This window comes from Bubalus kerabau, chromosome 14 (genome assembly GCF_029407905.1).
Source record: "Bubalus kerabau isolate K-KA32 ecotype Philippines breed swamp buffalo chromosome 14, PCC_UOA_SB_1v2, whole genome shotgun sequence".
Lineage (NCBI taxonomy): Eukaryota > Metazoa > Chordata > Mammalia > Artiodactyla > Bovidae > Bubalus > Bubalus kerabau.
The window spans coordinates 37500210-37572298 of record NC_073637.1 but is presented as its reverse complement, the minus strand read 5'-3'; the positions used below and the strand labels follow the sequence as shown (position 1 = coordinate 37572298).

Genomic DNA, 72089 nt, shown 5'->3' with positions numbered 1-72089 from the left:
GCCTGCCAGGCTCCTCTACCCGCGGGATTCTCCAGGCAAGAGTACTGAAGCGAGCTGCTATTCCCTTCTCCAGGGAACCTTCCCGACCCAGGAATCGAACCCAGGTCTCCTGCATTGGAAGCAGATTCTTTACCGTCTGAGCTATCAGGGAAGCCCACTTAGGCCAGTTTTGGGGACCCAGCTTCTTGGGAGTTGGGTGTCTGCTAGAAGCCAGCCCTGAGTCGAGGTCTTTTACAAAGCTGCCAGCAAATGAGGTCATTTTAAAGGAAAGGAGGCAGTGTCCTAGCTCATAATGTGAACCTGAAAGTCTGCAGAAGTTACCTTGGGATCCAAGCTCAGCCACACCCCCCCACAGACTGGTGACTATGCAACTCCCCTCAGCCTCACTTTCCGCATCTACAAAATGGGGTAGTAACAGTGGTTGCCTCAGAAGATGGTCATCAGGAATAAAAGTGACAGCAGTATTTAAGCATCCTTCCTAAGGCAGTGAGCCGTGTCCTAAAGGCTTATTGATGACTGAAGGAAACAGAAGGGAAGACTTTGGCAAAAGGGAACATTTTAAGGGGGGGGCCACTTTAAACAGGTGGTACCACTTTAAACAGGTGGGACATTTCAGGAATCCAGTCTTTAAGACTGGGTCCTGTTTTGAGATGCCTGGATTAAAACAGTGAGAGAAAAGTGCCCCCCACCAGAGTAGAAACAGAGACAGAAAAGAAAAGAAAAAGACCACTTGCAGTGAATATAAGCAGGAAAAAGCAATTGGATAAACAAGGAAATATATTAGGGCACATTTTCATAAATAAAATATTTAAAATGTGTGTTATCATGATTATATCCTTTCAGGATACTTCAGGGGCAAACCCACAGATTTTCTGCTCCTCCTCTGCCTCCCACCCCCAAGAAGGGGGTGCTTTCACTGATTCACATATCCAGAGTGTTGTTCTCTGCAAGCTCATTTTTTATTGCACTTGATAACCTAATAATTTATAGAGAAGAGAAAAAACTTTCTCAAGAATATTTTGCCCCATGGTTTCAGTAAGAAGTTCAATGTCAAGAATTATGTAGTTAAAAAAAGAGGAGAGGCCAATTCTAGTAAGTCCAAATGAATCAGTATAAATTGCTCAAACTTCTGGGCAAGGGTTGCTGCTGGGAGAGGCCTGGAGTACCTTGAACTGTCCTTTCTTGATCTCCAGTGAATATGGTGATTACTATGTGCTCTAAGGGGTAGAAAGACATCCCAAAGCCTTCCTTCTTTTTTCCCTTCCTTTTAGGGATTTGGGCTGGATAAACAGGAATTGGGACTGGGGAAATCAGCAAATTAAAAAAAGAGAAGTAAGTTTGTCCTTAGGGTTATTTCGATTTGATTATACTACTGTGAGAGAAAAGTTGAAGGAAGAAAGGTTAAGAAATGTAAAAAGTACTGAATAACAAATCAAATGAGTAAATTGAAAAATACTTTTCCGGGGGCTTTTTGAGGGACCAAAGCATTATTATTAGTGAGACTGACTCAATCAAAAAGAACAAAAATCCCCTTTCACAGGCTCTTCCTAAGATGAATATTCTACATGAAATACTTTCGGCACTGTAATTTTGAAACATTTAGGCGTTTCTCTTGGTTGTGGATGAAGAATTGATTTGGGGCATTTTCTTTTGCACCGAGCTTCAAGTTACAACTTTATTTCAGTCTGATATCTCCTTCAACAGATAGTGACAATGATCATTACAATTTACAGTGGAGATTTTTTTTTACAGGCACAGCTTTTTTGCCTCCGGCAATAAAATCTTCATAAGTCAAAAATAAATAAGAAAGACATCTCCCCTCTATAAAAAGAACTAAATGGAACACACCCTATTTTAATAGGTAGTAGGTAAATAGCTTGGCTAATACTTTTGAAAAAAATAACCAAGAAAGTTGTTTTTCTAATGTCTGGAAAGACAAAAACCAGGAAAGTTCATAATTGACTTCTCATTGCCAAGCATCTAACTTATGGGCACCACCTTTGTACCTGGGCACCTGGCTATTCTCTTTTCATTGGGCACTTCTGTTTATCTACCTGAGGATGATCAGAATGCTTGCATCTCTGTATTAACTACCCACCATTCAGGCTTCTCAGGTGGCTCAGTGGTAAAGAATCCACCTGCCAGTGCAGGAGACCCGGGTTCTGTCTCTGGGTTGGGCAGATGCCCTGGAGAAGAAAATGGCAACCCACTCCAGTATTCTTGCCTGGGAAATCTCATGGACAGAGGAGCCAGATGGGCTGCAGTCCATGGGGTCGCAAAAGAGTCGGACACAACTTAGTGACTAAACAACAACAACCCGCCATTCATCTCCTTTTCAACACCATTTTGTCATTTTTATCTTTTTTTCTCTCTCCCACAGTGGTGAAAAATGGTCCATAAAATTTCTTGAAATCCAGGTCTAAGAAGTAGCCAGAACTTGAAATCTATATATAATGGTGTAGATAAACCTAATTAGCACTGAGTACCAGTGCCTTGAATCTTCTCAGCCCTTGTGGTTCTTCTATCACCAAGATGGGTTACAGATCAACTTTGGGGTCCTTCATTGCTTATGGAGCAGCTTTCAGTTTGGTGAAAATATGGTATTTATATTGATTATTACTCTTATCAGTAAACATGCAGAGAAGAGGGGAACAAGGAGCAAGAAACTTGTATTTTTTACTTTGTTTATTAAGAAAGTTTATATATCGAGTTGGCCAAAAAGTTCATTTGGGTTTTTCCATAAGCTCTTACATAGAAAAATCCAAACAAACTTTTTGGATAACCCAATGTTATATATTGATTTTTGGAATTATTAAAAACTCAATTTTTTAAAAAGACTGAAAGATGTGTCAGATGTAGCTGATTCCAGTCTAATCCCACCATTTCACAGCTCAGCACCCTCATGCACTTTCTTCCCTGTGAGATGAGAATCAGTTCAGTTCAGTTCAATCTCTCAGTCATGTCCAGCTCCTTGCGACCCCATGGACTGCAGCATGCTAGGCCTCCCTGTCCATCACCAACTCCCGGAGCTTGCTCAAACTCATGTCCATAGAGTTGGTAATGCCATCCAACCATCTCATCCTCTGTTGTCCCCTTCTCCTTCTGCCTTCAATCTTTCCCAACTTCAGGATCTTTTCCAGTGACTCAGTTCTTTGCATCAGGTGGCTAAAGTATTTGAGTTTCAGCTTCAGCATCAGTTCTTCCAATGAATATTCAGGACTGATTTCCTTTATGATTGTGAGATGAGAATAATACATCCTATATCCCCAAAAGTATTAAAAGTGGATTAAATGCAACAATTCTATTAAACACTTAGGCAATACTCCATAAGTGCCAATTAAAAAAAAAAAAATTGAAGCTTTGATTTCTTTCCTTTCCTCTAACAGTAGTTCAGATGTCTTTCACTCTCCTGAAAATGTGTTCTGTCATTCCCCCTGCCACTTTTATCACCTTGTACTTTTATGCCACGCCAGTTTTCCTATATTGACCTTTCTTTTTGTTGTCACTAAGGAGAAATTTTCATTTGCTTTCTCTTAAAAAATAAAGATCAAACCACTGACCATCAAAACTTATCCATGGGTTGAAAAAAAATTCATTTAGGAGTGCAAGATAGTCCGATGGATTTTGATATAATAGAGTATAAAATTTTCATTGATATAATTCTGTATTGCAGCCAACCTTTCAGAAGCTAGATTCTAGGAGCCTTGGTGTTGTATCAAAAGAATATCCACAATGACCTAAAATGGCCATTAAAATACTTCTTCCCTTTACAACTACATATCTGTGTAAGGCTGGGTTTTCTTCATGTACGTTAATCAAAATAACATATCATAACAAATTGATGTAGAAAGTAGAAATGAGAGTTCAGCTATCTTCTATTGTCAGATATTGAAGAGACTTGCATAAATATAAAACTTTTTGCCACTTTGCCCATTCAACTGTTTTGGAAAATACAGTTATTATAATAGAAAGTGTGTTATTTACATTCACATGTAATTACTTCCTTATTATTTTTAAATGAATTAACAAATATTTTCTCTCAGTTTTTAATTCTAATCCAGTAAATATCAACAGATAGAAGCCACATAAACAAAAGCTTTTCAGGGTTTAAAAAAATTTTTTTTAATGTCAAAAAAGAGAACAAAGAAAAGTTTGAGAACCACTGGCCTAGATCATTCCTAAGGCTTATCAATTGATAAGATTGATGTTTTCTTGATTTTGTGATGATCTCAGTAGGACAGGAGCCTGTAGATAAAATCTACATTGGATATAGAAGCAAACACTTGATCAGAAAGATTCTCTAGAGAGGTTAAGTGAAAGTGTTAGTTGCTCAGTCATGTCCGATTCTTTGTGACCCCATGGACTATAGCCTGGCAGGCTCCTCTGTCCATGGAACTCTCCAGGCAAGAATACTGAAGTGCGTAGCCATTCCCTTCTCCAGGAGATCTTCCTAACCCAAGGATCAAACACAGGTCTTCTGCATTGCAGGCAGATTCTTTACCATCTGAGCCATCAGGGAATGGCTTAGGATGAGAGGTTAGGATGATAGCTTAGATGTGAAGGACTTTCTCCATGCAACACTTTCTCCATACATTCTTCCTGTATCTCTCAGGGAAAGCAGCTGGACCAACATGTGCATGGTTCCATGGAGGCGGAAGGATCTTTGTATCACTTCCTACTCTTTCTTCCTCATTCCCATCTCTTTTGTCTCCTCCAGGCTCTTAATTTGGTAGCCTCAGGACTGGCCCCCTTTTTCAGATGAAAGGGAAAGTAATGGCCAAAGTTCAAGACCTCAAAATCCCTTTTTCTTTTGTCCATATATTAATATTGTCTTATGGCTATATTAGAATCACAGCCATTATATCATACTGCTGCTGCTGCCGCTGCTAAGGCACTTCAGTTGTGTCCGACTCTGTGCGACCCCATAGACGGCAGCCCACCAGGCTCTGCCGTGCCTGGGATTCTCCAGGCAAGAACACTGGAGTGGGTTGCCATTTCCTTCTTCAATGCATGAAAGTGAAAAGTGAAAGTGAAGTCGCTCAGTCCTATCCGACTCCTAGCGATCCCATGGACTGCAGCCCACCAGGCCCCTCCGTCCATGGGATTTTCCAGGCAAGAGTACTGGAGTAGGTTGCCATTGCCTTCTCCATATATTATACTAATAAAGCCTACTTGGCAAACCTACAGATAAAAATAAATTCTTTATTGAGGACCACTAAAAGCAATGCCCATATTCCCTTAAATAAATTTCTCTATATCATACTAAAAAATAAATTTATTTAAGGAAATACGGGCATTGCTTTTAGTGGTCCTCAATAAAGAATTTATTTTTATCTGTAGGTTTGCCAAGTAGGGAAAGATAACATTTATTCATGATAATATCGATTAACTTATACTGGGCACATCACTAAAGCAACTAAATGCCTGGACATGCATAATTAGAGTAGAAAAGAAACAAAAACAAACAACAACAAAAACCCAGAGAATCCTCAAATGCTTTGGTTGTTGATGTTTAGTTGCTAAGTCATGTCCAACTCTTTGTGACCCATGGGCTGTAGCCCACCAGGCTTCTCTGTCAGTGGGATTTTTCCAAGCAAGAATACTGAAATAGGTTGCCATTTCACCCAGGGATCTAACCCACTTCTCTTGCATTGGTAGGCAGATTCTTTACCACTGAGCCATCAAATGCTTTGGAAGCAAGCATCTTCAAATGCAAAGAAAGGACCCCATAAAATAAAAAACTCAGTGACATGAGGTCTAAGGCACTTGGCTGATCCTTAAAGAAACTGTTTTAAGAGCCAGGCAGTTGGACAGCATATTATCTGTGCAAAGTAATAGCAGAAACACCTCAGGCTAAATCCAGTTAAGGAGAATCAAAATTGCAATGGACAGTGCTTGAGGGGCTTCAAACCAAGGCCTCAGGAGCCTGATGGGTCAAGATGGGTAAACCAGATATACACAGAGAAAAGGAAGAAGCTGTCAGGAGAGGAAGGAGCACAGTCCTCATGCTGTCTCAGACCTCTGCCTTGCTGGACATGGGCTGTGTATTATGTTCTAAACAGAACACCTGAGGTGTTTCTGACCAGGCCCTGTATGGCTGGCTGTTTACACAGACAGAAATCTCTGGAAATCCCTAACTTTCATGGGCTTTAATTACAGGTTTTCCCTTAAATGTTGGTGGTGGAATAGGTTCAGCTATCTACCTTCTCTGCCTAGGCCCTCTTCCGACCAACACCATTTCTTTGGAGGCTTGGGTTGGGATGGGTTAGGTTCCACTAGATGATGGGGTATCTAATCATCAAAGATGGTCCCCCATGAACCAGGCCCCTTGTATAGGGCTGGTCCAGTGATCTGCTGTAACCAATAGAAGGTGGTGGAAGTGACTCTCTGACAGTTCCGGGCCTGAGCCTTAGGACCAGCCACTTCTGCTTGTACTTATTTGGGATCCTGGAGCTTTCACATGAAAATTCCAACCACCTTCCTGAAGGGACCACACGGAGAGGCCACAGGACAAAGAGAGAAACCTTGAGTCTACACCTAAGAATGGAGGAGCCTTGCTGAAAGCAAGATCAGTGAGACCGATGATCCCAGCAGAGGCAACCCTGGTGCATATTGTGGCAAATGAAGAAGCCACAGAGAATGGACAGCAGAAGTAAGCCAGTCCCACTGGGCCCTGCCCTAATTCCCCATGCACAGAATTGTGAGAGATAATAATAATAAGGGCTTCCCTGATGGCTCAGCAGGTAAAGAATCCGCCTGCAATGCAGAAGACACAGGAGACGTGGGTTCGATCCCTGGGTCAGGAAGATCCCCTGGAGAAGGAAATGGCAACCCACTCCAGTATTCTTGCCAGAAAAATCCCAAGGACAGAGGAGCCTGGCAGGCTACAGTCCATAGAGGTCACACAGAGTCAAACACTACTGAAGCGACTCAGCACGCATGCATTAATAATAGAGTTGTTTTAAGCTACTAAACTGGGGGTGGTTTATGACTCAGCAATAGATAACTGAAACTTATTGTCAGTTTCCACATCATCCATTTATTCAAGAAACACTTATGGGTCATCCGCAACGAGCCAGGACAACATTGGGTAGAGTGAAATGAATGACAGCTGCCTGCCTCAAAGACCATAAAGGAAAAGAGAAACAGTCAGATGGACTGATCTGTGAAGTACAGGGTGCTGCACGCTTTGGAGGGACATGGCCTTTCAGGAGGCAGGGTATAACACACAGCCTTGGATCATCGTGGAAGGCTTCCCAGAGAGCTGACAGGTGAGGCTGGAAGACAGGGTAGGGGAAAGACGTCCCAGAAAGAACTATAAGTTATGAAGAGCTTCCAGTACTGGTCAAGAGGCACTAGTTCACAGCTAGTATGGCAGTGGAGAGCATGGACTCTTACCAGTGACTTAAAATCACTGAATCTCAATTTCTTCACTTGTAGAATGAAGATATAATAGAACCTACCTGAGAGGGTTGTTTATGAAGGTTCAAAGCCACAGTGACTATCAAACACTTAGTGCCTGGAATTGTAAGTCATCAACAAATGTTCATCTATTAGTATCAGCGTTCCTATCACCATTATCATCACACTGAGATAACCATCTGGGAAAAGTCATTTTCTCAGCATGTAGGAGAAAATGCTAAGTCCCTGACCATTCAGAGCCCCTTATTTTTCCATAAATCTGAAAAATCTCAGCCTTTAACTCTGACTGTGTTTCAATTCTCCTCTAAAGGGATTGGCCTTTTCAGAATTTTGAAATCTTCAGGGTATTGATTTGCGCAACAAGCAACACATCTAGCTCATTTGGAGAATAGGTCTCTAAAATATATCTATATGGTCACGACAGCTGGATAGAACAACGGGGAGATTGACTCTACGGCCATTATAACATATTGAGGTTATAAACAGCACCAACCATCTGCGTGGATTCAGATGTACCCACTCATACTAGATCTGTCCCAGGACCTTGGCTCTGGAGGGAAATTTAAGACCCTATGACCAGAACTGTCCAGGATTAGAATTCACAGACTCTGAGTTTCCCGTTGGCATTCAGCCCACCCGATCTGAAGGACACCAGCAGATAAGAATTTGGCACCAGGACAGCTATTTTCCGCAGCTGCTTGTGATGTGCGCTGGCCAAGCACTGGGAGTCTGCCGAGGGTGACAAGTGGGGGCTATCAGAGAAACTGACTAGTTGGGTGGCCTGGAGCAATCGCTCATGTTCCAACTTTGGGTTCTCATCAAAAATGAGGGGCCTGAGCGAGATGAAGCCTCTGGTCTTTTTCAGTTCTAAAATGGTCTACTTCTTATGGGTCTCCCATTCGACATCAGTGATCCAGTTCATTAGTACATAGCAAAAGGGAGGCTGAACCCCTGAGCAGAAGGACAAAGTTCACTTAAAGGTTTTAGGTGAAATCAAACTCCTCAGGTGTCTTTTGACTTGTACAGAAGAATTGTGCTATTTCAATACAATTTAACTGTCAGTTATAAACTTTGATACAAACTCTTCGTTTTCCTTATACTCAATCTGACAAAGGTGCTAAAGCCTTCTTTGATGTGATGTAGAAATCAAATAAGTGTGGAAATTGTGGTATTTAAAGCTATTCTTGGGACTTCCCTGGTGATCCAGTGGTTAAGACTTTGCCCTCCAGTGCAGGGGGTAAGGGTCCCATCCAAGGGGAGCTAAGATCCACATGCCACATGCCTTGAGGCCAGGAAAAAAAACAAAAAAAACAAAAAAAACACAAAGACAACAGAAGCAATATCGTAACAAATTCAATAAAGACTTTAAAAATGGCTCACATTTTAAAAACATTTTTTAAAAATAAAGCCATTCCCTTCTAAAAACAGATTTTAATTAGTTTTTCTTTTTTTAATGAGACCAGGAGACTGGTCAGACCTTTGAACAAGCGTTAAATGATTGTAGTTAATTTGCCTCAGACTAAAAATTATAGTGGAAAAATCTGATCCAAATCAAAGAAACTTCAGCAAAAAAAAAAAAAAGAAGAAGAAGAAAAGGATGGCTTTCTTTAAACTCCTAGAAGCCTAGGAAATGTTGAAACTCTGTCTGTTGTTCTGAGAATCTGGTGAGCTTTTTCTCTCTTTAGGTAGGATATTTTCCCATTGCTTTCCTTTAGTAAGTTTCACCTTGGTTATTTCTCAAAATCTCTGTTGGTGCTTTAGCATCACACCTGTGAGTTGTTTCACACCTAGAGATGAGATGTGGTCACCTGAGCCTGGACGCTTGGAACACTCCATGGACTGCAGTGTGCAGGATGGGCTGAAGGACCTGTGGATTGAGCAGACCAGGCAAAAGAAGCTGAGCTCTCAGGCTAAGGGTAATGGTGAGAATGCCAGGGGAGGATTCAAGAGGCATTTTGTTGCTAGAACTGAGTTGACTGGGTTGTGAACTGGATGTGGGTGACGAAAGACAGGAAGAAATTAAGGATGACTACAAGGTTTCTAACTTGGGCCAGACAGTATACATCATGAGTCATCATTTATCACTGAAGTTTAAAAAGGCAAGTTTGAAAGAGTACAGAATTTAGAAACTCTTCCATTCATTTAGGAACTCTACTGTCCATTGGCCTAACAAGATTCTTACCACATTTGGTCTTGGTCTTGGGGTTCAGATTCGAAACTGGTACACTAGCAACTAAAAGCTGAGAGAGAGAGAGAGAGAGAGAGAGAGAGAGAGAAAAGGACTCCTTGGTTCAAAGACACACATCTTGGAAACAATGTCCCTGCCACCCTTCTGCATGAGCTTGACTTTCTCCTGTCCCTGAACTGTAAATGTATTCAGATCAGGGATCTTGGTTTTTCATTTTGAGTTTTTATGAAATCATAAGCCCCATCTTTCTAGTAGAAAGGAGGCGCTCAATAAATATTTAATGAATTAGTCCTAATAGAGAGTAGTTACTGTTACTCTTGGTTTGGGCTTTCCTGGTGGCTGAGTGGTAAAGAACCCGCCCACCAATGCAGGAGACGCAGACTATGTAATTCTGTGAGCTAAAAACCCCAATTCAGGAGTCGTAAGAGACACGGGTTCAATCCCTGGGTCAGGAAGATCTTCTGGAGAAGGAAATGGCAACCCACTCCAGTGTTCTTGTCTGGAGAATCCCATGACAGAGAAGCCTGGTGGGCTGTAGCTCATGGGGTCAAAAAAGAGTCAGACACAATTTAGTGACTAAGCAACAACTCCTGGGGTAAGTTATTTTTTTGTTGTGAAATGATGGTGATTGGGGAAAGTCCATTCTTTAGAGCCCCTGTGAGATACTTAATCATCACAGGCATCCAGGACACGGCTTGACAATGATACTAATTCTTGCCAAACAGGAGATGCCTCAGCTCTGCCCAGAATCTGATAGTTCCTGGGAGCCCTCAGACAGAAAGGAAACTCACTGCTTGAGTATAATAAAGGACAAAAGCTTTAAAATGGGAAGAGACACACTAACACTGTATACACGCTAACTCCTATGCTATGCACTTTGTAGACAGTATCTCGTTTAAGTCTCTCCTCAGAACATTACAAAGTCTCTGCTTTTCTTCATTTATAGGTAGGAAAACTGAAGGCCACAGAGCTTCAGGAGCTTGCTGAGAGCCACATGGGTGTTAGTGATAGACTCAGAGGTTAAACCTGGTTCTCTTTAGTTCAGAATCTGAACCCTTAATCAATCCCATCCTGTTATCTCCCTCAATATGTCTCCCAGGTATAAAGGAAGCTGGTGGGAAAATGGTTCCCACCAACCAGGCCACCTTAGCCTTGGATGTGAACTTGGAACAGTGGATGAGTCTACAGAGTTTTACCTGGTTCTGAGTGCTTAGAACAGTGTGAACCTTGGGAAAAGAGCCAGGGTCTGTCTGCTTAGCTGGTAGTATCAACTGAAGCAGACAGGGGAAGGCATTTGTCATCTGTAAAGACATCTGTTTCTTTTTGGTTATGCTTTCCTCTTTATCTCCTAATGAAGATGATTTGAAAAATGCCTGCTCTCTATGGGCTGAACTAAAAGAGGTAAATCTATCGTCATGCAGGCATGCTAAGTCGCTTCAGTCGTGTCCAACTCTGTGTGACCCTATGGACTGTAGCCCGCCAGGCTCCTCTGTCCATGGGAATCTCCAGGCAAGAATACTGGAATGAGTTGCCATGCCCTTCTCTAGCGGATCTTCCTGACCCAGGGATTGAACCCGCATCTCTTATGTCTCCCGCACTGGGGTTTTTAGCTCATAGAATTACAGTCTTGGAGAATACAGCACTGGAGCCACTCCCACTCTACCTAGAATAGCCAATCAGATCAGAGGTGTTTAATGGAGAATTGCTGAAGTGAGTTTCGGAAGAGACAACTTTCCACCAGCAATGAGTGATTCACTCTTACCCATTTTCACAATGACAGGACAAGGAATGATACGTCTGAAATGAGACGTGAAAATCAGGGTAAACCTAAGGAAATCTGATAGAGAGGTTTTCTAACCATTACTATTAGGGACTGCTGCTGCTGCTGCTAAGTCGCTTCAGTCGTGTCTGACTCTGTGCAACCCCATAGATGGCAGCCCACCAGGCTCCGCCGTGCCTGGGATTCTCCAGGCAAGAACACTGGAGTGAAAAAAAAAAAAAAAAAAGAACACTGGAGTGGGTTGCCATTTCCTTCTCCAATGCATGAAAGTGAAAAGTGAAAGTGAAGTCACTCAGTCATGTCTGACTCTTAGCGACCCCATGGACTGCAGCCTACCAGGCTCCTCCATCCATGGGATTTTCCAGGCAAGAGTACTGGAGTGGGTTGCCATTGCCTTCTCCACTATTAGGGATTAGTAATCATGAAATTAAGTAGGATCTGTGTTATCTATTTCATAGAATCATGAAGCCAGAACACTTTAGAGCTAGAAGGTGTCTCATAGATATCTACTTTAGCTTCATCACAGTATGCTAAAAATAATTAAAAATAAAGACTAATCTAAATGTCTACTGTGATTACCTAACCACAGACTCTTATGCAACAATTAAAAACTATGGTCTCCAAATTGTGTAACTACATGGGAAAGGCTTATGCTATGAGCAGATAAGAAATGATAATTTTAATAATGATAATTGAAACCAAGACAATCTATTCATTTTACAGAGAAGGAAAATGAATTTGTATTTTGGAAATTGAATGTGGCTTCTCAACTATCTGGGATTAGAGAAAGACTCTGCTTGAAGATTCAGCTTTCATTCCCTTATCATTTAAGATAATTTCTTAGCTATTTTTTACTGGCTGGTTTGCCTTCCTCTGTCCATGGGCTTGCAAAAGAGTCGGACCCTACTTAGCGACTAAACAACAACAGCAAATGGTATTGGGACAACAGGGCATCCGCAGGCCAAAGAATGAACTTGGACTTCTACGTCACACCAAAAATTAACTCAAAATGCGTAAGTGAGTTATGCGTTAAATATAACATCCTGAACCATGAAACTATTAGAGGTAAACGTAGGGGTGAATCTTTAAGACCTTGGACTTGGCAGTGGGTATAATACCAAAACCCTGGAAAAAGAAATGGCAATCCACTCCAGTATTCTTGCCTGGAGAATTCCACGGACAAAGAAGCCTGGCAGGCTACAGTCCATGGGATCACAAAGAGTCAGACACGACTGAGCACCTAAGACACACACAAATTATATTCTGATAAGGATCTAGTAACCAGAGTATATAAAAGATTCTTAAAAAAATACATGATTATATTTTAATACACAACCAAAATATAAAACATCATAGTAACTTGATGGCAATAAAATATGGTATTTCATTTGCACAGCATGACATCCTTAGTCATAAATGAGTTCTGAGAAATCAGTAACAAGACACTGATATACCACGGGAAATGGGAAAAAAAAGAAAAACAGAACAAAATGAAATAACACAAGTGAATGGTAAGGATTAAGCATGTATGAAGTTGACTGAGCTGAACAATAACAGAAGGAAACAATTTCTTTTTAATTTCATATTGCCAAAGATTAAAAATAACAAAAAGGCAAACAATTCCAAATTGTTTTTAATGGTCAAAGAATTTGAATAGATATTTTTCCAGAGATATACTGGTGGCCAACAAACACATTAAAAGATGCTTACCATCATTAGTCATTAGTGAAATTTAAATCAAAACCACAATGAAGGACTACTTCACACCCACTAGGATGGTTATTCTAGTAACAGAAAAGGACTATCACAAGCATTGGTGAGGATGTGAAAAAATTGTAGTCCTCCAACAATGTTGGTGGTAGAAATACTAGCTGGTGTGAAAAACAGTTTGAGAGTCCTTCAAAAAGGTAAGCATAGAATTACCATATAACCCACGAATTCCACTCCTAGGATTGAAAATAGTTACTCAAACAAATATATGCACATGAATGTTTAAAAGAGCACAGTTCACAGCAGTGGCTGAAAATAGCCCAAATATCCTAAATAAATAAATTGTGGTATCCTCATACAATACAGTATTATTCAGTCATAAAAATGAATAAATACCACAAGGTGGGTGAACTTTGAAAACATTATGCAAAGTGAAAGAAATCAGGCACTACAGATCACATATTGTATGATTTAATTTGTATGAAATTTGTATTAAACAGATAAATCAATCCATCAGGATAAACTGCAGATTGGTTGGTTGCCAGCGGCTGGAGTCAGGGGGCATGGGGACAGCCTGCTTAAAAGAGTTTTAGTCTGTAATGATGGAAATGTTTTGGAACTAGATGTACCTTGTAGCTGCACAAATGGTCAGTGTACTAAATGTCACTACATTATTCACTTTAAAATTATGTCTTGTGAATTTCATCTCAAAAAGGATTTTTCTTTTTAAAAAAGTAGTAATTTTTATCAAGTATAAGAAAATGAGTCCTTTTAAACTCATCTTCAAGGGCAGTAAATACATCTGTCAACAGACACTTCCACACTATATTGTTTTCTTACATAATCACTGTTTCTGCTATTCTGGGAACTCTCTGAAGCTCAAACTCTTATCACAGGATTCAATCAGAAAAAATAATTGAATTTAGAAAGTAAAATATATGATCAGTGCAAGTTCGATGCTTGAAACGGCACCCGAAGCCAGTGCTCTGGGACAATCCAGATGATAGGGTGGGGAGGGAAGTGGCAGCGGGGTTCAGGATAGGGTGACACATGTATACCCGTGACTGATTCATGTCGACATATGGCAAAAACCATCACAGTAACGTAAAGTAATTATCCCCCAATTAAAATAAATTAAATATATATTTTTTTAAAGTCAAGTTTTTGAGCACCATACGAGCCCAGCCATGAAAGGATGTGTTCAGCGCGCCATCTAGTGACCAATTTGTAAGTTGCCGCAAACATTTAACCTGCATGTATTAACCCTGAGGTTCAGTTCAGTTCAGTTCAGTCATTTCAGTCGCTCAGTCGTGTCCAACTCTTTGCGACCCCATGAACCGCAGCACACCAGGCCTCCCTGTCCACCACCAAGTCCCGGAGTCCACCAAAACCCATGTCCATTGAGTAGGTGATGACATCCAAGCATCTTATCCTGCCCTCAATCTTTCCCAGCATCAGGGTCTTTCCAAATGAGTCAGCTCTTCACATCAGGTGGCCAAAGTATTGGAGTTTCAGCTTCAACATCAGTCCTTCCAACGAACACCCAGGACTGATCTCCTTTAGGATGGACTGGATGGATCTCCTTGCGGTCCAAGGGACTCTCAAGAGTCTTCTCCAACACCACAGTTCAAAAGCATCCATTCTTCAGCGCCCAGCTGTCTTTATAGTCCAGCTCTCACATCCAATACATACTTTCTGCCTTTTCACGCTCAACCATTTTAGGTCTCCGGTAGTGAATACAAAGACTGAGGTTACACGCCTTCTGGAAGACTTAACATTTTAAAACAACAAAAGCACTCTGTCTTATCCTGGATTCCTTAGAGGACAGAGCCAGAAGCAAAAGCATTGGCACTACCACCTTATGCGGGGAATCTGGGATCACAGGAGCGAGGACGTGGAAGGAAATGGGAGCGAGGCAGGGAAGGAGGAAATGGAACCCCATGTAGTGCAAAGCTAAGCTGGTTACAGTTTGGGGACAAGCAGGACATCCTCAGAGAGGACGCAGGGAGCCACCGGGTCCCCTAAGGGTGGTGGTGCTGGGGCTGCTGAGGGAGGGTTGGGGGAAGGGAATTCCCACCTGCTCCATCTCCCTTTCCTGGAGGTCAGCCCCACCTGGGGTCTCCTCCCTTACTCCTGCCTGGGCACCAGGTGGGATCAGGCCCTGAACTTCTCCTTTCACACAGCCCTGCCTTGATGACCTGCTCCCGCCCTCAGTTCACTTGGGAAGTGGTCCCTTTCTGAGAGAGTCACTTCCTAGGCAGATTGATAAGAAGTCCAGGGTCCTTAAGGAGGAGAAAGGTGTCTAGGGCTCTTGAAGTAGAGATAGGGGTCTGGAATTCTCAAGGAGGAAAGGACAAACATCTCTCTCTCTCTTTCTCTCTCTCTCTCTCTCTCTCTACATTCCCTAGTCTTAGTCACATAAATTTTTTTTTTTCTTTTTCTTTAAGCCTGGAACTGATAACTACACAACAAACAACTCAGTTTAAACTCTGTACTAAGGATTATATAACAACAATCCTGCTTGAGGACAGTTTCTACTTCCTGAAAACCTTCCGGCTAATCCTGTTATCTTAAAATGTAAATTATAGGAGTGGGTCTAGTAAGATCTTTACAGCCTTGAGACATTCTTTTGATTTACTATAATAACTAATTTTAAAAGCTACATTAAAAAACTAAGATCATGGCATCTGGTCCCATCACTTCATGTCAAATAGATGGAGAAACAGTGGAAAGAGTGACAGACTTTATTTTGGGGGGCTCCAAAATCACTGCAGATGGTGATTGCAGCCATGAAATTAAAAGACGCTTGCTCCTTGGAAGAAAAGTTATGACCAACCTAGATAGCATATTGAAAAGCAGAGACATTACTTTGTCAACAAAGGTCTGTCTAGTCAAGGCTATGGTTTTTCCAGTAACCATGTATGGATGTGAGAGTTGGACTATAAAGAAAGCTGAGCACCGAAGAATTGATGTTTTTGAACTGTGGTGTTGGAGAAGACTCTTGAGAGTCCCTTGGACTGCAAGGAGATCCAACCAGTCCATCCTAAAGGAGATCAGTCCTGGGTATTCGTTGGAAGGACTGATGCTGAAGCTGAAACTCCAATACTTTGGCCACTTGATGAAAAGAACTGACTCATTTGGAAAGACCCTGATGCTGGGAAAGACTGGGGGCAGGAGAAGGGGATGACAGAGGATGAGATGCTTGGATGTCATCACCTACTCAATGGACCTAAGTTTGAGTAAACTCCAGGAGTTGGTGATGGACAGGGAAGCCTGACGTGCTGCAGTCCATGGGGTTGCAAGGAGTTGGACACGACTGAGCAACTGAACTGAACTGAACTTAAAAAGTACATAACTCCCTTGCTAACACTAGCTAACGCTAGTGACGGGGGCACTGTCTGGCCCCTTCTGACGTCTATGTAAGAAGCTTTCTCTGTCCCCTTTCACTGTAATAAAACTTCTGCCACACAAGAGCCCTGAGTGGTCAAGTCTGGTCTCTGGTCCTGAAGCTTAATCTTCGGGGATCATGAATCTGACATCGTTCACCGTAAGCCATCGTTCATTTCCTAAAGGCAGCTATGGAACGCAACAAAATTTACTTTTCTGGAAGTGTATCTTCTTCCTTTGCAACCATCAAGAAAGTAGCTGGTAGCAGGGGTCTTTCTGGAGACCTAGCCATGCTGGTCAGAGAAGGCGATAGCACCCCACTCCAGTACTCTTGCCTGGAAAATCCCATGGACAGAGGAGCCTGGTAGGCTGCAGTCCATGGGGTCGCGAAGAGTCGGACATGACTGAGCAACTTCACTTTCACTTTTCACTTTCATGCATTGGAGAAGGAAATGGCAACCCACTTCAGTGTTCTTGCCTGGAGAATCCCAGGGACGGGGGAGCCTGGTGGGCTGCCATCTATGGGTTCGCACAGAGTTGGACACGACTGAAGAGACTTAGCAGCAGCAGTAGCAGCCATGCTGGAGGGGATCCAAAGAGGCTTACAAACTGGGCTATGCACGTGTGTCAAACTGTTAGGAGCACCCACAACACAGGCAGTATTTCTTTCACCTGTGGGCCATCTGGGGAGTCTCAGATCCCCTGTAGTAATTTTTCAAGGACACTGTTGCTATCAGAGCCCTTCTAGAAAACTGCTTTAGGAAGCTACCCACAACTAGTTAGTTTATGTAAAGTGAAGTGAAAGTGGTTCAGTCGTGTCTGGCTTTTTACAACCCCTGGAATTCTCCAGGTCAGAATACTGGAGTGGGTAGCCTTTCCCCTCTCCAGGGGATCTTCCCAACCCAGGGATCGAACCCAGGTCTCCGGCATTGCAGGAGGATTCTTACAGCGGAGCCATAAGGGAAGCCCAAGAATACTGGAGGGAGTAGCCTTTCCCTTCTTCAGCAGATCTTTCCAACCCAGGAATCAAACTGGAGTCTCCTGCATTTCAGGAGGATTCTTTAACTTCGTTTATGAATGAGACACAGATGTATAACTTGCTTCATCATTTGGTCATATTTGTTAGCAGTGTTACAGTTCTTAGAGGATTTTTGGAGCAAGAGTTATTCAAGGAAGGATCAGTGATGATCAGTTCATTTGAACTTTCAACAATCCTGTGAGAAATAAATGGGGATGATTATGGCCACTTTATACCTGTTAGACCTGAGCCTTGTCTTTAAGAATAAACAGAGGTGATGATAAAAATAACCCTGTGTACGAGACAGCAAAAGAGACACTGATGTATAGATCAGTCTTATGGACTCTGTGGGAGAGGGAGAGGGTGGGGAGATTTGGGAGAATGGCATTGAAACATGTATAATATCATGTATGAAATGAGTCGCCAGTCCAGGTTTGATGCTCGATACTGGATGCTTGGGGCTGGTGCACTGGGACGACCCAGAGGGAGGGTATGGGGAGGGAGGAGGGAGGAGGGTTCAGGATGGGGAACACAGGTATACCTGTGGCGGATTCATCTTGATATTTGGCAAAACTAATACAATATTGTAAAGTTTAAAAATAAAATAAAAAAATACTTATTTTGAAAAGTATTTCAAAACCACTGAGCAATATAGTGTAGAACAAGTAAGATAGCATCCTCTTAAGACAAGATTAATTCATACAATTTTATGATTCATAAAATAAATTTATAAAGCAATATACTATTTCTTATTACTTATTTTTAATAATGCAATGTATTACATAGCTCAGATCATAAGTAATTTATTTACCTAGAAATACTTCCTTGTTAAATCTATGTATACATGTATCAAACTCGGATGCTTGGTCATTTGAATAAATAAAGAATGTGTAAAACCAAAAAAAAAAAAAAGAATAAACAGAGGTGGTAGGTTCACTTGCTACATCTTTATGAAAATACTAGAAGCATTCTGCTCCTTCTCATGGAAAATCTGGATCCACAGGTATGAATTCTGTGTTTGTGTTTTAAGAGGAACACACACACTGTAGTGCAGTCCAGAGTTCTACTCACTCTGTCCATTTTGGTTCTTGTGCTGTGCTTAGTTGCTCAGTCGTGTCTGACTGTTTGTGACCCCATGGACTGTAGCCTGCCAGGCTCCTCTGTCCATGTGGATTCTCCAGGCTAGAATACTGGAGTGGGTTGTCATGCCCTCCTCCAGGGAATCTTCCCAACCCAGGGATCAAACCCAGGTCTCCCGCATTGCAGGCGGATTCTTTACCATCTGAGCCACTAGGGAAGTCCATTTTGGTTCTTCACTCCAGCCAAATAATATTGTGGACAAAAACAGAAGCATTAAAAAATGGTAATATAGATTTTTGCACTTTGTTTTCATTAAAAATAAGTAAAACTAAGAATAGGTAAAACTGGTCATGTAAAATGAACACATTAAAATGAGTCTATACTTCCCCCTTGTGGTCAAGAGTGGTATCATAGGAAGGAGGGTGTGAAAGGGAGAAAGAAATACGGTTCTTTGGGGAAACTCCTTGTACTGTGGTGGAGATTACTATGCAACAACTAAATTCTTTCATTGCTGGTTAACTGCTCCGAACTCTCAGATTCCTCATCTGTAAAATGAGGTGAGTATCTGAGAGAGTGGCTGGGAGAGTGACGCGTGAACCGACGTTGCTCTGCACCCGGCCTAGGGCAGCACCAAAGGGATGATGCCTTTCTCCGTTAAACTAGAATGACCTTGGGCTTCCTGGTGACTCAGTGGCAAAGACTCTGCTGCCAACGCAGGAGACGCGGGTTCGATCTCTAGTCTAGGAAGAGCCTATGTGCCGTGGAGCAATTAGGCCGGTGCACCGCAAGTGTTGAGCCTGTGCTGCAGAGCCCAGGAGCCACAACTGCCGAAACCTTCATTCCCTAGAGTCCACGCTCCGTAACAAGAGAAGCCACCATAGTGGGAAGCCCACACACAATGGGAGTGCTCCCCACTTGCCACAACCAACTAAGACCCACCAAAGCCAAAAATGAATAAATAAAATTATGTTTAAAAACCTTAAAAAAACAAAACAAAACAAAACTAGAACTTTCTTCACAGGTGGTTGGCAACAGTGGACAACCATTAAGACCCATAGTAAACATAGAGGATAGATGAGTTGTTGTTCTTGTTATTGTGTTTTTACAGATTAGCCAAAATCCAGGACGAATAGATACGTGATATGACACAGAATGTAAATGTGAGTGTCTTCAAAGATTTCTCCCTTTCTAGAAAAGTCCTCTGTCTCCCTCAATTTGCGTGGTCCTGGTGACTGAGTCTCTTTCCACACAAACACCACCTGGCCAGGAACTGTCCCTTTGGCTTCTATGATACAACACACTCTTGGTCCCCCCTCACCCACACCTTCTCTGATGAACTCTTGTTAGCCTCTTGAAGACCCACCCACTTCTACCAGTTTCTGCCCTCTGGTACCCAGAGTTCAATCGAATTCCTGTGATGATCCGAAGGCAAGAAAACAGCATCACATTTACCCAAAGATTCTCTCCAAGCTGAAAATCATGAACTGTTTCATCTGCTGGTCATTGGTCATGACACCCACACTCTAAAGGCTTAGTTGCTTTCCATTGGGTAAGTTAAGTTTGCAGACATTGCTCTTAGCATGGGGTGGATTCCAGGAACGGATAGAGTAGACCCAGTCTACTGTCTGCTTTGCTCCATTCTTACATTCTTATTAATGCAGCCCAGAATTGTTGTTATTGATCAGCATGTCCATGTCATTTTCAATTTTTTTTTTTTTTTTTTTTTACTTCAACAATAGGAATTTATTCCCTCTGGTGCTGGAAGTGAGAAGTTCAAGCTCAAAATGTTGGCAGGGCTGGTTTCTTTGGGGGGCCTCTTTTCTTGGCTTGTAGCTATCCAGCAGTCTTCTCCCTGTGTTCTCACATAGTCTTCCCTGTGTCTCAATCTCTGTTGATTTACTTTGTTTTTCACACACTATACCGCTAACCTGTTTAATCTCTATATGAACAGTTGTATCCTTTTATCCCCAATTTATAACTTTGTATGTATGCCCATTTAAGATTAAACTGGTAAAATTAAAACTAGCCTGTAATTTTTTTTAAGTTGCAGGCCCCAGTTAAATTAATGATGGAGTCTCTAGCCATCTGGTATGAGGTTTTATTAATTTTCCCAAATTATTTTTCCTATTTGGGTCACTGAAAGAGACTATGCTTGTGGAAGATGCAGGTAGTTCAGCAGGTCTGAAGGTTAACAGAGAACAGAGGAAGCCAGCTGTCTTTAAATATTGGAAATCCTAGAGAAAAAAAAAAATCCTAGACAATGAAAATACAGTTGGCTTTCTGATAGCATTCAGAAAGGTGTGTCAGCAAGTCAGCACTTCCTCCAAAGGCACTAGCAAAGCTTATCTCCTCCAGTTTCTCATGGCTCCAGGCGTTCCTAGGCTTGTGGACAGATCACTCCAGTCTCTGGCTCTGTTTTCATATGCCTTCTCCCCTTCTGTGTCTTCTCTTTTGTCTCTTGTAAAATACTTGCCATTGGATTTAGGCTCCACCTGGGGTTGCCCTGGTGGCTTAGACAGTAAAGAAATTGCCTGCAATACAGGAGACCCAGGTTTGATCCCTGGGTGGGAAAAATCCCCTGGAGAAGGAAATGGCAACCCACTCCAGTATTCTTGCCTGGAGAATCCCACGGACAGAGGAGCCTGGTAGGCTATAGTCCATGGGGTTGCAAAGAGTTAGACAGGACTGAGTCACTACTACTTATTTACATACTTACTTGGGGCTTCCCTGGTGGCTCAGATGGTAAAAAATCTACCTGCAACGCAGGAGACCTGGGTTTAATCCCTGGGTTGGGAGGATCCCCTGCAAAAGGGAATGGCAACCCACAGTATTCTTGCCTGGAGAATCCCCTGAACAGAGGAGCCTGGTGGGCTACAGTCCACGGGGTTGCATAGAGTCAGGTTACAATCCGTGGGGGGTCACAAAGAGTCAGAGATGAGTGAGTGACTAACACTTTCACTTTCTGGATTATCCAGAATGATCCTGTCTTGAGTTCTTTAATCATATCTGCAAAGACTGTTTCCTAGTAAGGTCATATTTACAGGTTCCGGAGAGCAGAATTGGAGTAGAGTATCTTCTGGGGGGTCATGTTCGGTAACTACAGTGGATCATCCCATGACCTCATGTTCCATGATGCTGAGGACTCTGATTGTCACTTCAGCTGACCTTTTAGTTTGATTTTTAAGATTTCCTTTATAAGCTCATCAGTCACCAGCAATTACTCACCGTATCCCTGGTTTCTTTTTCTTTCCTTTGGTATCATCTAGCTTGTCTAATTTAGCTGGGGTTGGAGAAGTTGGGTTTCTTGGCACAGACAACGTCTTTTCTGGGTGGTCTCCAAACAAATGGTCTGAACTTGATCTCGATTTCTGATCTGTTCTCATCACTGAGCAGCTGTAATATGACAGGAAGGCTCTGTGGGTCCAGAGCTAATGACATTATCATTTGAAGCACTGTAGGGCGCATTTGTCCAGAGGCCTGGAAAGGGAGTGCTAGAGACTCAAGTTTCAACCTGACATAAGTTGTGAGCTTAGTGTCTGGATGGTGATCATTACTCATGAGTTTTACAACTATCATCTGCCCATCTAAGGCTTATTCCTTTTGCCTCTGGTCTTTTGATGATCAGAAGTTTTGAAAATGAATATAGCCAGCTTATAAATCTTTTTCTTGATATGCAGCAAAAAAAAAAAAAAAGAACAACAAAACAAACCTGCAGAAACACAGAGCAGGATTCTACTTATATAAAGTTGAAACAGGCAAAGTAATGCTCTATGTTGCTTGGAGATACCCACCTAGGTAGCAGAAGTAAAAGAAATGCATAGAAATGATAAATACTCAATTGACAGTGGTGGTTACCCCTTGGAGAAAGGATTGGATGGGATTCTGAAAAGAAACGGAAAGGGCATTAATTTTATTAGTAATATAATTATCTTTTTAAACTGAGTGGCAGTCACAAAACCAAAGTGTTCTGGAACACACCCTTTCTCCTCCTGGCAGACTTTTTCTACCTGGGGAGAACGCCTTAACCTACAGAGTCTTTAATGTCATGTTTAGACTTAATGTGGATTTCACCATTAACACTCGGCAAGAGCTCTCTCTGTCTGTAAATTCTGGTTGGGTATGAGAACTACACTGATGTCATCCCTGTTCACCTCTTCTCTGTTACTAGGGAAGGTTGTGGGGTATATTAAAAAGTTTTGCCCTTTCAATATATGTTTTCTAAGAATTCTCTGTTTATGAATATCATATACCATTATTTCTAGAAGTTAAGAGTGATTGGAGACTAGAAGATTTTATACACAGTACCAATGATTCATCTTTTTAAAACTTGTTTTTATTCATTTCCAGCAAACACATTATTTATGGTTTGGACATTCTTATTAGGATGGGCTTTTAGCAATTTGGGGCTTCCCAGGTGGCGCTAGTGGTGAAGAACCTGCCTGCCAATGCAGGAGACGCAAGAGATGCGGGTTCAGTCTCTGGATTGGGAAGATCCCCTGGAGGAGGGCAGGGCTACCCACTCCAGTATTCTTTTCTGGAGAATCCTATGGACAGAGGAGCCTGGTGGGCTACAGTCCATGGGTCGAAAAGAGTTGGATATCACTGAAGCCACTTAGCAGCAGCAGCAGCCACAGTTAGCCACTTTAATACTCACTTGCCTTTTTCCCAACTACTGTCAGGGAAAGTAGAGGTGGACAAATATAATCCCTTCAGAAGAGCGAGCAGAAATAGGCACTCCCACACCAGGGAAAGGTTGTGTTTTAATGTCACAGTAAATTCAACTCAACAATTCCATAAACTTTTATTGAGCATTTGCTGCCTGGGGCACTTAGCAAGAGATCTGCTCCCCAACCTCAGGAGCTTTCACTCTAGTTGAGGAAGAAGGAGGACAGAAAGGTACAGCAATTCCTCTAAGGTGGAAATGCTGAAAGTGAATTTGTTCCATTTTATTCTAGTTTTCTCAATACCTTCTCTCCTTACCTAAGAGTAGTCCTGAGACGCCGATGCCGACTCTTCTAGCAGGACAGGTGGCTCATTCTCAAGCACAGTCAGATGCTTGCTAGTGAGGGGCCTGCAGTGTTTTCACTTCTAGGGTGGGAACCCAAGGGATCTATCTCTGGCACTCTCCAGCAATTTCTACACAGTAACTTTCTTGAGATGAGACTTGAATTGCTCACAAAGAAAATCAGACTCAGCTTAATTTGGTCAAGTTGCTTGCTCCCTGGGAAGAATGAGGTGAATTTTCCATTGGTTATAACCAAAACTGGAATCTCCTTTAGGATGAAAACTGTTTCATGATCTGATACATCCAGGCACCTGTGATAATCCCTACAGTAGTAAGACGAGTTTGGGAATGGATGGACTGTGGATGGGTTTTCTCATTCTATTTAGTATTTAAAATAGACATAGAAAACAAATTCATGGTTACTAAAGAGGAAGGGGGAGGGATAAATTAGGAGTATGGGATTAACAGATACACCACCGTATGTAAAATAGATAACAAGGATTTACTATATAGCACAGGGAATTAGATTCAATATCTTACAATAATATATAATGGAAAAGATTGAAAATTATATGTATACATACACAGATATATATGAATCACTTCACTGTATATCAGAAATTGACATGATATTGTCAATCAACTATATTTCAATTAAAAAACAAAAAATAGATAATATAAAGTAGATGTATTATAATAGGGCATTGAGAATCTAACACAAATATAATTTAGGTTACTTAAAAAATTCCTTTCTTCCTTCTCTCCTTCTTTCTTCTTTGCATCCTTTTTCTTCCTCTCTTTCCTTCTTTCCTTCCTTCTATAAATAGCTACCAAATGTTGAGTGTTAGCATCATGCTAAGGATGGTTCATAGATATTTGCATTGAATCCCTGCAATTACTGTCTGAAATGGAAATAACTTGCTATCTTACTTCAAGCTCCTGCTTTGACTACCACACTATACTGCTTCCAAAAAAGGGGGTTTTGTGGGTTTTTTTCCCCAAGGAACCATTGTTTGGGGGCATAGCCTCTAGTTCAGAGGGATACTTAGAAACAGAAAATGTTTCCTTTACTTGTCAAAGAAGTTGTTGGGAAATCTATAGGCCAAGGTAAAGGAAGTACATGGCTCATTAGCAGCAGAAGAAATACAGATTAAGCTAGTTGGTCTTATTACCTTTCTATAATAGGGGTGGAGCAGGCCACACAGTCATTATCTGGACACGCTAGGCACTGTTCTCGCGAGACCCTGAGCACTGTTCTCGCGAGACCCTGAGCTCTGAGGTTTGAGGATCAGCTCTACTAACAGTCAGCTTCACTGTGGTCCTCATGGCAGAGAGTGCGGTGTGAGGTGGATTGCAGCTTTCTCCTGAAGCCTTCCAGGCCTAGAGGCCAGCAGGTAAGCTGAGGGGCCTGGGGACAGGCTGGGGGTGTGTCCGGCAGAGCTCCAGAGCCCTCGGCCTGGCTGCCTGCTAGCCAGGCCTAAGCCTTGACCTGATGGCTTCGGCAGTTTCTGTGGGCCAAGGCCCATGGAGGCCTCATCAACTGAAGTATACCGGACAGTGCTGTTAAAGTAACAGTTACCACCAGCTTAAGTCTCTCCGTTCAAATGTCAAAATATTGGTCCAGCTGAAGTTGCAAGGATATTGCATATTATTACTTCTGGTCCCACTCCGTTTTGGGGGCTGTTTATAAAGAGGGGCAATTGTGAGCTAAGTGTGAGCTAAAGGGGGTAATTAACTGGTATTTGCTACAACTGTGTGTTAGTTTCTATTAATCCTATACAAATGATTCTCCCCAGTTTAAGTGAAAAGCCTGAGGGCCCACTAGGCCCTGAGCGCCTGGCTTCCTGGTGATCCCGGCTGAGCAGAGTCTGGGGAGCCGGCTTTGAAGGTGCCGTCAATTTATAACTGCCTCTTGAGTTGGCCTGGGCAGTGGCAGAAGGACCTTGACTGGTTGCTGAACAATCACTCCCAGGCAGCCTATCCAGGTCTTAGCCAGGCCCTGGACCTGGGAGAGGGAAGTTGAGCCTTGGGACTCTGCCCTTTCTTCTCAGAACAGAGAATAACATTTTTTGGTGGAGGTTTACAGGAATACTCTGACCCAACCGTGACCTGACTTCAAGAACAAAAGATCTGACACCAAGAGGTTTTCAACAACTAATCATACCCCTCCCTCACCTTTCCTAGAAAGGGGTTTTGCTAAAAGCTTTTGGGGAGTTCGGGTTTTTTTTTAAGACATGAGCCACCCATCTCCTTGCAGGGCCCTGCAGTAAGCATTTCTCTGCTCCAAACTCTTGACGTTTTGGTGTTCTTTGGCCTCACTGTGAGTTGGGCACATGAACTTGCTTGCCTTCCTAACAGTCCTACAAGTCTCTCCATGAATCCCTGCTCCTTGTTGTATGCTGTTACCTCTCTTCCCCACCCCACCACGTTCCCTCTTTGTACCTCTAAAGAAATCGTCATTAATTTTCCGTGAAAACTCAACACTTGTTAAGTGTCTTTGCCTCACAATTAAGAACTTCTGTGAGCACGAGTCACTGGAGGCCTGACGTACTTGAGTTCAAAGAGTATAGCCCATGTGTTTATGAGCCATTTCCATAAAACAGGAAATAGCCTGTTTTTCCTGAACTGTTGCCCTTGAATCAATCTCTTTGCCAAAAATCACAGGGTGTGGAGTTGTTACCTGTTTTACTAGATGGAAGACTATAGTCTTTGCTTTTTGATCCCAAATTTCAATGGGCTTTCTAGGCAAGACTCATAGACAATGAGTCTTCACCTGAGTATGCAAGACAGTGAGTCTTGCATCCATGTACATAGCCCAGGAGTTACTTTTTTTATCAGGTCACTGGAAGTTGGGCCTCAAAATCTGGAGAGGTTTCCTTTCCTTTCTCTAAGACCACACTCATGCTCCCTCAGTCATGTCTGGCTGTTTGTGACCTCATGGACTGTAGCTCGCCAGGGTCCTCTGTCCATGGAATTTCCCAGAATACTGGAGTGGGTTGCCATTTCCTTCTCCAGGGTATCTTCCTGACTCAGGGATTGAACCCGGGCTTTCTGCATTGGCAGGCAGGTTCTTTACTGCTGAGCCACCAGAGAAGCCCTTGGCAAGACCACTCATCTATGAAAGGTTACAGTTTTCTGTTTTATTAATAATATTAGCTAATATTCCTTGAGTGTTTATATTGTACAAAATCCTAAGCTTTAGAGGCATGAATTCTCAGAATTACCCTAGAAGATGGGTAGATTTAAAAAATTGTCCTGTATGTTGCTGGAAGACGGAACCCTTCCAGGGCCCAAGAGTGGGCTCTTATCTAACACTTGGAAATGAGTTGTGAGGAGACACACATACTGACAAAGTAGAAGACTTTATTGGAAAGAGGCAACAGGGTAAGGGGACCCAGGACATCTGCTTTGCTAGGTGACTTGCAGTCTCAGGGTTTATGGTAGTAGGGTTAACTCTCCAGATTGTCTCTGTCCAGTCATCTTGCTTGCACCCATATTTGGTCTGACTCAGGGTCCTTCCTGGTGGTGCATTCATCTCTCTGCCAAGATAGATTCTACTGTGAGAGTTACTGGGAAGGACTATTATGGGCTGGAGTCCCCTTCTTTTTGGCCCCTCCCGAATTCTCCCAGTTAGTTTTTGGTGTCAGCAACATGTTCCTTATTGGAACCTCTTGTTGTGAGATGACTCATGCATTCAGTTATTATTGTGCCTGGACAAGGCAGGCGGTTTTGATCAGTGGTTCCATAACATGTAGAGACCTTTAGCTACTTTTCCAAAATGATGCAACAAAAAAGTGGCAGCACCATTGAATGAACTCAAGTGTGTCTGACTCTAGAGCCTTCACCTCTGACCACTCCTCACTGCTGCCCCATGGGTTGATCTTTTACAGCTCTTAGTATTCTTACTTTACTCCTTGTCTGATTAGTCCAGAGAAGTGTTATTGGCAGGGAGTTTAGATTTCACAGGTTACATGTGTGAAATGAGAAGGGGCTTGGTGAGGACGGTGAAAGAGGGGTGGGAATAGTGAGTGCAACTTGGGCAGCTGCACTGGCAGTTCTGAGGAAGTAGCATTAATCAGCTCTGCTAGAGTGAAGTGCTGAGCGCTGAAGAATTGATGCTTTTGAACTGTGGTGTTGGAGAAGACTCTTGAGAGCCCCTTGGACTGCAAGGAGATCCAACCACTCTATCCTAAAGGAGATCAATCCTGAATGTTCATTGGAAGGACTGATGGTGAAGTTGGAGCTCCAATCTTTTGGTCACCTGATACAAAGAGCTGACTCATTAGAAAAGACTGATGCTGGGAGAGATTGAAGTCAGGAGGAGAAGGGGATGACAGAGGATAAGATGGTTGGATGGTATCACTGACTTAATGGACATGAGTTTGAGCAAGCTCTGGGAGTTGGTGATGGACAGGGAGGCCTGACGTGCTCAGTCCATGGGGTCGCATAGAGTCAGACACACCTGAGCGACTGGACAACAACAAAGGCTGAAATGCAGCGAACAGGGTACAGTCAGGGAAGAGGATGGGAGGAGAGGATATGGGGTTGGAACAGGAGTAGTTCTTGTAGACCTCCTTGGAGAACCTCCTTTCTCAACCTTAGAAAGTAGAGTTCTTACTATGTAATGCTTATTTCAAAAAGCTTTTGCAGTGCTTCATTAATTTCCACTTATTCATTCAGCCTACATTCTAACACAACACTTAGATAAAACGTACTGTGCTTTACATTAAGACTACCAAAAGGAATTCAGTGTGACCCTGACGTAAAGGAACTGATCATCTTGGGAGATGGTTAATAGAAAGTGGTGTGAGGTAGTGACAAATCACGTGGCTTGTGAACTGAAAGGAAATAGGTTCACATCTGAGCTCCACACCCCGTGTCATCTCAGGCAAATCACTTAATGCCTCTAAGCCTCAGTTTCTGCATCTGTTCAATTTAATAAGAGGAGTAGAAATAATACGCGTAAAACATACAACCGAGTTCTTACCATATTGTATACTAAAAAAATTCTAGCTGTTACTATGTAAAGAAATCATTATTGTTCATTATTAGAAGTGCTGTCCCAGAAATATGTTCTATGAAAATGAATTCTGTAGTGAAGGATGAACATGAAGCTGTTCCAAAGGATCAGATGATTTAATCTAAAATGTAAAATTACTACAAGTTTGATAGGCAAATAAGAGGGAGGTTGAAGTGTTTTAGACAAAAGCAACAACTTATGTAAAGGCATGGAGATGGAAGAGAGTAATGACAACAGCATGTTGAGGGACCAGTGGGTTGGTTGGTGGGAGGGAGGAGAAGGTGAGGAGGACAGGGGTGTCTGAAAAGGGAGTCTGAAGCTGGATCTGCAAGAGTCTGGCTCCCTGGCTGAGAAGTCTCATTATTAGCGAGTCCCTCCAGATTGCTGAAAAAACAAAGTTACTGAAGTCTGTGTGTAAGTCGCTTTAGTCCGACTCTTTGCAACCCTATGGACTGTAGCCTGCCAGGCTCCTCTGTCCATGGTATTCTCCAGGCAAGAATACTAGAGTGGGTAGCCATTTCCTTCTCCAGAGGATCTCCCTGACCCAGGAATTTGAACCCACATTTCTTGCATCTCCTGCATTGGCAGACAGGTTCTTTACCACTAGTGCCAATTGGGAATCCCACTAAAGTGTCTGCTATCCCTCGAAAACCATGAAAAGACAGCCTTCAGAATGGGAGAAAATAATAGCAAATGAAGCAACTGACAAAGAATTAATCTTCAAAATATACAAGCAGCTCAATACCAGAAAAATAAAGGACCCAATCAAAAAATGGGCCAAAGAACTAAACAGACATTTCTCCAAAGAAGACATATAGATGGCTAACAAACACATGAAAAGATGCTCAACATCACTCATTATCAGAGAAATGCAAATCAAAACCACAATGAGGTACCATCTCATGCCGGTCAGAATGGCTGCTATCAAAAAGTCTACAAACAATAAATGTTGGAGAGAGTATGGAGAAAAGGGAACCCCCTTACACTGTTGGTGGGAATGCAAACTAGTAGAGCCAGTATGGAGAACAGTGTGGAGATTCCTTAAAAAACTGGAAATAGAACTGCCACATGACCCAGCAATACCACTGCTGGGCATACACACTGAGGAAACCAGAATTGAAAGAGACACGTGTACCCCAGTGTTCATTGCAGCACTGTTTACAATAGCTAGGACATGGAAGCAACCTAGATGTCCATCAGCAGATGAACAGATAAGAAAGTTGTGGTGCATATACACAGTGGAATATTACTCAGCTATTAAAAAGAACACATTTGAGTCAGTTCTAATGAGGTGGATGAAACTGGAGCCTATTATACAGATGAAGTAAGTCAGAAAAACACCAATACAGTATATTAATGCATATATATGGAATTTAGAAAGATGGTAACAATGACCCTATATGCAAGACAGTAAAAGAGACACAGACATAAAGAACAGACTTTTGGATTCTGTGGGAGAAGGAGAGGGTTGGATGATTTGAGAGAATGTCATTGAAACATGTATATTGCCATATGTGAAATAGATGACCAGTCCAAGTTTGATGCATGAAACACGGCACGCAAAGCCAGCGCACTGGGACAACCTAGAGGGATGGGATGGGGAGGGGAGTGCGAGGGGGGTTTGGGACGGGGGGACACATGTTCACCCGTGGCTGATTCATGTCAATGTATGGCAAAAACCACCATAATATTGTAAAGATAACTAGCTTCCAATTAAATAAATTAATTTTTTAAAAAACTGATGGGAATAATTTTGGGACAAAGAAGATTTTTAAAACCACGAGGATTTTTGTTTTCCAAAAGGAAAGCACTCTATGGCAACAAGCTTTGACTACTTACTTGTCAAAGGATGAAATTATTTTCCATAGTAAAGGAAGGAGGAGGCCAGATAACCCATTGCTCCAAACAAAGAGCTTCACTGTCTTCTTTGTATTAATTTGTTCTTTTTTCCTAATTGATTTCTTACCTCCAAAGCACAGGAAAAATTAAAATCTCTGTAAGCAAAATAGAAATGTTGATGTTTTGTTTCATTTTCCTGAGTTATTCTTTGAAAAGAAATGTGGTGGTGGGCCCAGTGAAAGTTGATGTTCTGGCCCAAGCACTCTGGCCCAAGTTTAAAATTTTTTAAAACTAAATCCACAAAGATCTTAGCATGTTCAGTGTTTCTGCTATAGTTACTGCTGCTGCTGCTAAGTCGCTTCAGTTGTGTCTGACTCTTTGTGACCCCATGGACTGCAACCTACCAGGCTCCTCTGCCTATGGGATTTTCCAGGCAAGAGTACTGGAATGGGGTGCCATTGCCTTCTCCAGCTGTAGTTACTATCTTATGCCAAATAGTGCCTTGGATCTTAAAGGACTTGCGAATGAAATAGCAACTTGGGAGATCAAAAAATTCTTCTGTGGGCACAAGGTAACATTTATTTCCAGTACAAAGTAAAGCAGTTCCCTCTAAGAACCAAGAGTTGCTTTAGTTCTAGGAGAAGGCAATGGCACCCCACTCCAGTACTTTTGCCTAGAAAATCCCATGGATGGAGGAGCCTGGTAGGCTGCAGTCCATGGGGTCGCTAGAGTCGACACGACTGAGTGACTTCACTTTCACTTTTTACTTTCATGCATTGGAGAAGGAAATGGCAACCCACTCCAGTGTTCTTGCCTGGAGAATCCCAGGGACGGGAAGCCTGGTGGGCTACCGTCTATGGGGTCGCACAGAGTCAGACACGACTGAAGCGACTTAGCAGCAGCAGCATTGAAGTGTTGGTGACTCCAACACAAGGTCAGGCTGACTGCTCTGTAGCTGGTCAGCACTAGAATCCATTCTGGCTTTAAGATGTGAGATGAAACCACAGAAAAATAAGAAACTTCCATTAGTCAGATGGCTTTGAGGACTGGATTTTTCTTGTTGAATCTTCAGCTTAAATTAAGATTTATTCAATTCCTTTTTGTATTAAATATAAGTTGTTTTAGCCCTCATTGAAAATCTTGAAATGTAGGAGGCTAGCCTGTGAATTCCATGCTAGAAGATCCAGGGAACTGGGCAAGGGAATTTTGGAGTTATCATGCCTGAGTGCTCATTCTACCTAGTTGTAGACCTAAATGACGAATGTCAGAAGGGCAGGCAACCAGCCTGTCTGTACATTCCAAGATGTACCCAAGTGATGTTTTCATTGTCTTCCTTGCTATGGACTGAATTGTGTTCTCCTAAAATTCATATCACTTTGTCGACAAAGGTCCATATAGTCAAAGCTGTGGTTTTTTCCAGTAATCGTGTGGATGTGAGAGTTGGACCATAAAGAAGGCTGAGCACTGAAGAATTGATGTTTTTGAACTGTGGTGCTGGAGAAGACTCTTGAGAGTCCCTTAAGCATCAAGGAGATCCAATCAGTCCATCCTAAAGGAAATCAACCCTGAATATTCATTGGAAAGACTGATGCTGAAGCTGAAACTCCAATCCTTTGGCCACCTGATGGGAAGAGCTGACTCAATGGAAAAGACCCTGATGCTGGGAAGGATTGAGGGCAGGAGGAGAAGTGGGTGACAGAGGATAAGATGGTTGGGTGACATGACTGACTCAATGGACATGAGTCTGAGCAAATTCCGGGAGATGGTAAAGGACAGGGAAGCCTGGCGTGATGCAGTCCATGTGGTCACAAAGAGTCGGACATGACTTAGCAACTAGATAACAAAGTTCATATGTTGAAGCCCCAAGCTTCAACGTGACTCTCTGGAGGTGGGCAGTTTACAGAGGTAATTAAGGTTAAGTGAGGTCATAAGAGTGGAACTTAACCCAATGGGACTGACATCCTTACACAAAGAAGAGATACCAAAGCTTACTTACCTTACTTACCTTACTTTGCACAGAGGAAAGGCCACGTGAAGACACAGTGAGAAGGTGGCCATCTGCAAGTCACGTAGAGATGTTTCTCCAGAAATCAACCCCAGTGGCGCCTTGATTTTGGGCTTGTAGCCTCCAAAGCTGTGTCTGCTGTTTAAGTGACCCAGTCTGAGTATTTGGTTATGGCATGCTAGCAAACTAATACACTGCCCTTGATATGACTGTGATGGAGATAAAGATAATAAGGAAAACTTGTATTTGCTGAACGATTACTATGTGCCTGGCTTTGTGTTTGGGTGCTTTGTTTATGTAATTTAATCTGGACCATTATCCTGTGATGGGAACTTGGTACCTCTTTCCAACAGGAGAGTAGAAGAAGTGCTTTGGCTAGTGGCTCTGGCATTCCATTAAATAAGACTTGGTCACTGTAAAGTAAAAATGTGATTTTTAAGATGTATATGACAATCACCTCATTGACTAAATCCACCAATCTGAAGCTCATATTCTGCCTTTCAGATCCACAGCAATAAAGTTTTCTCACGATGAATGTAAACATTACACCTAGTATCTTACAACCTTTTATGTGGCACATTTGATAACAAGAGTTCTGCAGTTGAATCAGATAAAGGGGTGTAAAGGCTTATTTCTTCCAGCAGAGGGCAGCCTCTGCCTGTGAAGGGAATAAATAATAGCAACCCACTCCCTCCATCTCAAATACATACTGATCTTTCCTCATCTTCTGATACACTTTTCTGTCAGCTCGTTATCTAAATTTAAAATTCTGTTCCTTGATGAGACTTGGTAGAAAATTATCTTAAAAAGGGTTATTTCTGATAGAGCCTACCAAGAAGCTTTTGATACGGTCTTTCCCTAAAGAATGGTTCTCTAGTATTAAAGAACAATAAATCCTACTTTATTTTATTTTTGGCCATAGGCTTTTTCATTAAATTTTTCTTTATTTTTTAATTGAAGTATGGGTGATGTGTAATATTATGTAAGTTACAGGTGTACAATATAGTGATTCACAAATTTTAAAGGTTATACTCCATTTATAGTTATTATAAAATATCAACTTTTAAATTTATGTCTTTAAAAAATTTTTATTGTAGTATAGTTGATTTACAATGCTATGTTTCAGGTGTACAGCAAAGAGGATCAGTTATATACACACATACACACACACACACACACATCCACTCTTATTTTTTTTTTTTAAGACTTTTTTTTCTTTCCATATAGGCCTCTACAGAGTATTGAGTAGAGTTCCCTGTACTATATAGCAGATTCTTATTAGTTATCTATTTTATATATAGTATTGTGTATATTGGGCTCAGTGGTACAGAATCTGCCTGCCAATGCAGGAGATGCTGGTTTGATCACTGGGTTGGGAAGATCCCACAGAAGAGGAAAAGGCAACCCATTTCAGTGTTCTTGCCTGAAAAATCCCAAGGACAGAGGAGCCTGGTGGGCTACAACCCATGGGGTCGTAAAGAGTTGGACTCGACTGAGAGACTGAGCACAACAAAGTATATATATGTCAATTATAGAAAATTTCAAACAGAGAAAAGCACAGAAGACAAAAGATCACAAAAGATAAAGAGTATCCCCTACCACTCAGGGGCATGAAACAAGTTTATTTGATTTTAATTTGCATTTCCTAAGCACTTAAAACCTGTGAAATTTACTAGGCAAATCCCAATGAAAGTGATAAATGAAGGAGACAGGAAACAGATGTTGGGAGTTTGCAGCTGTCATCTCATACCTACCTGTAACTCATGGAAAGGTCTTGGAAGCATTGCATTACCCACATAATAAAGAGTATGTGTAAGTTAGACAATGTATATTGCAACCCTGATTCTGCCTGCTCCTTGCTTTATGTAACTTGGGCAAGTTATTAACCTCTGCAAACCTCATTCCAACCTATGGAATGTGGACTATTAACTGTCCCCACTTCATGGGGTGGTAAGGATTCAAGTTAAACTGCATATAAAGCACTTAGCACAGCATCTGGCACAAAATAAATGTACAAGAACATTATCAACCTCCTTGGACTTCCTTCAGCATCTTCATGTTTGATATGAGGGCTTTAGAAGAGATCTTTTACATCCACTAGCAACTGAAAATGCTCAATAATATGTGTGTTTAACTTTTGACTGCTAGTACCGTGATCGGGATGGAGGTATTAGACTACGGAGGATCCTGTATTCTCTGTCAGGCATATTGATAGTCCGTGGTATAAATCTGCATTTTCTTGTTAGTAGGAAAATATCTCCAGGGCCCAAAGTTGATGGCTTTCACTATACTGTGTTCTTTCATGTATATTCTCCCTTATTCTTTCAAGAGTAAGAACTGTATTGCATTTCTGTGTTCAACGCAGAATTGTTTATTTGGTACCTAAAATGTATAAGGCATTTTCTGGACACTGTGGGGAAAGCATAAATGAGACACACATTCTCACCATCATGAGATTATGACTTAGTAGTGGAAGATAAAATATGGTCACAAATATCTGAAAGATAAGAAAGAATGTGATGAATGCTATAAGTAAAATTTACCTTGAGGGGACAGAGTAAACTACTAATTGATAAGACTGTATAAATAAGCCTTCAAAGTCGGTTGGATGAGATGGAGTGGCCATGGGTGCACAGGCAGAAATATTATAGAGATAGAGATTCAAACACTGGCAAAGCCATTTTTGTCATCTGGACTGGATAAAGCAGGAATTTAATGGGATGTAGCAGGAGGTGGGGCTGAAAAGATAAATTGTAGCCAAATGGAGTTGGCTCTGAAGGCCACCATAAAGACTTCAGGCTTCGTGAGACATAGTGAGTTGAGAAACATGCTTGAAGGGGTGCCAGGAATGGATGGTCACAGAGAGGAAATAGAAATGGAGACCCTGTCCGTTAGGTGACTTCAGTGGTCTGCTTGAAGAGATTACATACCTGAATTATGATCCCAGGGATAGAAAGAGAATGTGAATATGAGAGACATTAGAGGATGAACCATTCATTCTTTCATTCTTTCGTTCATCTCTTCCATTTTTATTAAACACTTACTCTGACCATGTATCTTCTTTGTATGAGGGATTCAAAGAAAAATCAGAGAATCCCTGATTGAGGGATCAGCAGTTTAACCAGTACTTAGATTTTCAAGGATGCTTGTCATGGTGTTGGGAAGGGGTGCTTAGAGAGGAAAGGAGAGAGTGATGGACAGGGTTGCCATTGCAGAGATGGTCAACATCAGAGAAGAGGATGATTTAAGGAGGAGGGTGAGATTATTTTGGAGTGGAATTCAGTTTCTAAATCTCAGCAGGTACTTGAATATCTGCATAAGAATGAAAGAATGCATTATTGCATGAAGGAATGGGTGGAGGAATGGGGTTATTGCCACCCAGCATGGATCAGGTACCTCAATATTATGATTAAATCTCTCCGAGCAAAACAGTCTCTCAATATTTTAAAATATGTTTATCAGTTCAGTTCACTCACTCAGTCGTGTCTGACTATTTGTGACCCCATGAATCGCAGCATGCCAGGCCTCCCTGTCCATCACCAACTCCCCGAGTTCACTCAAACTCACATCCATTGAGTCAGTGATGCCATCCAGCCATCTCATCCTCTGTCGTCCCCTTCTCCTCCTGCCCCCAGTCCCTCCCAACATCAGAGTCTTTTCCAATGAGTCAACTCTTTGCATGAGGTGGCCAAAGTACTGGAGTTTCAGCTTCAGCATCAGTCCTTCCAAAGAACACCCAGGGCTGATCTCCTTCAGAATGGACTGGTTGGATCTCCTTGCAGTCCAAGGGACTCTCAAGAGTCTTCTCCAACACCCCAGTTCAAAAGCATCAATTCTTCAGGGCTCAGCTTTCTTCACAGTCCAACTCTCACATCCATACATGACCACTGGAAAAACCATAGCCTTAACCAGACGGACCTTGTTGACAAAGTAATGTCTCTACTTTTGAATATGCTGTCTAGACTGGTCAAAACTTTCCTTCCAAGGAGTAAGCGTCTTTTAATTTCATGGCTGCAGTCACCATCAGCAGTGATTTTGGAGCCCCAAAAAATAAAGTCTGACACTGCTTCCACTGTTTCCCCATCTATTTCCCATGAAGTGATGGGACCAGATGCCATGATCTTAGTTTTCTGAATGTTGAACTTTAAGCCAACATTTTCACTCTCCTCTTTCACTTTCATCAAGAGGCTTTTTAGTTCCTCTTCACTTTCTGCCATAAGGGTGGTGTCAACTGCATATCTGAGGTTGTTGATATTTCCCCTGGCAATCTTGATTCCAGCTTGTGCTTCTTCCAGTCCAGCGTTTCTCATGATGTACTCTGCATATAAGTTAAATAAGCAGGGTGACAAGATACAGCCTTGATGTACTCCTTTTCCTATTTGGAACCAGTCTGTTGTTCCATGTCCAGTTCTAACTGTTGCTTCCTGACCTGCATATAGGTTTCTCAAGAGGCAGGTCAGGTGGTCTGGTATTCCCATATCTTTAAGAATTTTCCACAGTTTATTGTGATCCACACAGTCAAAGGCTTTGGCATAGTCAATAAAGCAGAAATAGATGTTTTTCTGGAACTCTCTTGCTTTTTTGATGATCCAGTGGATGTTGGCAATTTGATCTCTGGTTCCTCTGCCTTTTCTAAAATCAGCTTGAACATCTGGAAGTTCATGGTTCACATATTCCTGAAGCCTGGCTTGGAGAATTTTGAGCATTACTTTGCTAGCGTGTGAGATGAGTGCCATTGTGTGGTAGTTTGAACATTGTTTGGTGGCCAAGAGGAGCTTCCCCTCACCCAAGTTCAGCGGTGGCGGTGGAGAGGAGCTACCCCACGCCTGAGGTCAGGGGCAGAGGCCAAGAAGAGCTACCCCATGGTGAGGTCAGGGGCAGCAGCCTAGAGGAGCTACCCCACGTCCAAGGAGTGGTGGCTGCACAGGCGCAGGAGGGCTGAGAGGAGCTACTTCACGTTCAAGATCAGGAAGGGCAGCCATGAGGAGATACCCCCATCCAAGGTAAGGAGCAGTGGCTGCGCTCTGCTGGAGCGGCTATGAAGAGATACCCCACGTCCAAGGTAAGAGAAACCAAGTAAGATGGTAGGTGATGCAAGAGGGCATCAGAGGGCAGACACACTGAAACCATAATCACAGAAAACTAGTCAATCTAATCACACTAGGACCACAGCCTTGTCTAACTCAATGAAACTAAGCCATGCCGTGTGGGGCCACCCAAGATGTACGGGTCATGGTGGAGAAGTCTGACAGAATGTGGTCCACTGGATAAGGGAATGGCAAACCACTTCAATATTCTTGCCTTGAGAACCCCATGAACAGTATGAAAAGGCAAAATGATAGGATACTGAAAGAGGAACTCCCCAGGTCTGTAGGTGCCCAATATGCTACAGGAGATCACTGGAGAAATAACTCCAGAAAGAATGAAGGGATGGAGCCAAAGCAAAAACAATACCCAGTTGTGGATGTGACTGGTGATAGAAGCAAGGTCCGATGCTGTAAAGAGCAATATTGCATAGGAACCTGGAATGTTAGGTCCATGAATCAAGGCAAATTGGAAGTGGTCAAATATGTTTATAATGAAGGGCAAATAATGAAGAAAAACAAAATTGGGAGCTTAGTTTTTAATTCCACAGATGTACACAGCAAAGTTCAGAATGATAGGATTAGCAGCCAAAATGTCAAAATTTGTGAACAGAAACATTGACTCTGTGTTTCTATAACATCTTCTATTAATTTTTCAATTTCTGCATCACACTTCAGTAATTCTAGACCTGTCCTTTTTCTAGTCTTTGGGCTTTTGAAAAAAAATTTATGGTGTTATACCAATTCTCTGTACATTTGCCTGTATGTGTGTTGAGAGAGACGTCAAATCACTCTACTACTTTATTTAACTGCTTGATTTATTGTTACCACAAGTTTCTCCCTATTAAATATTTGAAAAATCTAATTTATTTTGCTACTCTCTGATTTTTGTGATTATCAACATGGGTCTTCCCTCAAGAGAGCCCTAGAAGTGAAGGATGAAGCTTCTGACCATGTCCTGTTACTCTGATCTTGTCAGAATCAAATCTAAGGATTTGAGGATTAAAAGGATTCAGCTGATGTCCACAGACACAGGATATCATTCACATTCAGGAGTTCAAGATCCCAAAGCTCCACAGGTTGCCCCATTGTACCCTCAGAAGCCCTCTCCATCAAAGAACAAGCCTGAGCCCTCCAGCATTAGTCTTCAAGCATCCTGTCACGTTCACAGTAATTTTGAGGCCATTTCCCATCAAATGCTTCCCTTGTGGCTCAGCTGGTCAAGAATCTGCCTGCAGTGTGGGAGACCTGGGTTCAATCCCTGGGTTGGAAGATCCCCTGGAGAAGGGAAAGGCTACCCACTCCAGTATTCTGGCCTGGCAAATTGCATGGACTGTATCTTCCATGGGGATACTTTCACTTTCATTTTCTTATCAAATAGCTCAGGCTGTGAAGTTGTATGGGCAGCTGCTGGAGTCATGTTTACTGCACTGACCAACCAGGGAGAAGTCACTCTTGACTGGGGAGCTTGAGAGTGGCACAAAAATATTTTGAGATCATCGAGGTCATGGAAACTCACTCCAGTATACTTGCCTAGAGAATCCCATGGACAGAGGAGTCTGGCACGCTATAGTCCATGGGGTTGCACAAAGTCAGACACAACTGAAACAACTCAGCATGCATGCAGATCATGTCTAGACAGTCTTGTCTAAAGAATGTGGTGTTTTCCTCCACAATTTGACTTTAAGTGAAAGATATATAAAGTCGTCTCAGGGAAACATCTGTCCAAGAGAGAAGGTGAAGGTGAGGTTTCTGCACCAGATGATGGGTGACCATGCAGATGGATCCTGCCATGACTTGTTCACTGGGACCAGGATTCTCTGGCCACCGCCATGGGGGAAGAAAGGATGTGGAGTTGAGAGGATTCTGTGGACACTGGTTCTCATGACTGTGCAGCTGGAGAGTTATTATCCTGCCCTTATCTGGTTTGGGCTTCCCTGGTAGCTCAGATGGTAAAGAATCCACCTGCCACTGTGGGAGTCTTGGGTTTGATCCGTGGGTCAGGAATATTCCCTGGAGAAAGGAATGGCAACCCACTCCAGTATTCTTACCTGGAGAAGTCCATGGATAGAGGAGCCCATAATGCTATAGTCCATTGCTATAGTCCATGGAGTTGCAAAGAGTCAGACATGGCTGAGCAACTAGCACTCTCTGGTTCTGGATTGCGTCTGACACTGAGTTACAGACTATTACGGATCTGGGCCTACTGTTTATGTAGCATTGAGTGTATGTGCAGGGTTGAAGCTGGGGCATCTATAGCTACACAGTCTGTAGGTATGTGGTAACTGCTTCTTGGATGACATGACCGAGGTTTTTGGAATCTCAGCCATGGGAAAGTGCTCTCGCATATCAATTCTCCTTAGAGAAATGCATGTAGCTTTGTCTACATGGCTTTATAGAGAGGTGTGCATGCTAAGTCACTTCAGTTGTGTCCAAATCTTTGCGACCCTTTGGACTGTAGACCACCAGGGTCCTCTGTCCATGGGATTCTCCAGGCAAGAATACTGGAGTGGGTTGCCATGCTCTCCTCCAGGGGGATCTTCCTAACCCAGGGATCGAACCCACCTCTCTTTCATCTCCTGCATTGGCAGGCGGGTTCTTTACAGACAAGATTCGGGTAAAACATCTTGAACCTTGTGGAAAGGTTCAAAATCTGAAATGTCAACAACCTTTCCAAAATGTCTCAATTTTGAATCATGTGAAAGTGTAAGGACTTCCAGCAACCTAATGAAGCATAGTTTGCAAGAATGCAATTCTCATGTGTTGCGTATTTTATTTTTTTCAGAATCTTTGAGGTTACAAGAATCATGCACTAGAGGCTATTTCTCCTTGTTTCAGAAAGATGAGGACCTTGATCAGAAGGGTGAGAAGTTCACTCTGGAATTCTCTCATGGGACTCTTCAATTCAGTTGTTGTGACATTTACTACAACCCTCATGATTTATGAGAACTCAGAGAATCCTGGTGAGTAGCCATGGTCTGAAGATTATTTTCATTTTAGTTAAGGCAAACACATGAATATATGGTTTTCTTAGAGAAAGTGTGGACCAAGTCAACTTGGTGAGTGGTCTAGATGGGCTTGGAACCCACCAGTACACTCTTCTTGGGAAGTGCTGCTCGGACAACCCTGACCCATAGGGGTCTGAGAGAGACATACACATGTGAGCAGGAAATCACAACTGGGGAAATGCCTCAATTAGTTTCACCAAATATATATATATATATGTATATATAGTACCAATAACAACAACAGCACCAACATAATAGTACTATATGAACAATAACCAACCTTTATGGAGTACCTCTTGTGAACCTGGACTTGAACTGAGCTTTTCATATATCTAACCTTGTTTCATTTCATTTCGTAGTGGATACTATTATTATTTCCATTTGTGCAAATAGAAAAGCTGAGATTTAGATCCCAAGTCTCCAGCTATTATTGGGGGGTGGGGGGGGGAGCGGTGTGTGGAACTCAAACCCAGAGTTGGCTCTCTTAAAATAGAACAGGCAATAAACACATGCAAAACTAACCCAAATCCCAGAACTCAGAAGGAGCTATTTGTTACATGGCTGTTGTGTAGCTTTCCAAATTCTCCCCTACAAATATTATGTATAAAATTTATATATACAGATATCTACCCACCTTTTATACCCTTTAAAAATTTTTTACAATATATAGCCTAGAACTATCTCTATGCAATTGGAGTTTTAATGACAGCCTGATAGTCTGGTCACTCCATGTGCTCTGGGCTTTGGCCACAGCAAAGTGCTTATCCATCATGATGCCCACAAAGCACACAAGACGAGGGCTCCATAAAACACAGAGCTGGGCACCCAAGTAGATACCAGGACCACAAAGTCCAATGGCTTTGAAACCCACTCCAGCACATTCTCACATTCCAGTATTTTACAGACAAGGGTAATGAGCCCAAGAATTACCGCCCTCCAGCTTTAGGGGAGTGAAAAATGAAGGGTTGTTTTCCAAGTAATGTGATGCCAGACAGCTGGCTTAACAGTCACCAGTGCCAGGCCTTCTCTGAAGGCCAGCATCGGCCCCCACCTCCTCCTCACCACCAAATGTCACGGTGCACCCCAAACCAGGGAAATCTGTCCTTCTACAGGATGTAGAACTGCAAGAGGAAAGCAGGTTTTACGGGCTTGTGGTTTCCTAGGCTCTTGAATGCTGAATGCAGCCTGCGCGTTGGCAGCTGGAGAACTCGAAAGAAACCACGGGATTGGAATTGATTAGTTCCTGTTAGTCCCCCTCTTCCGCCAATACCAGTACCTGTCTCTTGATAAATAGACACATGAACACATTCTAAACACAAGGTCCTCGACAGCAAGCAATAAAAATGTGCCTTGACCCACTGAAATAAATTGTACCAAATGGAATTATTGTTTCCATGTATTATTTATTAGTCATGTCCCATGGAGCGGCTAGTGGAATAAATATTTTTTTTCAGTGGAAATTGAATGTATGACAATCAGAAGTAATAACAATAACAGAACAACTATTCTCCCCAGCTTGGGCCAAGTTTAATTCTCTCTGCCCTGAACAAAATCCCTGTTGCAGATTAATGACTCTCTTTCTCCATTTGACCATCTTTCAGTTGGTGCCTTAAGTTGTCTCTCTTCTGCTCCTTCTGTTTCTGGCCACCGTAACAAGTTTTCCAGTAGCCCCTTCCAGGAGCTACAGTTAAAGAAAGATTAGTGAGGCCGATAGGGGTTAGAGGAACTGAGTGGTCCAAGAATGGGTTTTGAATTGACTCAAAGGAAAGACTGCTTCCATACAATATTTTATTTGGAATAGAGGAAATTGATCTCTCAGTGACATTAGCAGTTTATTCAGAGTCATTGTCACATAAGGACATCTTATACAGAATTTGATGAATTTGTCTCATTCCCAAAGTTAACCTAGAAGATGGAGTAATTTACATTTATTATCACCTAGTATAAACTTGATAATTTGGTAGATAGAAATAGCAGTGTTAAAGATTAATCAGGTGGTAAAAAGTTTCCAGTACTCTTCTTGTAACCATAGAAGATAGTGCATAGAGGAAGCACTTAGTTTTCAAGCTTTTTTTTTGCCATTAAAATAACTCATGCAATACTGTCTGCCTTATTCTATTTTATAATTATCAGAATTTAAAATGTAGGTATTGGTTAAGTGGTGGCTTCCTTGTTGAGCCTGGTAGAATAATGCTGAGTTACAGTCTAAGGTCCATAGTGCTTCTGTTGACCTCAAACTTCAATAATATACTATTTTTAGCCAGAGTGAGCTTTCTAAATGACTGTCAAAGTGAAAGTGAAATTTTCTCAGTCATGTCCTTCTCTTTGAGACTCCATGGACTATAATACAGTCCATGGAATTCTCCAGGCCAGAGTACTGGAATGGGTAGCCTTTCCCTTCTCCAGAGGATCTTCTCAACCCAGGGATCAAACCCAGGTCTCCCGCATTGCAGGCGGATTCTTTACCAGCTGAACCACAAGGGAAACCCAAGAATACTGGAGTGGGTAGCCTATCCCTTCTCCAGCGGATCTTCCTGACCCAGCAATTGAGCCAGGGTCTCCTGCATTGCAGTGGATTCTTTACCAGCTGAGATATCAGGGAAGCCCAGATGACTGTCAAACCCATCCTTAATCATGTCAGTGACTCCCTTTGGCCATGAGAATACAGTACAAACTCAAGAGCATGGCTTAAAGAATTTTTCTCAGTCTGGCCCCTGGTCATCCCTTCTGTTACTTCCCCTCTCTTTCTTCCCCCTAGTCATACCATGAACCACCACAGGTACCCCTATTTCCACGTTTGTAATCATACCTAAGCCTGAGTACAGGCTAGTCCTTTCACCAACACCCTACAGTTTCATACGCCATAGTACTTTTTCATGATCCTTTGATATCCAAGTGACATGCCTAGGCTGTGAGCCAAACCAATGGCAGAGTCAGGATTTCAGAACATAAATTGTCTGAACATTTGACTATGGGTGCTTAAGAACAAGCCTTGAAATATCAACTCTGAGGAAGTTGGCTTCTGCTTGAGACTTTCTCAATACTGTCCATTGCTGCCGAAATGTGTATTCTGTTTTCCTAGCTTGAAGTAGGAATCAAAAAGAGCAATTTTCATTTCTAAGACAAGATCAGGAATCTAAAACATTGATTTAATTGTTGAATTGACTATTCCTGGCATGGCTCGTATTAGCGTTTGTTTCTTTGACACATGCTATTCATGTTTAAGCAATGTGGCTACAAAAGGAGTTGACAAAATCTTTTGTGTCTCTTTGGAACACCCAAGCCATAGAGGTGAGTTACACCATGTAGATTGTCAGTGAGTAGGTGATTCACCAAAGCATGCTTAGGAATGCAAGGCATTGTGATCCTAGGATTTTATTCATTACTGAAAGTTTCCTGTGTTCTCCAACTTGGATCAGTCATGGAAAATGATAACAAAGCCTTCTCAATTGCTGTGAGTTCTTCAAAAATATTAGCTCTCTTTCCTCTGTATGAGTGCAAGGATGTATCCCAAACTACTGTCTCTGTCAGTGGGAGCTGTGGAAGGGAGGAGGATGTCCTACTTGTAACAGTGAGGGTGAGAAAGTGGGAGAATAGAAAGGAAGTCCTGAGATGCTGTCAGTCAAGTGCATAAGCTGATGAAATGGCTTGAAATGGGGGTGGATGGGGGCAACAAATCATTTGGTTACCAAAGCAAGGCCACCCACACCAATCATTCTTTTGACTATGTTGTTTTTTGTTGTTCAGTTGCTCAGTCATGTCTGATTCTCTGCGATCCCATGGACTGCAGCATGCCAGGCTTCCCTGTCCTTAACCATCTCCGGAAGTTTGCTCAAACTCACATCCATTGAGTTGGTGATGTCGTTGATTTTGCATCTACCGTGAATTACTGCAGACTCACATATTGTGAGACTACCATGAGTGTGTCATATAGATGTAGTCTGAACTGGTTTTACTTAATATTCTAATAAGTTCTACACGTGCTTCTACTAAGCATGTGCATGCACACTTAGTCACTTTAGTCTTGTCTGACTCTTTGTGACCCTATGGACTGTTACCTACCAGGCTGTTCTGTCCATGGGATGCTCCAGGCAAGAACACTGGAGTGAGTTGTCATGAAATCTTCCTTCTCCAGGGGATCTTCCTGACCCAGGGATCAAACCTGCATCTCTTATGTCTCCTGCATTGGAAGATGGATTCTTTACCGCTAGCACCACCTGGGAAGTCCAGTAACCTCTGATATACCTCCAAATCAAAAGCAGCCTTCATGGATATTGAATGCTTATAGTTTTCCTTTTTTAAGGAAAAGTGAATTCTAAAATTTTAAATTAAATAGTTTAATGGAGCTTGGATATTCTTATATTCCTGTCGTGTTGATTATACCTCATGATAAGTAAGCATTAGGAGATCGCTTGCCAGATCACATAAACATGCATGGAATATCTCAAGGGGCCAAATGTAATTATTCTTCTAAAGATTCTTGGGCTCCATTTTATTTCTTAAGATAGATCTATAAATCTGATAGCAATTGAACTACATCAAGTATATGAAGCCCTTAAATAAATGTAAGGAAAAGACAGAATCCTTAAAATGTCATGTCAAAGTAAATAACTGGGTGCTTCCAAGCAAAGACAGCTTTACATCAGCATGGATACCAACACATGGAAGCAATTAATAGAAATATTTTCAGTGAGAAATAGAAACATATCTATGGCCATTACTGAAATGCATTAAACAAGATGAACTTTTTGGAGAAAGTGAAAAAATAATATTTGCTAAAAAAATAAAAGCTTTTTGGCTGTCATACAGTAATGTGTAATACTAGTGTTTCTTAAGTTCCCAGACCTTCAATCCTCTTTATTCACGAGTGCGTTGGAAACAGCAGATTCTGATTCAAATCACCTTAAATTCAAGCACTGCATTAATGGTTGTTGGCCTCCTTGGAGGATTTTCCTAGAATGATTGTGCTGTCTGGAATTTTATTTGTTTGTTTTCAAAATGAAGGAAAAAATAATCCAGAGCTGGTTATGGATCACATAGTGTATATGTCTTTTAAGAAATTATTTGCTGAAAAATTACATTCCAAAAAAAGCAAAATTTCCCCCCTGCAAAAAAACCATTTCTTTTACTTCTTAAGCCCCAAATGACCTAAGCTTAAAGATACTTGAAAAATAAAGGTCTCCAGAGGATATTCAACGTGTGGAATGAATTAACAGGAACCACAATGGTACTAAAGTTAATAATTATATAGTAAAAGAATGAAAAATTGGCATGCTTCTGAAGTTAACATAACAAATAGGGAACATGTAAGGAGCACCCTTTGCCAAGTTTAAGATGAACCCAAAACAGAAACTTTCAACTAGAATTGTACCTGTTTTCTATGTTAGTTTGCTCAAAGTTGTGTTTTGTTTGTTTGTTTGTTTTTAAGGGAAGAAGTTTGAAAATTTTATCTTTTATAGGTGACAAAAAGCTATTGGATATTGAATGGTTCTTAGATAATAATATATTTATGATTCAAGTGTAAATGAGTCAGAAACATATGGATTAGATTTCCTTTAAATCTGTTCAAATATTAAAAGGTTGTGGGGGGAAGGCACTTGGCAAATGTATTGGAAGTTTTTCAAAACTGTGATGTCTGAATACATACTTTGAAAGGGCTGTGAAGTTTGGATTCAGTGATTGCCTTAAGCAGGTAGATCCTATGGTTGTAGAAGGTTGACTTAATCATTTCTTCAGCAGTGTAAGCCTATACCTTCATGTAAGAATCATTTATCAATACTTAATTGGCAACTCTGGAGATTCATCTGCTGAGCAAAAAATTAAAAACCTCATATCTAGATGGACACAACAAGGCCAATTTTAGACATCAGATTCTGGATGTCTAATTTTGGATCTTTTTAAAATCTAATATTGCTTTCAGACTTTTGATAGATATGTTGTATGAACAGGTTATGTTGTACCATGCAGTCTTTCAGGGTGATATTCAAAATACTTACTAACCTGTAACTTTCGGACATCATATGCAGAAGAAGGGCTAGGGTTCCCATCCACGCCTGCTGAATGTCAGCCCTAACAAGAGCTATCTTTTCAGAAGTGTGAGTTCAATGAGTATAAATGCAACATCCTTTGAAACTGGAAATACTGTGTTGGAGCTATCATTTGGTTATAGCCCCATGGCAGCATGGACTTTCCAGGGGTGCAATGGTAAAGAATCTGCCTGCCAGTACAGGAGTTGGTGATAGACAGGGAAGCCTGGCATGCTTTAGTCCATGGCGTCACAAAGAGTTGGACATGATTGAGTGACTCGACTGAACTGAACTGAATGCAGGAGATGTGGGTGTGAGCCCTGGGTTGGGAAGATCCCCTGGAAGAGGAAATGGCAATCCACTCCAGTATACTTGCCTGGAAAATCCCATGGACAGAGGAACCTGGCGGGCTACAGTCCATGGGGTCACAAAGTGTCAGACACTCCTGAAGCGACTTAGCACACACACACACCATGGCAGCATGGCCAGGACAAGGTTTGGAGCAGAAAGTCATGCCCCTGATTCATGTTCTGGATTGAACTCAGATCCCACCCATTATCCATGAATTCCTGACCCTCATCATAAGGTGGTCCAGACAAGAAGACTGTGAGGGGCTCAGCACACATTCATCCCTATTGCCAGAAAAAGGAATCAAGTTTTATGGGCCACAACCACAACATGAGGACAGATTATTACTTATATAATAAGCCCATGATTATCTGTTTTGGCCCTCATTTCACTCTAAAATCTTTTAACCTATTTCTTGATGATGCTGGCATTATTAGGAATTCTTTCCCAATCAGCTCACTTTTATTTTATCTGGCAGGAAACAATAAGGCTTCTAAGAGTTTCACTATATCATGGCTCCATGTGCATTTATTTATTTTTTTTCTCATCACTGCAGAAACTGCCAGAGTTGGGCTCTTGTCCAAACTTAAGGAAAATATGTCTATCTCTGGATGTGTGTAAATATGGGGATCCTAATATTTGCTTTTAAAGCACTTATGGATGTTTGGACTGTTCAGATTTATTTTTAGGCTTTTCCTTTTCACTGAAAGAAATTCTCCCCAAAGAAAGTTTGCTCTGTACTTTCCCCATGATAGGTGAGAAAGTGGTGAAATGCCCTCCCGAAAATATAGAAAAAAAAAACAAAACCTATAAAAAGTATGGAGGTGAGACAACCCATTTTAGAGTAGCATAAAAACAGCTTTTTAAAGTAAAACTGTCCCTTGATGTTGAATGGTGACTCTAGGTAGAGAAGAAGTAGCATAAGAAAATCTTTTTCTGAGGACCTATTGCTTATTTCTTGTCGCAGGGAAGATCCATTTCTGGGATTTTAAATTTGGTATTTGAAAATGAGTATAAAATTACAGTTATACAAGAGGAGTAAGTTTCAAAGGTCTGCTGTACAACACAGTGCCTATAGTTAATAAGAAAGTATTACATATTATAATAGTAATTATAATAAGGCATTTTATACTTAAAATTTTAAGAGGGGTAGATCTAATGTTGTGTTTGTTAAAAAAAAAAACAACAAAGGGACACAGGGAAACTTCTAGGTGATGTATATGTTTATTGCCTGGATTCTAGTAATGGTAACACAAGTATATGCATATATCTAAACTCACAAAATTGAATACATTAATTATGTGTGGCTTTTTGTATACCAATTATGGTAATACAATAAAACTGGGGGAAAAGAAAAGGAGAAAAAAACCTATAAAAATGCATTTCAAAATGAAGCAGGAAGTAATTATACACATTATACCAACTCTCCAATCCCATCTATAGGTATCATCTATTAGTGCTAATATGTATCAGATGCTGTGGTAGCTGCTTAATCCACAAGTCAACTCTATTAGATATTTAGGCAACTAAAACGCTCTCTCTGTCAGTTTCCTTGTTTGTGATCAGACAGTAATAGTGCCTACCTTGTAACCGTTGTTCTGAGGATTAAATGAGGATAACGCCGTGCCTGTCACACAAGAAACACTCAACAGATAGGAGCTACTGCCGTCACTCGCATTTCGCTCTTCAGAGAAGACAGTTGAGGTTTGAGCATGTTAAGCACATGCCCAGACTCAGATCTGTGTAATTCCAGAGTAGATGTTTTTAGCCATTAAACTATACTCTCTCCTTGTTGTACACACAAATATATCAGTTCAGAAATTTTCCCTTTTTGTCTCTTATGTCTTTGGCATCTTATTTACACAGAATCAAGAAAATCTTTTTTTTTGGTCATATTTCTAAGAACACTTGTTTTTTCTGTCTCCTTGTTCCAAAGGTAAATATTCTACAACTATAATTATTTCACCCAAATATGATTCTATAAAAGCTGAAAATATTTCCAGGTAAATGTTCAAGTCCGCATTTTAAGGTTGTACCATGGAGACCATGTTCTGCACCAGTGCAGATTTCAGTGAAATGGACCATGCAATTTTATAATCATGCATAGATCTGATTTACCTGAAACCTCATTTAGTCTCTGTGGAAGCAGCAACCAACATCTGGCTTTACTTTGGAAGACCACAAAGGGGTCTTGTTTGTGAGTCCACCATGTGACGTCATCCTAGTCAGAAGTGTGCATTCAAGAGGAAACTTAAGAGCGTCCTTCCTTGGAAAGACTGAGGGGCTCTAATATTCACTTTGTGAAGATGGTTTCAGAGGAGGAGGGACAACTCTTCCAGTTTGGAAAAGCCATGTCAACCTCAGAAACGCACAGCGTTGTGACTATGTCCTCGATTCGCTCTAGTGATTGTAGTTCTCCGCTGGTTTGAGAACAGTGTTGGTATTTTATTGTTTGCCTCCATGTGGTTCTGGCTGCTATGGGAACCACCACTTTGGTGTTCTAATGGTCAGCACGTCTGACTCACTTTTGGGGAAGGTATAGTAACATGATGGCACACTTTCAGGAAAAAGCATGGAAATCAAAACAGAATCCATGACCCTCTGAAAAGAGAAGGAGACTATTTCACATCCGAGCCAGGCTAAACCTGAGGGCCTGGCTTGGCAGTGCCTAAAAGGAACTCAAAGATGGTGTGTCTGGGAATCTGCTCTCTCCTCTGAGTGGTGCTTTCACTACCACCAACCTCTTAACTACATTTTTAAACTCGTAATAACACAGGACATGACCCTTGACTGGAGTTCTCAACACTTCACTTATGTCATCCTGTATCACATCTTGAAAATAGTTGAGGAAAGAGTGTGAATTGTTGCAGTTCAATTAACTCCAGTGGCTCTTTTGTGACTCAGCTTGTCTCCAGTATTGGTCCTGCCCCAGCTCAACCTTGTACGTCTCTGGGAACAACACATAAGCCGTTACATTGCCTTTTCCAGAAGTCCTGGGAGAAGATTTTTGCTCCTTTTCAATCCCTTTTCCATAACCTCTCTGCCCATTCAAATCACTGGAAACACAATTCTTGAATATGAGCTCTTCCCATTTTTAGATAATAAAGAAGTGATATCTGTTAAAATTTCCTAGTTTCATGAAACGAGAAAGCGTAGAAGTAGGATTTTCAATGACTTTATGAACTTAAGGGTAAAAGGGAAGAATAGACAACAGACTACATCAGTATAAACAAAGCTGGTCTGTTGACTAAGAAGAAAATAAATTATATATATTTAAAATATATCAGTATAAAAATAATCAAGACTCTGATTTGCACTACACTGTGTCAAGGGTAGTCTGGGGTCATAAATTAGTTACTTGGACTGTCAACTAAAACCTCTTTAGCCACCAGGGAGTGGTAGGTTGCAAACCAGGTCCTGTTTGAATCCATCAGGTAGTAAATAAGAGTCAAACACAGTGATATTTTGAGAACTAAGAAAAATTGTTCCAAAAGTAAGCTGTCTTCTCAATAAAGAGCAGAGATGGAGAAGTCATTATGACTTGAAGTCAGAAAGAATGAACTCCTTCTTAAATCCATGCTTAATAAGAAACTCTAGCCTGGTTGAAGACTCAGGGAATTAGAGAATTTCTGTGCTAATAGTCGCCTACAAATGGTAATGAAATGCTTGGAGGCTAAAGGTTGGAGATATCTTTGTAAAATAAGCAATTCACAGAAATGGCTAAACAGCTCTTAGTTATTTATTCATCTTAGAGAACTTGGAGCCTCCAGGAAAGACTGAGAAAAAAACAATTATTGTCTCAAAATTTAAACAATGGCTTGGATGAGTTTCCAGAATGTCAAAACATCATATTACTATGTATCCATGTATGAATTGGGCAATGTGTAGGATTCAAAGATGTCTGTTGGGTTTTTCTGATGGAGAAAAATGTGCTTCAACAGCCTCTGGAGCTTGGGTCTTTTTTTTTTTTTTAATAGAAGGATGATTTCTTTACAGAATTTTGTTGTTTTCTGTCAAACCTCAACATGAATCAGCCATAGGTATACATATATCCCCTCCCCTTTGAACCTCTGTCGCATCTCCCTCCCCATCCCACCCCTCTAGATTGATACAGAGCCCCTGTTTGAGTTTCCTGCACCATACAGCAAATTCCCATTGGCTATCCGTTTAAGTCACTTTGCTGCTCTACACAAATGTGAGGAAAGGGGGCAGATTTCCAACTGCAGACCCAGGTCTTAAGAGACCACACTATAGTAAGTGTTTACTGTGTTTAATACTTCCCCAGTATGACAGCCATCCTCCCCTATGGAGAAAGATTTGGAGTTTGAGTAATTCATCAAGTATATTATAAGGCCCCCAGAAAGGTTTTCCAAATGGAACCAATAACTACTGCTGCTTCCACTCCACACTGAGAAGATTGAAGAAGACCAGGTCACCTAAAGTTTTGTCTATTCTGCTTGAGTCCTGTTCAAAAAGATTTTCAAAGAAGAGAGATGAATTGTATGCCTCAAGTAAATGAGCACATGCTATGAAAACAGTTTGGTGGTTCCTTAAAAGTTTAAACTTAGAATCAATATATGACCCAGAACTTCCATTACTAGATATATAACCACAAGAATTGAAAGCAAATATTCAAATATTTGCAGAAGGAAGTGGCAACCCACTCCAGTATTCTTGCCTAGGAAATACCATGGAGAGAGGAGTGTGGCAGGCTACAGTCCATGGGGTCACACGAGTCAGATACGGCTTAGCGACGAAACTACCACGACAATTTAGATATTTACATGCAAATGTTCATAGCAGCACTATTCACCATAGCTTGAAAATGGAAACACCCCTAATATCCATCAATAAATGAATAGATGAATAAATGTGATCTATCCATATAATGGAATATTATTATTCGTCCATTTAAAAGAAGTGAAGGACTAATATATGCTCCAGCATGGATGCACTTTGAAAACATTATGCTGAGTGAAAGAAGCCAGGCACAAAAGATTACATACTGTATAACTCCATTGCTATGAAATATCCAAAACAGGCAAATCCAGAGAGCCAAGAAATAGATTAGTAATTCCTTAAACACTAGTGGGAATGGTGAATGACTGGTTAATGGGGATGGTATTTCTTCTGTGGATGATAGTGTTTTGAAACTAGATAGAGGTGATGAATGTATAGCATTGTGAGTATACAGTGCACTTTCAGAGGGTTAATTCGATGAGATATGAATTTCTCCTCAATTAAAATGCACAAATATACACATACAGACCTGTCAACACTGAAGGGTTACAGAGGTCCTAAAACACAGAAGATCAGCACAAGTGCATGGGGCTTCTGTGGGTCTAAAGGCCTTCTTCAGTTTCAGACACAAAATTGTAAAAAGATCTCCAAATTCAGCTCCTAGTAACTCTGGTTTTGAATGGTATCTTGGTTGGACCTCTGGGCTTTTTCTTTTGTTTCTCAGAAGCAAAACATGTTGGATGGCCCATGCAATAAGTTTTTTTTTTTTTTTTTTTTAAATAATCCCTAGGCAATTTCTTACATATCCTAAGTGAGAGAGGATTTTTTAAATGGAAAAGAAAGTAAGGGAAAGTACTTTGCTTTTTAGAAGTACTAAAGCTTCTAACAGCTTTATTTAAATCAAATTTGGTTCTCACTGACTTTGGATTGTTTCTCTCCTCCCAATTTTCATTACAGGAAACTATTTGAGGCCAGCCCTCAAATCGAGTATTTGGCTCTGCTTCTTTTGGTTTAGTTAAAAAAAAAAAAAAAAAATAGAACAGTTTAACCTTGTTTTTTTTTTTTCTTCTAACAGTTTTTCAGTCCTTACATGGAGGCAAATATGTTCACATCCACTGATATTTCACGCTATTTTTCTAATAGAGAGGGGTTTAAATAGCCTAGTAGTAGTTCTAGAATTCCCATGAAAATGATCAATCACAAACAAATTCACCTGCAAATAAATTTAAACGGACTCAGCCCATCAGGGAGGCTTACATGAATCCATAGCTCCTTGACAGTTTTCTTGGGGCCAAATAATAGAAATTAATCTGTAGTTGCCAAGGACTGAGGAGTGATCAGCCCCTCAAGGTCACTGTGAAGAACATCACTGGCTTTGAGCTTCAAAGAATTCAAAGGTTTCCTTCCTGACAAGAGTGGAAGGTGGCAGAGGTGTCATTCAGGAAGATGATAGGGTTACCAGCCTAAAGGTAAAAAAGTCATTTGGAGCAGAGTTGTCTTTTGTGTCTGAGCTAATGTTTGGGGAAGGTCAGGCTGAGGGCTACAAAATGACACGTCAACTTCCGGCCCGAAGGATTTCCTCTCATGCCATTTGAAATCCAACAACTTGTAAACTTGCAGAGGTTGAGTCCCTTTGCTGCAGAGGTTTTCATCATAGTAGCTTTTCCTGTTCTTTCAGACTGATGTGACTGTCACATGGAAGTAAAAACAAGGGCCTTTCATTGTACCCAAACACATCAACCAGATAGCAATTAAGACCTTTCTGTTGATGTAATTTTGGCCTGTGAAATAAAAAAAATCTTAGCGGTAAGCTTCAAAAATCACCTTTAGAAATCAAAAGCTGAAGATCAATGTTATTTTCACTGTGATTTAATATATGAGGAGATTTAGTAGCCTTTGAGAATAATAGCTTAATCATTTATTGTGTCATGTACATAATTTCTAATACTGATACAGAAATATTTAGTATACTGTTTACACTGAAATTTCCATAAAGCCCTGTGCTCCACGGAGCTGGCTGGACTCCCAGAGTGCAGCATTGCTTATCATGGGGGGAAACTGTAGAAAAGTGTTTCTGTCTAGAAGAATAATCATCCTAAGGACACAGTAGTTGTAAATCTGTTGAAGTCACATTTCTCATCACAATGAAATGGAAAACTTTTTCCAGAACTTTAAGCCTGGGGTCACACCATTATAAACAAAGCAATTGTAACCTGGCCACATTAAAATATGCTATGAAGGCAAACAAGCCTTGCCATTTTCATGCTAAGATATGCCAAATATAAAGTCCATTAGGAGAGACGGCAGGTGTTGCGAGAGGGCATCAGAGGGCAGATGGACTGAAACCATAATCACAGAAAACTAGTCAATCTGATCACACGGACCACAGCCTGTTTAACTCAATGAAACTAAGACATGCCGTGTGGGGCCACCCAAGATGGACGGGTCATGGTGGAGAGGTCTGACAGAATGTGGTCCACTGGATAAGGGAATGGCAAACCATTTCAGTATTCCTGCCTTGAGAACCCCATGAACAGTATGAAAAGGCAAAATGATAGGACTCTGAAAGAGGAACTCCCCAGGTCAGTAGGTGCCCAATATGCTACAGGAGATCACTGGAGAAATAACTCCAGAAAGAATGAAGGGATGGAGCCAAAGCAAAAAACAATACCCAGTTGTGGATGTGACTGGTGATAGAAGCAAGGTCTGATGCTATAAAGAGCAATATTGCATAGGAACCTGGAATGTCAGGTCCATGAATCAAGGCAAATTGGAAGTGGTCAAACAGGAGATGGCAAGAGTGAATGTCAACATTCTAGGAATCAGCGAACTAAAATGGACTGAAATGGGTGAATTTAACTCAGATAACCATTATATCTACTACTGCTGGCAGGAATCCCTTAGAAGAAATGGAATAGCCATCATGGTCAACAAAAGAGTCCAAAATGCAGTACTTGGATACAATCTCAAAAATGACAGAATGATCTCTGTTCATTTCCAAGGCAAACCATTCAATATCACAGTGATCCAGGGTATGCCCCAACCAGTAACGCTGAAGAAGCTGAAGCTGAATGGTTCTATGAAGACTACAAGACCTTTTATAACTAACACCCAAAAAAGATGTCCTTTTCATTATAGGGGACTGGAATGCAAAAGTAGGAAGTCAAGAAACACCTGGAGTAACAGGCAAATTTGGCCTTGGAATATGGAATGAAGCAGGGCAAATGCGAATAGAGTTTTGACAAGAGAACGCACTGGTCATAGCAAACACCCTCTTCCAACAACACAAGAGAACTCTCTACACATGAACATCACCAGATGGTCAATACCAAAATCATATTGATTATATTCTTTGCAGCCAAAGATGGAGAAACTCTATACAGTCAGCAAAAACAAGACCGGGAGCTGACTGTGGCTCAGATCATGAACTCCTTATTGCCAAATTCAGACTTAAATTGAAGAAAGTGGGGAAAACCACTAGACCATTCAGGTATGACCTAAATCAAATCCCTTATGATTATACAGAGGAAGTGAGAAATAGATTGAAGGGACTAGATTTGATAGAGTGCCTGATGAACTATGGGCGGAGGTTTGTGACATTGTACAGGAGACAGGGATCAAGACCATCCCCATGGAAAAGAAATTCAAAAAAGCAAAATGACTGTCTGGGGAGGCCTTACAAATAGCTGTGAAGAGAAGTGAAAAGCAAAGGAGGAAAGGAAAGACACAAGCATTTGAATGCAGAGTTCCAAAGAATAGCAAAAAAGAGATAAGAAAGCCTTCCTCTGCGATCAATGCAAAGAAAGAGAGGAAAACAACAGAATGGGAAAGACTACAGATCTCTTCAAGAAAATTAGAGATACCAAGGGAACATTTCATGCAAAGATGGGCTCGATAAAGGACAGAAATGGTATGGACCTAACAGAAGCAGAATATATTAAGAAGAGATGGCAAGAATACACAGAACTGTACAAAAAAGATCTTCATGACCCAGATAATCATGATGGGATGATCACTCACCTAGAGCCAGACATCCTGGAATGTGAAGTCAAGTGGGCCTTAGAAAAAGCATGTCTACAAACAAAGCTAGTGGAGGTGATGGAATTCCAGTTGAGCTATTTCAAATTCTGAAAGATGATGCTGTGAAAGTGCTGCACTCAATATGCCAGCAAATTTGGAAAACTCAGCAGTGGCCACAGGACTGGAAAAGGTCAGTTTTCATTCCAACCCCAAAGAAAGGCAATGCCAAAGAATGCTCAAAGTACTGCACAATTGCACTCATCTCACACACTAGTAAAGTAATACTCAAAATTCTCCAAGCCAGGCTTCAGCAATACGTGAACTGTGAACTTCCAGATGTTCAAGCTGGTTTTAGAAAAGGCAGAGGAACCAGAGATCAAATTGCCAACATCCCCAGCAGCAGCTGGATCATGGAAAAAGCAAGAGAGTTCCAGAAAAACATCTATTTCTGCTTTATTGACTATGCCAAAGCCTTTGACTGTGTGGATCACAATAAACTGTGGAAAATTCTGAAAGAGATGGGAACACCAGACATCCTGACCTGCCTCTTAAGAAATCTATATGCAGGTCAGGAAGCAACTGGACATGGAACAACAGACTGGTTCCAAATAGGAAAAGGAGTACGTAAAGGCTGTATATTGTCACCCTGCTTATTTAACTTCTATGCAGAGTACATCATGAGAAACGCTGGGCTGGAAGAAGCACAAGCTGGAATCAAGATTGCCGGGAGAAATATCAATAACCTCAGATATGCAGATGACACCACCCTTATGGCAGAAGGTGAAGAGGAACTAAAAAGCTTCTTGATGAAAGTGAAAGTGGAGAGTGAAAAATTTGGCTTAAAGCTCAACATTCAGAAAACTAAGATCATGGCATCTGGTCCCATCACTTAATGGGAAATAGATGGGGAAACAGTGGAAACAGTGTCAGACTTTATTTTTGGGGGCTCCAAAATCACTGCAGATGGTGATTGCAGCCATTAAATTAAAAGACATTTACCCCTTGGAAGAAAAGTTATGACCAACCTAGATAGCATATTGAAAAGCAGAGACATTACATTGCCTACAAAGGTCCATCTAGTTAGGGCTATGGTTTTTCCAGTGGTCATGTATGGATGTGAGAGTTGGACTGTGAAGAAAGCTGAGTGCCGAAGAATTGATGCTTTTGAACTGTGGTGTTGGAGAAGACTCTTGAGAGTCCCTTGGACTGCAAAGAGATCCAACCAGTCTATTCTAAAGGAGATCAGCCCTGGGTGTTCTTTGGAAGGAATGATGCTAAAGCTGAAATTCCAATACTTTGGCCACCTCATATGAAGAGTTGACTCATTGGAAAAGACTCTGATGCTGGGAGGGATGGGGGTGGGAGAAGAAGGGGATGACATAGGATGAGATGGCTGGATGACATCACTGACTCGATGGACGTGAGTCTGAGTGAACTCCAGGAGATGGTGATGGACAGGGAGGCCTGGCGTGCTGTGATTCATGGGGTCGCAAAGAGTCAGGCACGACTGAGTGACTTTCACTTTTCACTTTTTCAATGCTGCTTTCTACCTAAAATCATCAAGTATACCACAAGTGGTAAATGAGATGTAATTTTAGGGGAAACAAGGAATGATACAACGTGAATATTTTTTCTGATTCTTTTTTAAAAATTAATTAATTTATTTTAATTGGAGGCTAATTACTTTACAGTATTGTAGTGGTTTTTGCCATACATTGACATGTATCAGCCATGGGTGTACATGTGTTCCCCATCCTGAACCCCTCTCCCACCTCCCTCCCCATCCCATCCCTCAGGGTCGTCCCAGTGCACCAGCCCTGAGCACCATGTCTGATTCTAACATTCTTTGACTCCATAGACTAGCAGTTCTCAATCGAGGGTGATTTTTCCTTCCAGTTGGCAATGTCTGGAGACATTCATGTTTGTCACCACTGACATCTAGTGTGTAGAGGTCACGATTGCCCAGGAAAGCTTCCCACTCCCAACCAAAGAATTATCCACCCCCTAATGTCCATAGTGCCAAGTCGAAGAAGACTGCTGTAGACAGCGATGTCACCATTGTGAGGGTTTTTCCATGGGAGCATAGTTGAACTTTGCAGTGATCAAAGGGATTCTGCACAAAAAATCATTAACTAGCAATTTCCCAGACAGCAAATTAAAAGACAAGCGGTCAGTGTAGGCAGACATCAGATTGAGACCTGCTCCCTGGTCCTTTCACCTACATTTGAAACCCATACCAGAATGAAGTCATTTTCACAACAAGAACAGGTTCTACTTACTTCCTAGGCAACAGGTCCCTGAGAGTCCCTCCAAAAGAAATTAACCTAATTACAACCCCCTACAAGTGAAAAAGCATACTTCTAATCACCTTGTTTCTGCTGTTCTTGACTTGACTGATATCTGGGGAGAAAGTTGCTTCCAAGGTCTTGTACCCTCACTCCAGGGGAGTGCATTTGGAAAAGCGCTTTTCTCTGCCTCACTTTTTAGACTACTAATGTTAAAGGAAATGCACTCAGTGATCTTTACAACATCTCCATGAAGTATTCTAACAATATACATTTTCTCGATTATGGAACTCCAGGGTTTGATAATGAAGGGGAGACAGTGCCAGAGTTTGAACTCAGATTTTCCTGTGGTTAGCTCCCTAGGCTCAATTACATTTTCTTTCATCATGGATTCAAGGCCCCTTGTCACTTCAGTCCAACAAAGAGGAAAAAAGATGAGATAATGGAGAAGAATAATAAGAAGTTCTTTTTAAAAATCAAGAAATAAGCACTATGTAGTGGAAAGCCAATTAAAGAGAAAGGCTGAAAATAAAAAGTAAATAAATAAGCCTCCTTCAGCACTGCAAAAGTGCAAAGTGCTTTGGAAACAACCAGCTGATCTATCATTTAATGCTATGGACTTTATGTAGATTAAATGAATACGATAATCCTATTTTACCATATAATTGGTTTGGGAAAGAAAACATTCACTGATATTATCCTGAGTTGCAATTCTTTCAGAATAAAAGGTCCTGTTTAAAATTGAACTTTCAGTTTTATAACTTATCCAGAAGTAATCCATCAAATACAGAAAGTGTTGCAAGGAGAAGTATTGTTTGAATTGGGAATTTTCCTCTTGGAGTTGGCCAGCAGGCGTTTTTTTTTTTTTTTTTTTTTTTTTTTTTTGCATACCTGCTGAAAGAGTTTATTATCAATCAATCCATCTTCATGACACCTTAAAATCATATTTGAGGAATGAGCTTTTGGCTCAAGTCTCAGGATCTGACTTGAAGTCTATAGCGGGAAATCTAGAAAAGCCCAGGTAAAGACAAAGCACGGTTGAATTTGACATTAGAGAATTGGTCATGTGTAAATACGTTCTTACACTTAATTAGGTTTTCACTTAAGTACAAACTCTATCTAAATGCTCTGAGGGCCTAAGGACAATTTCATAGAACACCATCAATACCTATTTGGGTAGTAACAATCTACACAGAAACTAATGTTTTTTGTCTTTAAATCATAGAAGGTCACAAGAAATCATAGGTAACATAGGAGGTCACGAAAAGGGTTCATAGGGCTGCATCTATATAAACTAGTAGCGTAATAATTTTTTTAATGGAGGTAGTCACAAAGGGTATCACTTTTCTCTTACCAAATAGGAACTTTTAAAAAGTAAAATCTACCCTCATCACCTTAAAAAAAGAAAAAGATATTTTAACCCTAGCACAAGCCACTGGAAACCACTGAGGCAGAGATGATCTGGCCCACCAATTTTCAAATTTTTGATTTTGATTTTAAGACTTTTTTTAAAAAGTCTTTTAAAAGACTTTTTTTTTTAAGACTTTTTGATTTTAAGACTCATTTAAAAATTTTTAATTAGAGGATAATTGCTTTACAGTGTTGTATTGGTTTCTGCCATTCAACAATGTGAAACAGCCATAAGTATATATATAGTCCCTCTCTCTTGAACTTCCCTGCCACTCCCCCATCTCACCTCTCTAGGTTTAAGACTCCTTTTAACCCCTAAACTGTTGAGAGCCCTATTAGATTTTATGTGAATTGTATTTATTGAAATTTATGGTATTAGATATTTAAGACTAAAAATGATTTTGAAACACAAGGTTACATAAGAACACATTCAGGTTGATGACATCATCACGTAGCATGGAGGTTCTAGAAAACTGCACTCTTCACAAGTGAAAGTGTGAGAGTGAAAAAATAATATAATCAGTATTTAGTGTCATCAGGAAAATAGTTTTAACCATGAGCTTGAAAGGCTCATGAAAGGGCTTGAAAGCTCATAAGGCTGCCCGAAAGGGCCTTAGGAAACCTCAGATGCTGCCAGACCATTCTTTGAGAGTGGCTGACCTAGTCTGCCGATGGTGACTGCAGCCATGAAATTAAAAGACGCTTACTCCTTGGAAGGAAAGTTATGACCAACCTAGATAACATATTCAAAAGCAGAGACATTACTTTGCCAACAAAGGTTTGTCTAGTCAAGGCTATGGTTTTTCCTGTGGTCATGTATGGATGTGAGAGTTGGACTGTGAAGAAGGCTGAGCGCCAAAGAATTGATGCTTTTGAAGTGTGGTGTTGGAGAAGACTCTTGAGAGTCCCTTGGACTGCAAGGAGATCCAACCAGTCCATTCTGAAGGAGATCAGCCCTGGGATTTCTTTGGAAGGAATGATGCTAAAGCTGAAACTCCAGTACTTTGGCCACCTCATGCGAAGAGTTGACTCATTGGAAAAGACTCTGATGCTGGGAGGGATTGGGGATGGGAGGAGGAGGGGATGACAGAGGATGAGATGGCTGGATGGCATCACTGACTCGATGGACATGAGTCTGGGTGAACTCTGGGAGCTGGTGATGGACAGGGAGGCCTGGCGTGCTGCAATTCATGGGGTCGCAAAGAGTCGGACACGACTGAGCGACTGAACTGAACTGAACTGACCTGACCTAGTCCAGTGCCTTTCTTGTACTGATAAGGAAACTGAGGTTTTAAAGGACAAGTGGTCTTTTCCAAGGTGACAGGTGTAAAAAGGTTAAAACACATGTTCACACACATGTATGCACATAAATTTTGAATCCCATGTTGTTAAACTCTGGATCCTGCCCCACTTCTGGAGGAGAACAGAGTAGAAAGTGAAATGGAGAACCTGACCATTAGAAGATTCCATATACTTTTCCTGACCTCACTGTGAAAGAGATTTCTTGATGGTAGATTATAGTAATAATGACTAAAAGTAGAACTGCAAAACTTTTAGCAATCTAAGGAAGAATCTTTCCATATTAAAGACTGTTCTGCTTAAAGCAGCAGCTTTCTGCTGGAATACCAATTTCCCTAACTTGGACAGAACAAAAGAATAATTTGAAAAGGAAGGTCTTCATCTGTAGTTTGTTGTTTTTTGAGTTTTAGCCAGACCCTGAATGGAAGATTATAGTGCCATTTAAATGACATAAAAGAACCAATTTCTCAGCAATGCCAATACTAGAGCTTGTGCATGCTATTTGAATGCATGGTGAGGAAGGCGTATCTCAAAGTTAATGTTGTTTGTGAAGTTTTATTTCTTTGTCTTTTGGGTGGAAAATATATGGGTTTAGAATATTATTGCTTGTATTAAGCTACCTTGTTTATGCTAACTAAAAAGTAGTAGTTTCAAAGCTGAAGATTCTCTTGAAAATTAACACTTTCAAATCAGTCATTCCACAAAATTTCCTTAGCTCATCTTAGCTCTGTCACAGAACATCTCTTTTTGTCAAGGGAGAGCTCATCTGCATTCCTAAACTTTTTATATTAAATTAATAAAAACTGATAGATGAGTGAGTGAGTTTGGCAAATGACTAGCTTCCCTATTCTACACAATGGGAACACGAGTGCCTGTCTCACAAAGCTCCAGTCTAAAGGGTGTAGCCTACTGTGTATGATCCCCATTATGACCCAGGATGACCTGTGTTCTTGTTAGCTCTGCTATTAGAGAGACTTTGGTCCAAGTGGCCTGGCATTTCTCTGGACTTAGCAAAATGCTTATCTACAAAGTGGAGACAGGGCTGTGAAAGTCAAAACTCTTAGCTCCAGACATAATAATAGCTCAGTAAACACGAGCCATTTTTATTTTAATTATTAATACAATGTTATTTCTAGTAGGGAAGAATTCACTGGGATGGTCTGAAATGTATCTTAGTCCAATAGTATTTCTGGGTCTGAGATGTCTGCATTTCGATGGAGCCCATCGATTAGGAAAGACTCCATCCCACTAGGTACATTCTCAGGGTATTTCTTTCTGTTATCCTAATTAAGGAATGATTTATGTAACACATATTTGCACGACTGGAAAATAACACTTTAAAGTAATTGTCTTCTGAACTGTGTATCAGCTGAGAGCTAAGGTGGTTAATATAGTATGATACCCACAAATCTACCAGGTGACAACTTTATTCTGCCATCTTTCAGTTTACAGGGCAACCGTGAGCTGCTGTTGCCTGAAAAATATCTAGCTATATTATTTTCAAATCTTTCAATATATAATTTTTTTTAATGGATGAAAATTAAAAAAAATACTTCACAATAATTCTACTGTTTGGATGTTTCTAGTTTCATATTCCTGGATAAAAGATCTATTATATGCATATTGGTAGCTTCATGTATATAAGAATATGTTTGTTAGACCCAAATGTGTTTAATATGATTGCTGGGTTGAAAGGAAGATTTCTTATCATATGCTCTTTATTTTCATAATTATTATTTTTATATATTTTATTAAAATCAGCTGTGGGAAAAGTATTATTATAAAATGTCTGAGATCTAAATTCATGCAGTAAGGAGATTACAGAATTTTGACTATCTTAATTCTATTGAACATGCACAGAATTGTAATTTGCAAGTGCACAAATCAAGGAATCAGGAAATGAAGCTTACAAATGCAAACTTATCATGAAATCTTGAATTGGCAGAAGTAATTCTGGGATGTGTATAGGAAAATGTGATGCTTGCATTTCTAAGCAGATAAGACTGACGTGCAATGAACTGTTTGTAAAGTTCTACTAAAAATTTGGCCCCAATGCTGCATCAAGTTATATAAATATTAATTTGGGAAACTAATGAGTGCAGCTGCATTTTGAGTTTGCCAAATCATCATAAAATTATAGAATCATAAAAATAGAAGCAGTGGCTAACTTAAAAAAAAAAAAGAACAAGCCCCCTCCCCTTTTCTCTCTGTTGTCATATTTCACTGTTAAATAAACAGCTTCCCCTGAAGCTCACCTACCCTTGGGATTTTTATGTTACAAGAACCTATAAATTCCCTTTATTGTTTAGCTGAGTTAGGTTTTTCTACTACTTGCAACTAAAGCATTTGAACTCACAGAAGGACATGCTTTTTCTTAGTTCCTCTTTTCACCCTGTACTGGATACTCTTACCTATGATGCATCAATTCTTCCTTCTTCCTTCCTTAAACAAAAGGAAAAAAAAGGGAGAAAGAGGGTTTTGTTCAGGTGTCCATCAGGTGTCCATCTCTTCCCCATACGCCCTGTGCTTCAAGGGAAACTGATTCTACTGCTAGCCCCAGAAGGGTAACTCCCCAGCTGTAACCCTGGCTTTGTATCTTCTATGGGTCAGTTCCTCACACAGTAGCTAAATGATTACCAACAATGTGCAGAGTTCTTTCTTCTTGATCACACCTAAGAGAGAGCGAATATTTCTAATTTTGTGTTCCAAACAAGAGGCCTAAATTCACTGTGACTTAGATCACATGCCTACCAAAAAAACCCAGTTATTTTGGCCAGGAGGATGAAAAGTGTTGATTGCCTTAAGCCATGTAGACTCTGCACTGTAGGAGAGGGTTCATTATCAGAATGAAAATCTACGTGCTGTTAGAAAGAGATAAATAGGGAATACATACTGAGTAGGCAGGTTTGCCAGATTTAGCAAATTAAAATGTCAGTTACTCAGCTAAATTTGAATTTCAAATCAGTAACAACTAATTTTTTAGTGTTAAGTATATTCTCCAAATTGCATAGGACTTACTTAAACTCCAAAGATTGTTATCTATCTGAAATGTAAAATTCAGATCAAATTTAGCTGGGTGCTTATCTACCACATTTCTAGAGATAAACATTACAATATATACAATGCATTATGGTACAACTAGCTCTGGGTGAGGAATGTGAAGGGATAGATGCAATCATGACTACGAGTACCAATTGTATGTCAGGTGTTTATTTAAATCAGTGCTAATCTGATTAACATCACTGCACAGTAGATACCATTATCCCTATTTTACAGGTGATAAAAATGTTATGCTCAGGAAGGTTAATTTAGGGTTGCAGAACTAGTTAAACCACTAATTTGGGGTCAGAAGTCCCTAATCTGGTTGCCTGACCCCAACACTCCCATGCCTCTCTTCTTTTCTGGAAAAGGTCACCTCCATCTCAACTCAGCCATCTGCAAGCCCCTTTCCTTTGACTCTAAAAGTTTCCTTAATTATGACCCTATTTTAAATATGGCACATAGACCAAGAGAAAAAATCTGGACAATGGAGAAAACAATACAATATTCAAAGCCAGATGACTCAACATCCTTGGATACCTGAGCTTTCTTTGAAGACTATTCTTTCCCTTAAATCTACACATACTTGCCCAGAAATTCCCAACTGGGGATAATTCAAAATTCATATACCTGATTCATTATAGGCCTTTTGTGTAATTGATTTCAAATGTTCCAAAATGCTGTCTCCTTTGAAAAGTTTATAGCAAAGTTCCTATCTTCATAAGGATTCACTGAGGCAGGCCTTCACATCTAACTACAATGTGTGATGCTTCAGCATGGGGCTCCTGAACCACTCTCAAGTGCACATAAAACAGCCATTAACCATCACAAACAGAATCCCCCAATCAAGTCCCCAGTTGGGATTCTCTTCTGTTTATTAAAAATATACAGTTCATTATTCTTTTCCTCTCTGGATCAGATTCCTGAACTCATACCATTAAAAAAAAAAAAAAAAGCCACTGTTTTTAAGCATTTTCCAAGTTGGCCCCCCACACACTGAAGTTGCAATAAGAACTCTGATGACCTGTATGTATGTTCCAGGCACCCATGTCCCAGCTCATTCCCAGTTGGCTTCCATCTCTCTCACTAGTGATGACAGGCAGGAGGCCACAGTGACTAGAGGTTGTTGGCTGTGATGCTGGAGGGGAGTTATGGTTGAGTGTGTTTTGGTGAGTCACAGGATAACTGTTCACACACACACACACACACACACACATACACACTTAATGGTGACCTTTTATATTAGATTTTATGTGTATTTGTCGCAAGCTCAAGTTAGACCCCCATAGAATTTCAGTACACACACTTACTCTGGCTGGGTGCCCTTGAACAGTAATGATAATTCAGAAATATTAGGTGGCTCACTGTACATATTCAGAGCACATAGATATCTCAGGTTGCTTTCCCTGTACAGTAGAAACCTCTGAGGTCACTTTTCCTGCCCTCAACATGAACACTTGCAAACAACGAAGTCATGTTGATATTAACCTGATCAAAATAGAAAATTCAGTGTGCTGCGAAAGAATATCACTTAATCTATTCGAAATACATTTCAATCCCGATCTCCATGAGCAATCTTAATTTTGGAAACTTTTCCAAATAATTGGTAAGAGACTTTGTCCTGTATTCCATCCCACATTTATGTTGCATATTAAAAAGCACATAAGGAAGGTGAAAGGTGACCATCTGGGGAACATACCTATGTTAATACCTCCTCATATTCTTTTATTATGCCTCCTGCTTTTTTCATTGCAAATTAACAAATGTTTTGTATAACTGAAAAGAGACTTATTTTTCAGTAGCAGGCTTGCTATGCCGCTCATGACATGGCCTGCTTGCTCTCACTTCCACTAAACCTCTCTACAATGCATTATCCCAGTATACAAACCTTTCCTAGACTTTTTCTTAAATATCTGTGCCTTTCAGCTTTGTCTGACAGCACTGAGTAACCTATTTCTTGTGATTCTTCCCACATTTTTCCTCCTGGTTCTCATCTCTTTTCTTTGTATTTTTCTTCACCTCATTCAGCAGCTCTGTGTGTTTTCTTTGGAGTACCTACGGCATGACAAGCAATGATCTAGGCTTTGAAGTAGAGATACCAAGGGGAAACTTCATGCAAAGATGAGCACAACAAAGGACAGAAATGGTATGCACCTAACAGAAGCAGAAGATATGAAGAAGAGGTGGCAAGAATACACAAAAGAACTGTACAAAAAAGATCTTCATGATAACCATGATAAAACCACACCAGATAACCACAATGGTGTGATCACTCACATAGAGCCAGACATCCTGGAATGTGAAGTCAAGTGGGCCTTAGAAAGCATCACTATGAACAAAGCTAGTGGAGGTGATGGAATTCTAGTTGAGCTATTCCAAATCCTGAAAGATGATGCTGTGAAAGTGCTGCACTCAGTTTGTCAGCAAATCTGGAAAACTCAGCAGTGGCCACAGGACTGGAAAAGGTCAGTTTTCATTCCAATCCCAAAGAAAGGCAATGCTAAAGAATGTTCAAACTACCACACAATTGCATTCATCTCACACACTAGTAAAGTAATGCTCAAAATTCTCCAAGCCAGGCTTCAACAGTACATGAAGTATGAACTTCCAGATGTTCAAGCTGGATTTAGAAAAGGCAGAGGAACCAGAGATCAAATTGACAACATCTGCTGGGTCGTCAAAAAAAGCAAGAGAGTTCCAGAAAAACATCTACTTTTGCTTTATTGACTATGCCAAAGCCCTTGACTGTGTGGATCACAACAAACTATGGAAAATTCTTAAAGATATGGGAATACCAGACCACCTGACCTGCCTCTTGAGAAACCTATATTCAGGTCAGGAAGCAACAGTTAGAACTGGACATGGAACAACAAACTGGTTCCAAATAGGAAAAGGAGTACATCAAGGCTGTATATTGTCACCCTGCTTATTTAACTTCTGTGCATAATACATCATGCAAAATGCCAGGCTGGAGGAAGCACAAGCTGGAATCAAGATTGCTGGGAGAAATATCAATAACCTCAGATATGCAGATGACACCACCCTTATAGCAGAAAGTGAAGAAGAACTAAAGAGCCTCTTGATGAAAGTGAAAGAGGAGAGTGAAAAAGTTGGCTTAAAACTCAACATTCAGAAAACTAAGATCACGGCATCCAATCCCATCACTTCATGGAAAATAGATGGGGAAACAGTGGAAACAGTGACAGACTTTGTTTTTTTTTTTTTTGGCTCTAAAATCATGGTGACCGCAGCCATGAAATTAAAAGATGCTTGCTCCTTGGAAGAAATGCTATGACCAACCCAGATAGTGTTTTAAAAAGCAGAGACATGACGATACCAACAAAGGTCCGTCTAGTCAAAACTTTGGTTTTTCCAGTAGTCATGTATGGATGTGAGAGTTGGACTATACAGAAGGCTGAATGCTGAACAATTGATGCTTTTGAACTGTGGTGTTGGAGAAGACTCTTGAGAGTCCCTTGGACTGCAAGGATATCCAAATAGTCAATCTTAAAGGAAATCAGTCCTGAATATTCATTGGAAGGACTGATGCTGAAGCTGAAACTCCAGTAATTTGGCCACCTGATGTGAGGAACTGACTCATTTGAAAAGACCCTGTTGCTGGGAAAGATTGAAGGCAAGAGAAGAAGGGGATGACAGAGGATGAGATGGTTGGATGGCATCATTGATGTGATGGACATGAGTTTCAGTAAACTCTGGGAGTTGGTGGTGGACAGGGAAGCCTGGTGTGCCGCAGTCCATGGGGTCACAAAGAGTCGGACACGACTGAGCAACTGAACTGTACTTGGGACTTCAAAAAGACAAAACACCTACTCTCATGGAGGTTTCCTAAGGGGTGGGGTCAGGAGGAAAGACATGAATGAATATATGAATATATATTGGCAAAATGAATATATAATGGCAGGTTGTGATGAAGACAAATGAGATGGTAGATTTGTATCTACCAGTTATCTCTCTTGACCTTCTGCTTGTCCTTTTCTATTAATATGTTCCAAATCTTGAGAAATTCATTAGCTTACATGGATCCTCCCTATGGCAGATTTCTAAATTTATGTCTATATAGATTCCTATTTCTAATTTAGCACTACTCTCAGGTGACTTTATGCTTCTGGTTGGTTTTATATGAAATAGACCTTAGTATAAAGATTATACAGTAGAAGTGAGAAATAGATTTAAGGGACTAGATCTGATAGACAGAGTGCCTGATGAACTATGGACAGAGGTTCGTGACATTGTACAGGAGACAGGGAGCAAGACCATCCCCATGGAAAAGAAATGCAAAAAAAGCAAAATGACTGTCTGAGGAGGTTTTACAAATAGCTGTGAAAAGAAGAAAAGTGAAAAGCAAAGGAGGAAAGGAAAGATAAACCCATTTGAATGCAGAGTTCCAAAGAACAGCAAGGAGAGATAAGAAAGCCTTCCTCAGTGATCAATGCTAAGAAATAGAGGAAAACAACAGAATGGGAAAGATTAGAGATCTCTTCAAGAAAATTAGAGATACCAAGGGAACAAACATTTCATGCAAAGATGGGCTCGATAAAGGACAGAAATGGGATGGGCCTAACAGAAGCAGAAGATATGAAGAAGAGGTGGCAAGAATAAACAGAAGAACTATACAAAAAAGTTCATCACCACCCAAATAATCACAATGGTGTGATCACTCACCTAGAGCCAGACATCCTGGAATGTGAAGTCAAGTGGGCCTTAGGAAGCATCACTACGAACAAAGCTAATGGAGGTGATGGAATTCCAGTTGAGCTATCTCAAGTCCTAAACGATGATGCTGTGAAAGTGCTGCACTCAGTTTGTCAGCAAATCTGGAAAACTCAGCAGTGGCCACAGGACTGGAAAAGGTCAGTTTTCATTCCAATCCCAAAGAAAGGCAATGCCAAAGAATGCTCAAACTACCTCACAATTGCATTCATCTAACACACTAGTAAAGTAATGCTCAAAATTCTCCAAGCCAGGCTTCAGGAGTACGTGAACCGTGAACTTCCAGATGTTCAAGCTGGATTTAGAAAAGGCAGAGGAACCAGAGATCAAATTGCCAACATCCACTGGATCACGGAAAAAGCAAGAGAGTTCCAGAAAAACATCTATTTCTGCTTTATTGACTATGCCAAAGCCCTTGACTGTGTGAATCACAATAAACTGTGGAAAATTCTTAAAGATATGGGAATACCAGACCACCGGACCTGCCTTCTGAGAAATCTGTATGCAGGTCTGGAAGCAACAGTTAGAACTGGACATGGAACAACAGACTGGTTCCAAATAGGAAAAGGAATATGTCAAGGCTGTATATTGTCACCCTGCTTATTTAACTTCTATGCAGAGTACATCATGAGAAATGCTGGGCTGGAAGAAGCACAAGCTGGAATCAAGATTGCCGGGAGGAATATCAATAACCTCAGATACGCAGATGACATCACCCTAATGGCAGAAAGTGAAGAAGAACTAAAGATGAAAGTGAAAGAGGAGAGTAAGAAAGTTGGCTTAAAGTTCAACATTCAGAAAACTAAGATCATGGCATCCAGTCCCGTCACTTCATGGGAAATGGATGGGGAAACAGTGGAAACAGTGGCTGACTTTATTTTCTTGGGCTCCAAAATCACTGCAGATGGTGACTGAAGCCATGAAATTAAAAGACACTTACTCCTTGGAAGGAAAGTTTTGACCAACCTAGATAGCATATTGAAAAGCAGAGACATTACTTTGCCAACAGAGGTCTGTCTAGTCAAGGCTGTAGTTTTTCCAGTGGTCATGTATGGATGTGAGAGCTGGACTATAAAGAAAGCTGAGCACCAAAGATGATGCTTTTGAACTGTAGTGTTGGAGGAGACTCTTGAGAGTCCCTTGGACTGCAAGGAGATCCAACCAGTACATTCTAAAGGAGATCAGTCCTGGGTGTTCATTGGAAGGATTGATGAAACTCCAATACTTTGGCCACTTGATGCAAAGGGCTGACTCATTTGAAAAGACCCTGATGCTGGGAAAGATTGAGGGTAGGAGGAGAAGGGGACAACAGAGGATGAGATGGTTGGATGGCATCACCAACTCAATGGACATGAATTTGGGTAAACTCTGGGAGTTGGTGATGGACAGGGAGGCCTGGCATGATGCAGTTTATGGGGTTGCAAAGAGTCGGACATGACTGAGTGAACTGAAGTGAACTGAACTGATAAAGTAGTTTCTCCATAAAAAATCCCAGTGGATCCTGAGAACAATATCACAAGCAAGTTCTTGTGTCTATACTTTTATGTATGTTTGTGTATTTGACAATAGGACAGGTCAAATTTCTAGGGTAATTTACTGCATTTTTTAGTTTTATTTAGGTGTTTGCTGCTGTTTGACTCAGTGAAGTCACCAGGTACCATTTCAGCTATCAGCCACATTACTTTAATTCTTCTTCACCATTCAAATAGCCTGAGAGGGAATTCCCCATGGTACTTCTCAATAGATTTGTTAATCCTCAACCAGGCCAATTCAAGAAATAAATACCACAGTAGCCCTGAAGCTGTTATAAATTTCAGCTTTCAGGTTATCAGCCTTTTACAGTCAACCTGAATATAAACATTTGGGTACATCCTGCTGCTCACTTTTGCCATATTAAATCATTTCCAGATCTGGAAGGGCTTGACCTCTGGGAACAACTCAAATGAAATGGACTAAATTGTCATGAGTCAAAGAGGAGGCCATTTTGTTTCCATTTAAGGATGGAAACCATAAAGTAATTTATTTCTTTGTTTGCTGGTTATGAGTGTGGAAATTCACACTTCTCTCTGCTTCACCACAGCACTTTTCCATTTACAAGATGGCTTAGAAGGAAAAGCTACGATGACCTGATTCTGTTTTCATTTGGCCATATGGCTCTAAAGTAGTGTGGAGAAAGGACTTGGCCTGGCCTCTGAAGGTAATCCTACAAGTCAAGGCTAGAATATTGAACCAAACAGAGTCCTAAAACGTTTTTCTGCTTGTGTGATAATTTTAAAATATCAGCTGAGAAGGAAAAAAAAAAACAAAAACAAATGTCAGCTGTGAAATGAATATGCCTCATGGAGGTCAGGGATTTTGCTGTTTGATTCCAATTAGAGGTAATGGGAATCCTGAGGATTCTTGCTGTACTTCTCCTGAGTGTAGGTGTTATTTTTGCAATTAAAGCACTATGTGTGTCTCTGTAGGGTTTTTATTTAATTGGCAAACATGGTATGACATATGTCAAATTTGATCAATTCTTAGGCCTTTTCATGAAAAATTGCCTCGAGTTTGCTGAAGTTGAACATCTATATCCCAAGTCTCTCATTCCAAACACCATAGCAAATTGGTTTCCATTGCTTCAGTCATTGGTCCATAGCCTTACAAATAGATTTATGAATGATGCCCATTAAGTAACAGCTTTAAGTAACAGCTTAGGAATCATCAGCAATTTCAGAACCATTTTTACTCTCTTTTTTCTGTTGATGCCAGAAGTTATATACTCACAAGTCTTGTCTGAATGAAAGCTGTGAACATACTTGAACACATCTGGAAGTAGAATTCATTCAAACATTATTTTTACTTGTTATTAACATTTCTCCTTGCACATTATCCCTGTTGGGCTTCCTGGTGGCTTAATGGTAAAGATTACACATGCCAATACAAGAGATGTGCGTTTGATCCCTGGGTAAGGAAAATCCCCTGGAGAAGGAAATGGCAACTCACTCTAGTATTCTTGCCTGGAAAATCCCACAGACAGAGGACCCTGGTCAGGCCACAGAAGAGCTGAACAGGACTTAACGACTAAACAACAACAACAACAAACAGTTTATTCAAGGCGACACTTGACTAAATCCTCGTTACCTTAGGGGGAAGAAGCAACCAATGGATGTGGTCTTTTATAGAGCATCTTGAGTCTAGGGGCTTGTTTGCAAATGTAGTCAACACAATGGACCCCATTCTTCCCTGAGGCCACAAGGGGGCACTAATTTAACACGTTCCTGAATACATCACTGAGTAGGGTTCGCTTGCTCAAGACAAGCTGCAGAACGAAAACAACAGAAACTCACACCAGCTGTTTTGAAGTTACCACAGTAAGAAATAAGCTGTATGAAGACTTATCATCACTAGAGAGAAAGAATGACGTGCAGAGCCATTTGGAATAATCACTTCAGCGTCAGCCCTGTGTCTCTCGGTGTCTCTGTTTCACTGTCTTTATGCTCAGATGCTCAGCCGTGTCCAACTCTTTGCAACCCCATGGGTGTAGCGCACAGGCTCCTATGTCTATGGAATTTTCCAGGCAAGAATACTGGAGTGAGGTGCCATGGGCAGGTGGATTCTTTACCACTATCGCCACCTAAGAAGCTCTGTTTTAGCTCTGGCCTT

General features: G+C 41.0%; 2 long non-coding RNA genes across 2 annotated transcripts; one reads left to right on the top strand and one right to left on the bottom strand.

The window, feature by feature from the left end:
* Window positions 1–22371: 22371 nt before the first annotated feature.
* On the bottom strand, window positions 22372–24826 carry LOC129626797 (uncharacterized). The gene is made up of 3 exons (XR_008702217.1): window positions 24763–24826; window positions 23566–23806; window positions 22372–22467 (listed from the first exon to the last, which is right to left on the bottom strand). It is a non-coding gene; the product is annotated as an uncharacterized LOC129626797 (long non-coding RNA).
* A 5-nt stretch (window positions 24827–24831) lies between these two features.
* LOC129626791 (uncharacterized) lies at window positions 24832–45740 on the top strand. The gene is made up of 3 exons (XR_008702212.1): window positions 24832–24984; window positions 40324–40501; window positions 44682–45740. It is a non-coding gene; the product is annotated as an uncharacterized LOC129626791 (long non-coding RNA).
* The last annotated feature ends 26349 nt before the right edge of the window (window positions 45741–72089 follow it).